At 48.1% G+C, this 66,706-nt stretch overlaps 15 protein-coding genes across 15 annotated transcripts in view; 7 read left to right on the top strand and 8 right to left on the bottom strand.

Annotated features, from left to right (window-relative positions):
• The window catches only part of EI90DRAFT_3048058 (uncharacterized protein), a 2,160-nt gene extending 604 nt beyond the window's left edge, over positions 1-1,556 (top strand). The window contains exon 1 of the mRNA XM_039059598.1: positions 1-1,556. This exon is cut by the window's left edge and continues 604 nt beyond it. Coding sequence (XP_038918584.1) covers positions 1-1,290 — 1,290 coding nt within the window. The 3' untranslated portion in view covers positions 1,291-1,556.
• EI90DRAFT_3048056 (Septin-domain-containing protein) lies at positions 1,325-3,064 on the bottom strand. Its single transcript, XM_039059597.1, has 8 exons — positions 2,972-3,064; positions 2,855-2,906; positions 2,681-2,793; positions 2,385-2,620; positions 2,214-2,331; positions 1,965-2,160; positions 1,649-1,908; positions 1,325-1,591 (listed from the first exon to the last, which is right to left on the bottom strand). The coding sequence occupies exons 1-8, from the start codon at positions 3,044-3,046 to the stop codon at positions 1,469-1,471; spliced, it is 1,173 nt and encodes a 390-aa protein (XP_038918583.1). The 5' UTR covers positions 3,047-3,064; the 3' UTR covers positions 1,325-1,468.
• Positions 3,065-3,623: 559 nt separating this feature from the next.
• EI90DRAFT_3048051 (Acireductone dioxygenase ARD family) lies at positions 3,624-4,802 on the bottom strand. Its single transcript, XM_039059596.1, has 5 exons — positions 4,505-4,802; positions 4,204-4,455; positions 4,069-4,133; positions 3,890-4,017; positions 3,624-3,835 (listed from the first exon to the last, which is right to left on the bottom strand). Exons 1-5 carry the CDS (start codon positions 4,516-4,518, stop codon positions 3,746-3,748), a joined length of 549 nt encoding a protein of 182 aa, XP_038918582.1. The 5' UTR covers positions 4,519-4,802; the 3' UTR covers positions 3,624-3,745.
• Positions 4,803-5,011: 209 nt separating this feature from the next.
• On the top strand, positions 5,012-5,729 carry EI90DRAFT_3048047 (uncharacterized protein). Its single transcript, XM_039059595.1, has one exon. It carries the CDS (start codon positions 5,183-5,185, stop codon positions 5,672-5,674), a length of 492 nt encoding a protein of 163 aa, XP_038918581.1. The 5' UTR covers positions 5,012-5,182; the 3' UTR covers positions 5,675-5,729.
• Positions 5,730-6,002: 273 nt separating this feature from the next.
• On the top strand, positions 6,003-7,755 carry EI90DRAFT_321232 (uncharacterized protein). Its single transcript, XM_039066451.1, has 4 exons — positions 6,003-6,260; positions 6,332-6,764; positions 6,815-7,554; positions 7,610-7,755. The coding sequence occupies exons 1-3, from the start codon at positions 6,222-6,224 to the stop codon at positions 7,516-7,518; spliced, it is 1,176 nt and encodes a 391-aa protein (XP_038918580.1). The 5' UTR covers positions 6,003-6,221; the 3' UTR covers positions 7,519-7,554; positions 7,610-7,755.
• A 1,113-nt stretch (positions 7,756-8,868) lies between these two features.
• EI90DRAFT_2969688 (CFS1-like protein) lies at positions 8,869-11,739 on the top strand. Its single transcript, XM_039055665.1, has 14 exons — positions 8,869-9,342; positions 9,402-9,570; positions 9,627-9,640; positions 9,701-9,762; positions 9,830-9,957; positions 10,033-10,276; positions 10,347-10,541; positions 10,605-10,720; positions 10,776-10,896; positions 10,963-10,972; positions 11,035-11,161; positions 11,235-11,245; positions 11,317-11,390; positions 11,451-11,739. The coding sequence occupies exons 1-14, from the start codon at positions 9,294-9,296 to the stop codon at positions 11,475-11,477; spliced, it is 1,347 nt and encodes a 448-aa protein (XP_038918579.1). The 5' UTR covers positions 8,869-9,293; the 3' UTR covers positions 11,478-11,739.
• Positions 11,740-11,745: 6 nt separating this feature from the next.
• EI90DRAFT_3048037 (phosphatase 2C-like domain-containing protein) lies at positions 11,746-13,734 on the top strand. Its single transcript, XM_039059594.1, has 4 exons — positions 11,746-12,371; positions 12,494-13,226; positions 13,306-13,482; positions 13,557-13,734. Exons 1-3 carry the CDS (start codon positions 11,811-11,813, stop codon positions 13,389-13,391), a joined length of 1,380 nt encoding a protein of 459 aa, XP_038918578.1. The 5' UTR covers positions 11,746-11,810; the 3' UTR covers positions 13,392-13,482; positions 13,557-13,734.
• Positions 13,735-13,862: 128 nt separating this feature from the next.
• Positions 13,863-14,702, top strand: EI90DRAFT_3048036 (uncharacterized protein; the record flags this gene model as incomplete). Its single annotated transcript, XM_039059593.1, has 1 exon — positions 13,863-14,702. A coding segment is annotated over exon 1 (454 nt), but the record flags the coding sequence as incomplete, so codon positions are not given.
• A 12,238-nt stretch (positions 14,703-26,940) lies between these two features.
• On the bottom strand, positions 26,941-27,764 carry EI90DRAFT_3048022 (20S proteasome subunit; the record flags this gene model as incomplete). Its single annotated transcript, XM_039059592.1, has 3 exons — positions 26,941-27,323; positions 27,403-27,577; positions 27,685-27,764. The coding sequence occupies 3 exons, from the start codon at positions 27,762-27,764 to the stop codon at positions 27,048-27,050; spliced, it is 531 nt and encodes a 176-aa protein (XP_038918576.1). The 3' UTR covers positions 26,941-27,047.
• Positions 27,765-28,404: 640 nt separating this feature from the next.
• Positions 28,405-29,273, bottom strand: EI90DRAFT_3152978 (uncharacterized protein; the record flags this gene model as incomplete). Its single annotated transcript, XM_039065831.1, has 2 exons — positions 28,405-29,089; positions 29,177-29,273. The coding sequence occupies 2 exons, from the start codon at positions 29,271-29,273 to the stop codon at positions 28,725-28,727; spliced, it is 462 nt and encodes a 153-aa protein (XP_038918575.1). The 3' UTR covers positions 28,405-28,724.
• Positions 29,274-30,136: 863 nt separating this feature from the next.
• EI90DRAFT_319881 (glycoside hydrolase family 5 protein) lies at positions 30,137-33,037 on the bottom strand. Its single transcript, XM_039066414.1, has 16 exons — positions 32,836-33,037; positions 32,523-32,749; positions 32,345-32,398; positions 32,095-32,248; positions 31,974-32,025; positions 31,823-31,909; positions 31,606-31,751; positions 31,341-31,545; positions 31,226-31,273; positions 31,071-31,144; positions 30,977-30,992; positions 30,858-30,897; positions 30,665-30,759; positions 30,555-30,584; positions 30,424-30,471; positions 30,137-30,315 (listed from the first exon to the last, which is right to left on the bottom strand). The coding sequence occupies exons 2-16, from the start codon at positions 32,674-32,676 to the stop codon at positions 30,217-30,219; spliced, it is 1,302 nt and encodes a 433-aa protein (XP_038918574.1). The 5' UTR covers positions 32,677-32,749; positions 32,836-33,037; the 3' UTR covers positions 30,137-30,216.
• A 366-nt stretch (positions 33,038-33,403) lies between these two features.
• On the bottom strand, positions 33,404-35,694 carry EI90DRAFT_2969682 (glycoside hydrolase family 5 protein; the record flags this gene model as incomplete). The annotated part of the gene is made up of 14 exons (XM_039055664.1): positions 35,404-35,694; positions 35,184-35,320; positions 34,972-35,125; positions 34,864-34,915; positions 34,720-34,806; positions 34,521-34,666; positions 34,252-34,456; positions 34,133-34,180; positions 34,003-34,076; positions 33,896-33,951; positions 33,753-33,844; positions 33,668-33,697; positions 33,561-33,608; positions 33,404-33,502 (listed from the first exon to the last, which is right to left on the bottom strand). Exons 1-14 carry the CDS (start codon positions 35,478-35,480, stop codon positions 33,404-33,406), a joined length of 1,305 nt encoding a protein of 434 aa, XP_038918573.1. The 5' UTR covers positions 35,481-35,694.
• Positions 35,695-38,827: 3,133 nt separating this feature from the next.
• On the bottom strand, positions 38,828-40,864 carry EI90DRAFT_2913586 (glycoside hydrolase family 5 protein; the record flags this gene model as incomplete). Its single annotated transcript, XM_039054501.1, has 13 exons — positions 38,828-38,926; positions 38,988-39,035; positions 39,090-39,119; positions 39,175-39,266; positions 39,320-39,375; positions 39,429-39,502; positions 39,553-39,600; positions 39,651-39,855; positions 39,921-40,069; positions 40,115-40,201; positions 40,259-40,310; positions 40,366-40,519; positions 40,576-40,864. 13 exons carry the CDS (start codon positions 40,862-40,864, stop codon positions 38,828-38,830), a joined length of 1,383 nt encoding a protein of 460 aa, XP_038918572.1.
• Positions 40,865-43,990: 3,126 nt separating this feature from the next.
• On the top strand, positions 43,991-46,678 carry EI90DRAFT_3120391 (uncharacterized protein; the record flags this gene model as incomplete). Its single annotated transcript, XM_039063309.1, has 3 exons — positions 43,991-45,145; positions 45,200-46,230; positions 46,333-46,678. The coding sequence occupies 3 exons, from the start codon at positions 43,991-43,993 to the stop codon at positions 46,676-46,678; spliced, it is 2,532 nt and encodes an 843-aa protein (XP_038918571.1).
• A 9,981-nt stretch (positions 46,679-56,659) lies between these two features.
• On the bottom strand, positions 56,660-57,172 carry EI90DRAFT_2913029 (uncharacterized protein; the record flags this gene model as incomplete). Its single annotated transcript, XM_039054485.1, has 1 exon — positions 56,660-57,172. A coding segment is annotated over one exon (513 nt), but the record flags the coding sequence as incomplete, so codon positions are not given.
• Positions 57,173-66,706: the final 9,534 nt, after the last annotated feature.

The following is a 66,706-nucleotide window of genomic DNA, read 5'->3' as shown; positions in this document are numbered from 1 at the left end:
CCATCCGAGGAGGATCTGCGTTCCAAGCACCAGTATTTCCAAAACCTATGCGGAGACCAAGGTTTGATTGCACCTGGGTTGTCTGTCAAACCCAACCAGAGCCCGTTTGTCATTATCTCCGATCACTATCTGAACTCTGTGAGAGATGAGTCGATCGATTTGGTGGAAGGTTACGTTGAATCAGTGGCCGGTTCTGCCTTGACCTTGTCCAGTGGCAAAATCATTGACGAGCCCTACGACGTTCTTATCATGGCCACTGGGTTCCGATCCGATCTGTCTTACCTATCAACTGAAATCCAAAATGTCATCGATTACAATCCTCGGGACACTCACCACCCATTCCTCGCCCACCGACTTACTTTCCATCCCGAACTCCCTAATGCAGCCTTTATTGGAATGTATCGTGGTCCTTACATGGGTGTCGTCATGTTGCAGTCACATTGGGTTGCAGGAGTATTCTCAGGCAAATTGCAAGGACCTACTGCAGAGGAGTTGGCCCGTGGCTTGTCTGCAGAGAAGGCCCTTCGCGACACGTTCCCAAGGCCCCAGTTTCCTCACTCTGACTATGTCGGCATTCTCAACGATCTTGGCGATACGCTCGGCTTGACACCTTCGTCGTTGTGGCCAGACCGCAACACAGAAGTCGTCATTCCGGCACAATACATAGCAGGCGACGCGTTGAGGTCTGAAGCCTCGCGACTTCTCCAGGATGTTGAGAGCGACCTCGCTGCTGCTGAAAAAGGCAGATGGGTGGCGGCAGCAGTATACAGTGCGTGGCAAGGGTCGTGGAAAATCAGGCGTCGGTTGGAAAGTGCGAATTCGCATTTACCAAGCGGAAATTTCGAAGGAACGGCAAGTTTCAGACGAAGGGTGATGGATATGGATGCCGATGATCCAAAGATGGAGTATGGGTACCTTGAGCAAGGCAAACTGACGACGGAGACTGGAATGTCATTCGATGCACAACGACGCTATCGTTATCACTATTCCGAAGAGAGCGACCGGATCGATGCATACTTTGACGACTCTTCTGACAAAAAGTTCTTCCATTCTCTTCGATTCCTTCCTCCTGGAGAGGAGAGTGCGGAGGGAGGGGTTTGGGCCCCGTGGGTCGCAGAGACGAGAAAGGGATGGTGTGCAGTGGGAGAACATTTATGCGCTCCAGACACTTACGTGGCAGCATACTGGTTCCATTTCTCTGGAATCCATCTCAGTGAATGGAAGGTGACGTACAAAGTTAAGGGACCAAACAAGGATTATGTCGCTTCCGCAAGGTTCACTCGTCCATGAATCCACGCAAACCAATACTTATCATATCATTAAAAAGCACTGAAGGGGTCAAGGGTAACAAAGGAGCGGTACGGAGAATCGGATAGGTATAGAATGTACGTCTGGGAGAAGGAATGTAGAAGGGGTAAAGACCAAGAAATTCAGCGAAACATTGGAGAATAGATAATGTAACCCCAAATTATCGTCGCTGAGTACCACGCCCATAGCCAAGCTGAAGATTGTCCAGCTCCGATTCGAGGCCCTTTATGGCACTGTGAGCCAATTCCAAATCCTTGTTGAGCCTGTCGCGTTCCGCAATAAGCTATCAGACAGAGATGTGAACAAAGTGGCTCCTAAATCCAAAGTTTATTGTGCTCACATGCTGCTCCCACTGTCTGAAGCGAGCTTCCTCAGCCTTGACCTGCTCGGTGAATCTCCTGCGAAGAGCCTCCTCCTCTTCCTTGAACTTGGGATTTTCAATTTTCTTGACCTTGGGTTCCCCGAACTTGCGAGTCTCCATCTGCTGTTGGCGATAGTTCTCATAATGAATTTCCTCAGTGGTGGAAATCAAGTCGAGCATGTGAGTGCGAATGAGCAGGGAACGAAGCTTGCGGAAGTCACAGTGATTCTCGTTTTCGACTGTGGACGAGAGATGAACAGAGCTCGCCAAAAGTAGGGATACAGTCCAAAATTACCTTCAGCGACCCCCCAGAGGTATTCACGACCCTTGACGACACGACCGTCAGCCAGCTTGACGTCCTCGGTGCTACCGATGATGGAGAAGGGCATCGTGTTAATCAAGGTACGAGCCAAGTCTGCACTCTGCTCGTCATCCTGCTCAACTGGAGGCTGGTAAACGCGAATGCCTTGGGCGGCGATCACCTCACGAATCTGCAAGTGGAATTATAAGTGAAAACAGAGATTTGATAGGGGAGTCACCGTACACGTTGCTTGAAGACAGCCAAATCAGACTGTGTCAAAGTGTCGGCCTTTGCAATAACAGGGATCAAATTGACACGAGTCCCAAGACGCTTCATGATTTCAATATCCAAAGGCTTTAATCTATACCAGGAGACGTCAGATATGGCGAATATTCCACCTCGAGGTGTTCTTACGTATGTCCTGTCGGCCTAATGAAAAAGAGACATGCATGAACACGAAGATCAGTTTTCTCGCCCCGCTGTGGTTGCTGTTCCTGTCTCATGTAGATTTCATGCTGGTCATCGACGAAATCGATGATAGGTGCCCATGAATCACGGTTGTTAACGTAGTCACCAAAGCCAGGTGTGTCAATGACCGTAAGCTTGACCTTGAATGCCTTCTCTTCCAACTCGGCCTTGATGATATCAACCTGTTGGAACGATGTCTGAGCAATTCGGAGAGTTAGAAAGAGTAAGCGGGAAATATGTACCTCAGTAAGCTTGTCGAGCTGCTTTAAATGGCGGCGAGAATAGTTCTTGGGCGGGCAGAGCTCAGTCGCAAAGAGAGTGTTGATCAACGTCGACTTGCCCAATCCAGACTCGCCTGATTGCAAGCACGCTCACTGAAGAGATTCGTGCACATTTCAACATCGTGGTTTACATACCAACTACCATGACGGTGAAATGCGCTCCGCGTTTCGCGACAATTTTGTGCCTCTAAGTCGTCCCATTGATTTCAGCACAAAAAATGAATGGGCATGACAGCACACGCTGAGACGCACCTGGTTTGGCAAGTTGGCAATACCTATGCCAGAGAGATTCACTGAGGACGCCATTGTTGGTGCGATTGAGCTCATTCGGGACGTTTTCGTAAAAGCGGCGAAGCGTAAGTTTTGCTTCCGCTTAGCTGATCACGCGAATATCAGAGATCCCTTCATCGGTTTGCTTCTTCAGGTTGTTCTGAGTACCAGCTCCTTAGGGTGCCTGCCTGCACCTGCATGACGGAGCGGACTCCCTGTTAGCTGAAAGGGAAATGTTATTGCCAGGTTCACGGCCCAGATCCGAACGCATGGTCACTGCACACCCGAACTCCCTGAGGCCATTTATTTCCATAACTCGCGTTCTCGTTTTGGGGGTCAAAATGATGCCGTACCTTTCCAATTTCTGTCCATCGTAGTGTTGCCTTGCACTCAAGATCTCCCTCCGATTTAAAAAAAAGGACCGCCACAGATAGTGTGCACCTGTAATCTGTTCCGGCTCATAGTCAAGATTCCTTTCCGCACTGGATGTACTGCGTGAGAATGATGCTCCTCACTTGCATTTCTATACCTTCGCTAGTTGCCACTCAGCCCTCACCAGTACGTGGAATGGTCCGTCCATGCTTAAGTCCTTACAGTTCGGGAACGAGTGTCGGAAGGGGGGAATTATTGACATGCGAAAGAATCAGAACTTGAATCAATTTGATCGTTAGCAGGCGATCTATATACACTCCCAGATTGCAAGCAATAGTTCTACGGTCTTTCCTTCATGCTACGATGGTTATGCCAGCATGGAGTTCATCTATTGGCTTCCTGGATGTATTTAACCCTGAAGGGATTGATATCTGTGTCTCCAGATCGGTTGTATGCAATCCATCTTGGTTCATCCTGCCGTTGTAAACTCAGTCGTCATACATGTCATCGCAAATTCTGGCTTCTCACCTTGAAGAGACGCAACGCCTTGACGGCATTAAATTCATCCAGAGTGAAGCGGTGGTAAATGCCTGCAGGGAGGACTAACAAATCACCAGGAATGACATGGATCCTGATCCAGGCGTCCGACTTCAACTCTAGGAAGGGTTGAGCGTGTGGAGCCATGATATTTGAGGTGCGTTGCCTACCTCGGACGTCAAAGAAACCTGATCCACTTAGGATAAATCTGATCTCTTCATCTTCATGTAAATGTCTAAGTGATCACGCAAAATGGCTTTCACTGAACATCCAGCAACACTCAAAGAACATGCGAGAATACTCACTCCTCAAAGAAGATTTTGAGCTTGGCCTCATATAGGTCCCCCAGACCCTCTTTTGTCACATTGATAACATCACGGTTTTTGTAACCGTTTTCCGCGGCGATCCTGTCAATCTCAGGCTCCCAGTTTTGAGGCGAAACCGACCAGTAGAGAACACCCGAGATCCTCAGTGTTTCTAATGTAACAGGACGGTCGGGGGAGTAAGCATGCGCCAACTTCTGATCGGGGTTCTGAGCGAACGATTCTTCGTTAAACCTGTAGCAATGTGTAAGCAAGCGTTGGCGGCATCCACAGACAGGCTTGCCAGTAAGCTTTCATCGTTTAGGATGTGTATGAGAGATAGGGGTGAGGGGGCCGTTCTTCGACACAGTGCAAGTGACGAAATCCTTTCGAGACATTTGTGGAATTCCTGATATGGAAAGTGGAGGTGCGTTTCGCTGCCCAGTTGGAAGAACGAGCCTATTGAGAGGAACATCCTGAAGTCCATTGATGCACCGAGTCGTATCTCGGCTGAATCATCGTCCAAGGCGGTTCTCCCCATATTCTGTCATACCGATGGAGTATGGAGGATCCTTGATAAGTTCAATGCAATTCCACAGAAGACTCCCTCATAGTTCCACAACAGCGTTAGTACATAGCAATAAAAGCTACCGTTCCGGCCCGAGAGCCCAATCCAAGTGCGCACGATTATATACATACTTCAAGCTTCCACAAAGCTCATCAAGTCCAGACTTCCTATTTTCCGGCCGCCGGTGAGAATTGTTCAATCTTACTTCCCACGGTCACCTGCTACAATCGGAGGGAACTCATGGCCTTGCGATGGCGTCGCCGGGGGAAGATAGTCATTCCGACATACAATGCCCCCGCCCGCGAGTTCAGGTCAGTATGTCCTTTCAATGTCCATCATTTTTCAACTTTTTTTTTCGTCGTACATCTCTCCTTCAGGAACGGCAAGGAATGATAGACATGACACTGAAAGTTTATGCACAATCGGTCCATTTGGAAGTCAATCATATTCCCCGCCGTAAATTTACATCCCTTCCAGAATTTTCTAGCGTCTTTTTCAGTTCCGCTTTGGTGTGCGCAAGACGACAAGCTTTCACGGTTCGAATACACGATTCATTGGTTGCCTACCGGATTTCCTCAAAAATGTTTGCCACACCTGTTAACCGTCCCTGGGTGTTCCAAATTGCAGTATCCCGTGATCGCCACGGCCCCCACACTCATGCAAACAGGCGAAACAATTAATATTGATATTGAGTGTGAATTACCGCAGCCTCAATATTATGTATCAGTGGAGACACAAGCATCAGGTGCATGCTGGGCTTGTACTTTGTCAGACAGCGGATACCGAGGCGTGGAGATAACGGTTTCATGGCCCGTGAGCCGAGCAGGCTTAGAGGTATATATGAGTCCCCGCTGGCAACCGAGAGCGGCCCATGAACCACTTTGTGGCTCAGGCAAGAAACACTAAATATGTCTTCTGCCATAAGTCTCGGGTCCCGCTTAGGTTGTCCCGACATTCGTTGTGGTTGGCGGTACGTGCATAGGCAGGTCTATAAGTACGTGCACCCTTTTAACCTTTCGCGATGCGTGCGATTCATCTGGAAGTATTTATGTAATGGTACTAGAAAGTCATGTGCATTGATAACCCTTCCCCTCTGGTATAGCCACCGTGAAAACCGAGAAGTGCTAATGCATGTCTCAGCGGACGAGGGGGTTGATTCCCGGGACATTTGTGCGCACGAGCATTCATATTGTTTGCCAGACTTGATGTTGATTCTCAATCAACGTTCATGCTGAATGGGACCCGGGAGTCCCCCTCCTGCAGATACTTCTGTTCGGTCCCAGAACTCTCTTGGCCGAATAAGTGGATTGGCACGAAAGTCCAGCCATTGGTGGACCGTGGAAGAGGGTGTGGCAGTGCGTTGGCATTCGCCGACCAAGCCTCCCTCGTGACTTGAACATTCTCCAGAAACATCGAAGCGGAATCGACGGCACTCCTCCTATTGGTAGAGGTGATGTCGATGACGGAACAAACAAAAATCTCTGAAAACAAAGTATGCGCCTACAATAAATGGCGCCCACTTTACTGAAAGCTGAATGTTGGTTGTGTCAAAATGCTGTTTAGGATCGCATGTCCAAGGCTCTAGGCGCCGCATTTTTGGGCCACCAAGTTGAACAGCTCGAGAATAGGGCTTTTACTGGCGCTTCCGGTAGGGGCGGCAGAGGCCGTGGTGGTCGTGGACGTCCTTGGGCTGGGCCCGACTCTCAGGCTCGTGGCAGCGCGGGAAACCCGGTAGCACGCAGTAACGTCCGCGGTGGCGGCAGTAGTGGTGTTCCGGTCCTGATTCCCCCCAAAGAGCATGCGCAAGTAGGACGAAAGAGGTCTTTCACTCTCCATCCGGACCCCGATGCCAAGCCGATTGTCCCAAGAGAGCGCGAGAGGACCGCAATGGCCAATATCATCATCCTCGATGCGAGTATTCTCGTCCATGCCCTCGGTCAGGTTAAGCGTTGGTGCAAGGAAGAAAGGAAGGAGATACTTGTGATCCCGCTAGAAGGTGTGCCCCTATTGCTCTTTCCAGTTACAGGACTGATTCTTCAAGGGCAGCTCTGAATACACTTGACTTACTGAAGAAAGGCGGATCAACCATTGCCATCCATGCTCGCGCCGCGTCCCGATTCTTGGAGGCGCAAGTAGGCACTAATCCACGAATACGTGTGCAGGGAGACGAGCAATTCATTCCATGGGACGACCTATATTCTCGGGCAACGGGGGCCAGTTCTGAGCAAGCCACAACAGACACACCCGGTGACTTCGCATTGCCGTCTCAAGAACATGCACCAGAATGGATGCGTCAGATCGTGTGTTGCACGGGTTGGGAAACCCTCGCTGCTTCTGCCCCACTGCCCGAGGGTGGTCCAGCTCATCACAAGAAACCAAACCGAGTGGCTCTCGCTATCATCAAACCCAATCTCAGTCCTGCGGCGCTCGAGACTCAGGATTCTTCAGTGATCAAACATCTTCCGCGTACAACGGGCGATCTTCTCCGACTTTGGGCCCCTAAACTGGGATTGAACCTGCTTCAAATCGATCAAGGGGCGTCTGAGCGTCAGGAAAGTCGTGGTGACAGACACAAGAGCTCCACGTCGGAATACGGTGGCCATCACAGGCGAGGTGGCCGTTCTTCCGCCGATGAAAGTCGTGGGCTAGTGGAAAAAGTAAAGAATGGTCTGAACACCAACAGCCCAGTCGCCATCGGTGGTGCGGCGAAGATACGATTATTGGCGCGTGGGGAGAAACTTGACCCTTGATTGACATTCTAGTTGTTTCGGCCCTGGTAAATCAAAGTAGGTGAAATCTGTCGCTGTATCTTGGGTAGCTGACACGCCCTCATTGCGCTAGAGACAGCCTTATTAAATTGCTCCGGCGTTATGTTCCGTGGCGAACCGGTGTTCGCCGCTCGGACTGCACAACATTCATGGCGTCACCATCAATCTGCGTAATGGCGTTATCGCTCCGCTGACATTTGTTTGGCTACTACTCATCCAGCATCATGGACGGTTTATCGCACGGCCTGTGGGAAGGAGTCCGCGGCTGATTTGTAACCGCTTGTGATGTCTGCGGGTTTTCAGCTTGTGTTTTCGCTGACTGTGACCGTTATATTTCCAGCGACGAAGGACTTAACGATTCCGATTCCTCTTATTTACCGAGTCTCTCATACGCTCTCCTGTCTTCGAAAGTGAATGGGAATGGCGGGGATAACTTAATATGGAACGTTCACGATGTGGCACCAGAAAAGCTGGCCGACTTGGACTGAAATTAGGTGTCACATTCAATTTTCCAGAAGCGGGCATGCAACTTGTAGCGCCCGGTGCGATGTCCTCACCTTGAAGATTCAGATCTTTGTCCATGTTTTTTTAATATGTTTCTCTGATCGTGGTCCGATATGATACCATTTTCCTTGTGACCTCATCGATTTGGATCTGCGATATCCAGATATCGTCTTATATCAAGGGAGGAAGCTTCGTGGGATGAGGGACCCCCATCGGATTTATCGCACGGTTGGATCACGCAGCGCAAGGCCATCAGAGTCACACACACTCCCAGATAACATCAAGTATGAATGAGGGCGTTTCATTTCAAGCAGGCAGTATAAGAGAATAAGATGCCACATCCATGAGAAGTGACCGATCAGTGGGGCTCAATTGCACATGCGAACGTGAGGATGCGGACCGTTTCATTTACCTGGAGGCGAACAGAACCGCTCGACGTCGTTGTCCAGGTCTTTTAGCCGGGAATTAATGGGAGGGGGAGCCCTAGTTGCATGAATTGCAAGTCGGAAAGCAGCACATACGCTTTAGTGGAAGCAGGTATAATGATTGGTTGGTACAATTTAGGCACTCTCAGAAACGGAACGACAATTTTCGTAATTGATTTGCAATACTATCAGGGATCCAACCTCGTCGTAATCAGTGTTTTGAAGCAACGAATTTTCGGAGAGACAAAGGCGCAAGAATGGAGCAGTGTTTCCTAATATGGTAATTTTGTAACAGCATGGCCTTTCAGTCGTTTCTGGATCATTAGTTTCGGCAGAATTCCATGTAAAAAGTGCGGGAGAAAAGAAGTTTTCTCGGTCAGCCACATGTTACAGTTGTTGAGTTCTCCAACGTCCTACAGCAAGGTACAATCGCTTTCCATGGGAGCTCATGCTTCGGCCAGGGTTGGAGTCAAAGGATTCATCGACGTTAGCGACCTTCTGGCGATTTATTTCATGCAATCGTCACGCTTGTCACGTAACGGTTGGGACTGCTGTTTTCGCCCTTCGCCGTGATCCAAACCTTGAGCTCGAGTTAACCACTCTTGGGAAGAGCTAACAACTGATTCCCGGACCCTTACTCAATCCAGCGAGCCAATGAATTTACTCAGTACTGCTATCCTTGTTGACATAAGGCCGCCTTTTTTCGGATGGGGACTCGAGAGAGCTGGATCAGCTACTTAAATCCTCTCCCGCCTGGCAATATGAAGCTATTCATCATCTCCCCCCCCCGCTCTAGTCCTTTATCCTCAACACTTTCCGTCTTCTCAAATGATTTCGAAGCTGATGCACTCTATGACTATGTGTTATAATGAACTTGGCACGCACTCCTCATCCCCTGCTGCCCATGCACCCTATGCTCATCCCCTTTACCATCAGCCCGATTGTATCTCCTCTCTGTCCTTGAACAGGGCGTCAAGAAGGGAGAGCTTGTCGTCCAGGAGGGAGGTGCTGTTCGTCATACTTTCGGTAACCCCAAGACCGGCCGTTGCATCGGTGGCGTAGCTATCCAAGTCAAGGACGAACGATTCTGGGGGAAAGTGCTAGGGTACGATATTTGATGTGTTCTTAGACCATTTTCTGATTATCTTTTCTATTCTACAGTGGCTCAGATTTAGGCAAGTAGTCCATGCCAGAGTCGGAAACGTGCTGTCGATCAACACCATCTCTCTCGATAGGCTTCGCTGAAGCGTACATGCTTGGATACGTGGATTTGGAGGACATCAAGAAAGTCCTGAATGTACGTTCCGTTCGCTCGATTTTTTTTTTTGATTTACTGAAGCACGCGCGTGCTTCTTTTTGAATAGGTTTACCTGGACAACCGTGATTCCATGACGGCGATGGCAACTCCATTCTACCGTCTGTACTCTGTCCTGTCCGGTTTCAAGAATTACCTTCTGGGGCAAACCCTTGAAGCGGCTCATTTAAATGCCATGTAAGTTTCTGCGAACCATGATCATTTGTTCATTGCTCTCAACTCCGAGAATGGATTTGCGCCTTTATATTGTAGTGCCGGATATGATGTATCCAACGATCTTTTCCAAGCTTTCCTAAGTGAGGAAATGATGTACAGCTGTGCTTTGTGGGGTCCAGAAGAGGGGGGGGTGCGCGGGGACATCGAATATGGACCATCTATCCGAGATCTGGAGACGGCACAGTTACGCAAGATCCACCACGTACTCATGAAAGCGCGTGTTCGACCGGGTGATCGTGTTCTCGAATTTGGTACGGGGTGGGGTGCTCTGGCAATTGAGGTCGATAATTTCCTTTCTTGTCACTTGCCCCTATGTGCATTGCTCATACTCGAACGTTCATTGGCTCCAGGCTGCACGGACGTACGGGGCTACTGTTGACACGTTAACCCTTTCGGCAGAGCAGAAATTGCTCGCTGAAGAGCGGATTGAAGCAGTAGGACTATCGGACAAGATCACGGTCCACCTGCTCGACTACCGATGCTTGCCGGATTCGTTCCACAAGGCTTTTGATGCGTTCGTGAGCATCGAGATGGTTGAACACACCGTAAGCCCATTTTCTTTTTCCGCATTTCACACGGACTCGTGTTCAATGTGTGTGTGATTTCAGGGAGCTGCATATCATACGACATATTTCAGCATCATTGACTGGGCGCTGAAGAATGATCGGGGCGCAGCAGTCATCTCTGCTACCACGCAACCTGAGTCCCGGTACTCTGTCTGCCAGTACGTTCTTTGCCTTATGTTCCAAGCTAATGAAGACTAATATCTCCTCCATCAGAGCAACCGATTTTGGAAGGAAATACATTTGGCCGAAAGCTCTTCTTCCAAGTCCCACGGCGCTCATCACAGCTGCATATAAAGCCACTTCGGGAAAGATGACGCTAGAAAGTGTTGAAGATGTTAGTGGCTTTGGAATTGAATCACCAAAGCAGTAATTGCTAATATCATACCTTCTTTATTCACAGCATACGACGCGTGAGTTATCGCTTGCCTCCGCAGGCAGAGCCAGTGCTGACCTACATCTTCGTCCTTTACAGACTATCCGCGCACGTTACGGGAATGGGGACGTCGCCTGACAGCTAAGATCGACTCCGTGATAGCGCCGAAGCTATCGGAACAGTATCCGGAGTTACAGGATCCTAGACATCTAGAAACCTTCAGAAGGTGAGTTGATTCCTCACCCTTTCCCCGATGACTATTCATTCCATTTTATCATTCGTTCTCCTATCCTTTATAGGAAGTGGATGTGTAAGTTGCCTTTATAGCCTATAACGCGGGTTCCGCGGACAAGTAACTTACCCGTTCTTGAAACCACGTAGATCTCTTTGCGTACGCTGAAGCTGGGTTTTCGCGCGCTTATGCAACTTGCCACATGTTAACTTTCGTGAGGCCGGTGAGTGGGCACTTGTTATTAGATCAGATTCAGCACTCGCTAACCAATACCGTCATGAAGGAGAACGTCTCTGAATTTTGTGATTGAGAGCTTTACTCTTCGTTCGTTCTTATTTCAACTTGGGTCATTCGTTTTTTTTGTTACAGTTGTCAATTTGTTTTTGTTTTTGTTTTTTTATCCTCTGTTCTAACCGCTGTTCTCGACCTAGAAAAGCAGTTTCTAGTTTACTACGACTTTCGAATGTTGCAATGAGCACACGCTCATGCTGCAGCTCATGGTATATTTATCATCTTGTGTACGATAGCTATTTCGGCCACTCAAATGGAAGAACGTACACGTGACTCTCGTCTACTCACGGCGGAATGTTCCGTTCCGGAGTGAAGTCGTTTTCATCCTTCCGTGCCCCGCTGGACGTCTGCAATGATGAAGGCACATATCGCAAAGGCCGTCGTTAAACAGCCGAGGATGCGCTCGCTGTATACGGCGGCGTTATCTTCAGTCAACTCTTCATCTGTTGTACAATTTTTCGATTCGGGATATGCCCCTCCGAGGTTGAACCCAACACCCACTCTCACATTATATCCATCTGCCCAACAATCAAAATCCCAAACGTCGACTCAGCCAGCGACGTCTTTGGGTCTTTCCACTAGTCCAGTTCCGGTTCATTCTTCCGCGCAGCCCAGTTCATCGCGGACACCGCCTAATTCTCCCAGGACAATCCCTCCCATCTTCTTCCCGCCGCAGGTTCCTGTCACCCCGTCCTTCTTCCCTAGCATACTACAGTCAGCGGAACGCACACAGGCAAGGCCTGTCTACAGGCTTGACAGTGGCGCATACGGCATTCCAAAATGCCGGGGGAAATCTCCTGTGCACATGGCGCTTACATCAACATCATTAGAACCGTGTTCATCGGCACAGACATCACCTGAAGCTCTCGAGCTATCAGTGCAGGTTGGCGATGATAGCTACTTCATGCGCCCAGTAAGCTCCTTCCACTCCCTTCCCTCCACACATCCTTCCCACATTTCCTTGGTGCCTTCACACGCATTCAAACCGGCTTCTTGTTATCGCATTGGTTCCTGACCCAAGCCACTCTTTTATAGAATGCACTCGGCGTGGCAGACGGCGTTGGCGGCTGGTCTCAGAAACCGAATGGAAACAGTGCCTTGTTCTCGAGGAGATTGATGCATCATTGTTCGCATGAGATATCCTTGCTGTATCCACCATCTCCACCTGTTCCACCGACTTTTCCTCCTTACCTCACACCAGCCGCCGTCCTTGCGCCTTTACCATCATCGTTGGTTGATCCGAATCCGGTCGACATTCTTCAAAGGGCGTACGAACGGACTTTAGAGCTCTGCAAATCTGATGGAACGCTGGGTTCCTCGACAGCTTTACTTGCAATCCTTCTCACCCCTCCACATCCACATGCCCAACCCCAACTCCGCATTGCTCATGTTGGTGACTGTCTCATAAGCTTAATTCGAAAGAACGAATTAGTGTATCGCTCTTCCGAACAGCAACATAAATTCAATTATCCCTTCCAACTTGGGCCCCAATCGACGACAACACCTATCAAGGACGCATTACGTATGGACCTCGCGGTGCAGGAAGGAGATGTTATAATTGTTGCCAGTGACGGTATGGGTGACAATTTGTGGGATGAGGACGTTCTGGAGGAGGCGGTTAAATGGGGATCAGACGTCAAGGGATTAAGCGAAGCACTTGCCAAGCGAGCACTGAAAGTCAGCGAAGGAGGTGCTATTGTAGGTGAAACTCCTTTCGGCCGGCGGGCACATGAAGAGAAGCGAAGTCACATTGGAGGGAAAGCAGATGGTACGTTCAATTTTTGACGTGGACTTTCGCTTCAATTGCTAACGCATTTCTGATTTGTGCCGCGTGTGCGAATTTTCAGACATCAGTGTACTCGTTGCTGTCATTGAAGGATGCGATCCTATTGGACTAAGCATAAATTCCTGGTCTGCTCCCGCTTCGAGATAACATGACCCTGAAAGTCTGATGTCCCCCCACTATATGTATCGTTCGACACTTCATTGTCTTGATTCTTCGTGCAATTTGCACTTGTAACTATGTGAGTGATAACCCACTGTGCGATTATGTTCGAAGCTGCTGATTGTGCGGCACTCTCCACTCTCACGGTATAAGCTCCTATTGTGCAATCTGAAAAAAAAATGTGGCGTTCCAAGCCGCAGCCATCACTCGCTTCACCTGTTGTTCTCGCTCCCATGACTGGGGGTCAAACAGTTTCGCCGTCTCCTGCCTACCTATTTCAGCAACTTTTTGTGGTCTCCTCGCCAACTCGTCGTGCATACCGTGTACAACATACCTCGCAATGTCTTTCGTCATCAGATCACCCATTCGAACCTTCCTCAGCCATATCGCAACACAATGCATCATCTTTATCATCTCCAGTTACTCTCATTTAGCTTTCGATTGATATCTTCTCTTTGTGCTATGTTTCCGATTAAATACAGGATGTTCAGTTGTAACAATAGTCTTCCATGTATGACATAGCCAAACCACAACCCAATCCATGCACTGCTTTCGCGGTCACCGGTCAAGCACTCCACTTCATAAGTTGGGCTTCCTTCAGGACTCGCACCAGGATGCGAATCTTATCATTTGTTTGCATGGGATTGGCCGTGCGTGGGTAAAATCCCAGCCCCTGTCCGTTGCATACACGGGAGGAGCTGCGGTCTCGAATGTAGAACACGACTGGCTGGAGCTGGACTAATGTAGGAATGTCTCGGCCACGCTGCATTACTGACACGGTAACAGTGACAGGATCGAAATCGAACTCCATGCATGTTGGGATGTTACACGAGGCTTACGTCCTTTATGGTGCTTGCCGAGGCACTGGCCTCGGCAGAATCGAGCTCTCTCTTCCTGTGCACATGTTTGGCCAGCTCGGACTGCGTCCGCAATTGTTCAGAACACGGATTATGAGTCTGGCTGCTCCAAGGTTACGTTCTCGGGTAATAGGAGGATCCTGGCACGCATGTCTTCTCGCTACAATAAACAGCCGTAGCGTGTTCCTGGTTCCAGGTAACCCAATGCATGCAGCGTGCAGCGTGGAAGCGCATGGTGATTACGGAGTTGCACCCCGGTTGGTTGCAAAATTTGCGCTAGATAGGAAGGGCTTTGATATACAAGTGATACCTAGTCGCCATGCAGTACATTCACTGGCACGGCTAATATAGACCAATTGACGTTTATAGGCCCGAGCTACAGAAGTTACTTCGCACACGTAATGACTGGGCTTCTGTACTTCTGGTTCCATGCGCTAGTGACTGGTGCCATGCGTAATCACGCCAACCTGGTGCGTGGCACAATGCTACAGCACTCCGGTAATATCATGTCCGGTTGATCACGCCCGTTCCTGGACTCCTTTGCCGGGCGACTTATTTATTCCATGGCAGTATCTCCACCGATTATAGTTATCTTTCCTTTTGCTTGATAGATCACGACGCTGCTGGTAACGAACCCTGTCTCGCTTCGCCCGCCAGTGGTGGCCAATCAGACACGTTTATCATCAACAGCTCCGCAAGTTTGATTTTGCCATCAGTATAGATTTGCAGCTTTCAAACCATAATCCCTCCCTGCAGCTCGCGTACTCTCGCCTGTGCGCCCCAAGGCGCTTTCATTGTCTCGATGTTTCATTATCCATCTTTCCACTCCTTGTCCGTGATGTCATCCCTGATAGCAGAGGCGAAGAGAAAACGTTGCACCCGCCACATGCACAGCGAGAAATTGTACCAGTGACTGTTGTTACGGTCCTTGATGTCCTTTTTCAAAAACTGTAAGTTCCCCATTAAAAAACCGATCTAGATCTCTAGGAAAAATGGAAGGGAATCATTATCCAAGCAGAGGCTCCGATCAATCTCGATGTACATGACTAAGTATGGCCTAAAACCAACCTGCGTCCAAGTTGCCATTCGTGTCGGGGCCTTTATCACCGAGGAGTGCAATGATTCGCATGCAGCAACAGAGATTTGGTTCTTTTAAGGCTATGGGTTGCATCAAGCCGCTTTAATATTTGGTTTCTTCTCACAGCCTTCTAGTAATAACATGAGACCTAGCAAATCATTCTCACTCTGCTTGCGCGGGAGATTCGCAAAACGGGCGCCTTCCCCTCTTTGCCGAATTTGAAACTAGGCCACTCTCAGCAGTCTTGTTCTCGCCTTTGGAGGTCACATCCCCGCAAGGGAAATCTCCGGACCTGTGCTGATTTGCCCAGCGTGAATCGCCTTTCATGATACGCACATGTGGCTAACCCGCATGAGATTGAGCAAAGCGAAGACCGCTGAAGGATTTGCGGAAAGAGATCTTGACCTCCGTATTCCCGATTCAGTGTACAGCATGCAGCCGATTCCCAAGATAGAATTTCTTCCCGGGCCCGCGCAATTGATACGGAATTGCAAAGCGTCCCACTTTGTTCATGTCTGTGCTGTTCGGGTCAAGGTTTTCATTGATAAACGGTACGGGTCCAAGTTGCTATATTAGTTCGCAAAGAGGGTGCTTGATGAAAGGCAGGCAAACTCTCGAAATGTCGCCAGCGTTAGAAGTTGGGAAGACAAAGGGGGTGACTTTTTTTTGAGGCCGACGGCGATCCCACTCGAAAAGCTAGAGAAAAAGCTCAGGAGAAATAATCTCGGAATTACTTGTGTGTACACAGGGGTAGAGGCATGAACTCCCTTCTAGTACAAGGCCATTCTTTTGCATAACGGGTCACACACATTATTGTTCTGGCATCAGAAGGCAGAACGTTCCTCCGTACAGGCTCTTGGGCTGGTCCTCCTTGATTAGGTTTGTTTCTGTGGTTTCGAGGTTTGCACGACGGCGAACGCTGAGGGTAAAATGCTACGGGTTGCGTCCGCCACCCACATCAAACCAGTACACAGTCCACCAAGCGGATGCGACCGAACGCTTGCGACCATCTACGCCATCGGCAACAACCGTTCGATAGGGACACATTCACAGCATGACTAAGGGGATTCAAGTGTTTACTTACCCTCCTAGGCGCTATGAGAACCGGGCGCGTTGAGCTACACCCGCATGAGGGGAGCCTCCAAGGCTACCTTAACTTCAGTAGACCAGGTCCAGGACTGTTAGTGAGTGAACGAAGCCTGTGGGCCAGATTGGATTGTCAGTCAGTCTGATGGGGAACACGTTGTGAGGGCACACCGAACACTAGCACCATTGGACGGCTATGGGTAGTTGCGAAATAGCTGGGCTTCCATAGGCAGGATCCCCTTCCATTGGCTGTGTGAAGCAACGACTAGTGTGCTCAACCTCGACCTCGACTGACTGCCCGCTTGTTATGCTGAGACGAGGCGCTCGATTGGAAGCTCGACGGCTCGCCGTTGAATGTGCTCATTAGTTGATGAGTGAGCAGATCACGCACCAGAGCAGGGGGTCGCAGTCAGCGCAACATGCACACGTCATGTATAATTCAGGACCCTACTAATGGGAGAGCATCAAGGGTCCACCTTCGTACCCACGTTAACCTAGCCCATCAATGGGATGAGGGGCATCTGCCAGTGACTCCACCCTTCGACAGCCCGGAACGGATTCGACAGAAATTGTCGAATGAACTATACACTGGTGACGTCGTATTGCTTCTCCGATGTGAAGTAGGTGCTATCTTCTACTTTTAAGACCCTTCATCCAGAGGCCAGCTATACACGTCTGGGTCGTCGTAACCTGTTTTTACCAACTCCAAACGCGAAAGCGCCTCTTGCACATTTAAGACGCGCGTCTGAGTGGACACCAAGCACTCCTAATCATTCTATTATTCGGACCGATCTCTAGTAGTTCCCTTGGGCAAAGGGGAAGCCGGTACCAGGCTGTGTGCGTAGCGATAGGCCATCCGATTCTGGTTACTCCAGCAGCCGCCTCGAGATTGGGCCTGAAAGGAATTGCCATTACCTGTGGGCCTGGCAGGAAAGGGTTGTTGAATCGTCTGTAATGCAAGTTATTCGGCTCCCCTTGGCCAAGAGGGGATGTAAACGGGGGAGAGGACGCTCAACGACCGGTTTTCAGTCATGTACATGTGTAACTCCAATGATCGTCGCATTCAGAAAATCAATGAGATCCAAAAGTGGTCGGGGTCACATTGGGGTCACATGTCGGCGCGTCTCCTACAAATGCCTCCCCAGAGCCTGTTCGGTTCAACAACAACAAAACGACCTGTGCAGCGTGTTATCCTCGCTGATGCCCTTAATCCATGGGACTGATTGAAGGCATAGTATTCAGCATCTCTTGCGTGACAGAGATAGGCTTTGTCTTGTGCAGGCACTAATTTGGGCCGGGGTAGGCGTGACGCGTAAAATGCCCAGAGAGTCGACTGCTTGGGTTCGGGTTGTGATCGCAATAAGAAGGGCGCTTCGATTCACGGCCCCAAGTTCCCTTCACCAAACTTCACACGAATTACACGAGTCCCCCTGCTGGCAAAGGAAAATATAATCCCAGTCAGTTTGGGAACGGGGACCCTTCGTGTTGTTCCGGGACTTGCTACCAAGAGAATCGACATTGACTATCACTCCTTGTGAAATCAATGGGCTGCAATGGACCTGAGTTCTTCACATTATACGCAGTGGCTGGTATCATTGCGTACGCACCGCATCAATGTCGAAGGCTTCTCGCATGTTTCTAAGTACGGTGCACGAGGAAGCCTGTCTGTTAAAATATCGTCAACTTTAGGCGCACACGCCGGACAAACAAGCCGAATGGAAAAGTCGTTTACTTATGGGGGAACTTTCGAGAACGGGATTCGTAGTTTTCCGCAGAAAGCCGTCGTCGCCGTTAGTCCTACCATGCAGCAAACGAGTTGGGCCAGCTTGTGGTGCTGGAGATGATAAGTCCACAGGGCAGGTCCGGGACCACGCAGCATACCAGCGTTTGTGATCCAATCGGATGGTTGGAGCGATAGGCAATATGCCTAACACCCAATATTTACGGCGTCTCGAATGCTAAAATGGTGTCCAAAAGCTGACCGCGAATATGTCCACTCAGGAAAAAGTCGAGAGGCATGGTATATTCGTTCACATGCAGGTGAGTAGCCTCCACCATACAGGATCGATCGATTTTTCTGAGGGGCGATTCAGCTACATATTTCTAGCACTCGAAACTGAGTCTATTTCCGTTCCCTCAACTCCGGGTATGAGATTCCATATCTATGAGACAAATCTTGCATATACCCACAGAACTGTTTCCCCAGCTTACCAGGAGTTTAGGCTACAGCAGAGTTGACGATGAGTGTCCTGACGATGAATCATCAGGACCTACAAGTCAGCCTCTGGGCGCAGAAAGTACAAGTGGTGCCGCCTGAGTTGGGGTTGGGGCCCCTGCTGCGATTCTGGTGGCCCCAGTACGTGAATTTGCGGATTCGACTCCCGAGGAACTGCTCTGAACTGCTCAAGGAGTCTGGGGCATGCTTCGACTCTGAGTCCATTAATGCGTTGGCATGTGTTAGTATGGAATTGTTTCACAATCCTGACAACACTTACATCGAGGATCCCCGCCTGGGAGTTCACGAATGCCAAAACGCGGCTTGAGATCGCTGATTTGTAAACAGCCTAGCTTTGTGGATGGGCCTCGTTGGCCCAAGCTTGCTGGCATACTGGGATATTGTTGGTGTCGCATCCAGTTCACATTTGGATGGAAAGAAATATTGGCATGGATAGTTTGTAACTGAATGTCCAGCTTGTGAGCTCTTCAGGTCGGGCGATCCTGACAATCGAGTGAGAAGGTGAGGTAAATCACTAGCCAACTGAACTCGATTAGCTGTTAGATACAGGAGGAACTATCCCGGCTTATGTAAGCGGTATATTCGCCCTCCGTTATTCAACGGGAGAACCTCCATGTTGGCTTCTTCTCTGTATCGCACAGATGCAAAAGCTACCTGATGTACTCTGACGGGCGCCGTTCGTAGGTCCCAACTGTCGCTTGTCCCTCCGTGAACGGCGCATACAATGCGTGTGCTTCGATCGCGCCCAAGATGGTGTCATTTGCTCCAAAAGGGGGCTCTGGGCCTGGCTCTGTTGTTCCTGCCTTAATACGTGCGAGGTGTCTACACTGCAGCATAAGCCCTGGACTCCACACCATGCCTGGTCCTGCACCTGCAAGACCGAGGTTTCAGCTGGTCGCAGGCATGGACTCCAGTGCTTATGTCGCAGTTTTCAGACACCTCGCATGTATTGAGGCAGGAACGACGGAGCCAGGCCCAGAACCCCCTTTTGGACTGAATGGGTCGCACTGAATAGCCTGTCCGACACCATCTTGAGCATGATTGAAGCACATGCACATTCGCGGAGACGCAACCCTATGATCCAGGTGCCTAACTGACGCACCCGACCTCCCCGACCGTTTGGATATTCCGCGGGCGCGTGGAGACGTGTCTTTGACCATCTCCCTTCGGGATTAATGAACCGCACCCATCACAGAACATCCCAGGCGGCATTTGCATCTGAAAGCGACATGCGATACGGAGAAAAAGCCAACATGGGAGCTCAGATTTTCAACCTGCAGGCTCTCTCATGCACTGAATAACGCATCGTTCTCCGAGTCTTCTGTTGAGTTCCCCTCACACAGTTCCCCACGCAATTCAACATGAGCTGGCGTCTCTTAATGCTCTTTCGTATAAAAAGTGCCGACAGAGAACACGTTTGTATTGAATAATCTGCGTGAACCGGATACAAGACAGTGCTGGCGTGAGCACCACACGAACGCTAGGATGGCGGCCAAAAGTATGAGCCGAGGGCTGGTGCGCTGGGGAACGGGCTCTCAGAGCGAAATGATCATAACCGCTGGTCCGACTCAGGCAGAGTAGCTGCTCTCCCTGAAAGCTTATCAGATCATGCGTCCTTCCGCCCTTGCTCTCCTCCGGCGATGCCTTGTTCCAAAAATCCAACCTAGTCGCTCCACAATCTACTAAAATATTGAGGTCTTGTGCATGGACTAGATCGAAACTCACTCGAACAAACAGGGACGAACTGCTAATCTCCAAACAAATATGGAGGGCGTTATGCAATCACCCCCGGAACCCGCGTCCTGGAGTATAGTGGTCATTCATCACGGTAGGTCGCATCACCTGTGGCTATGATGGAAACCATTGAGGGATAGAGCTCTGCATATACGCAAGAACCTTGTATCCATGTCAATCTTTGAGTTCGCGATTTCCGCCAATTGGAGGTTCTAGCCATTGTTTATATTCTGTTCTAGCAGTGCTGGTTCCCTCATGTGCACCCAGTAGGAAGTGGGGATTAATCGCAGACGAACAGTTAAAAGCTTCAACTCGAACGAGAACTGGCACTAAATTAAATATAAATTCAGCATTTGGCATGATGTGTACCCGGATGAGACTTCGTGTATCACTTGCGCCTTCACCAGTGCGAAGTGTATGTGTACCGTGCCGGCCGGGCACATGCATGGGTACAACGTTGGCGGCACTGTTGCAACACTTTCCAGTTTCCGGACTGCGTTTGCAGGGATTTAGGGCTTCTGCTCAACAGTTTCCCGACCGCTAGATAGACCTGATGCTGCTAATGTCGACCCGTGGTGGAGTGCATACAGCACCAGCAGTGGTTTGGATGCCAATTTGCTATCAACATCGGTTTACAACGCATCCCATCAAAGCATGCAGAGCATGATCCTGTGACGTCCCAAGGATCCCCTTATCCCCCAAGGCTTTATGTCTATTCTTCCATATCTCGATCTCGTTCGTGTTGCCACCCATCCTGGCGGCAATGAACTTACCTTACGAGTTGTCCCCATCATGTCATAGGTTCTGACGTTTTCCCTGTGAATCAAGAGGTTGTTTGTTAGGGCGCCACCGATCTACGTCCTCCAAGAGGGGATAAACACAAACGTACAGAAAGAAGGCAAGGCAACACCCACACAGAACAGGGTGGAACATCGAGGCGGTAGAGGGAGACGCGAAAACCGGGACTGAGCTGCGCATCCGCGCCGAACCATCCATGTATGAACCGAGGCAAGCAACTTATCCAAGTTTCCAATTGGCAGCGGCAGGCAGTGCCAGAGAAACCTTCTGGGCCTAGGCAGTGCTGAGGTTGCTGTCCCATATAAACGTATCGTTGATCGCCTTGTAGATACCACCCGACAACAGTGGGGCGTAGGGTGGTGTCGTCCAGGATTTGAAATCGTTCTGGGCTTTTGGCAGCGCCGGGGGGCGAATTGTGGAAGTCATGGTGGGCTCTTATAAGCGCAGCCGTGGCCAGTGAACGAGAAACGCTGTGGCCGGCAATATTATGGCCCCTATCCTTCGCTTACGTCGTAAGGGATACTGCCCTGGAACGGATCGATGAATAAGCAATATCATCCAGATTGGGAGGGTATTTTCGCTTTGTTACTCCTTCAATTGAACCAACGTGTAGTTGCACAGCTTAGCCATCAAGAGGCGTGTCCGTGTTCCATGAAATCAATTTAGCAGTAGTGCTTAGTTTCCCCATGAGAGAAGCGGAAGGCTACCTAAACGAATTTTTCAAGAAACCTGTAAGCATGCCTTTCCCATGTAGATTATCAAGATAATCCACCAGTCTCCGATCAAATCACATCTAGATGGACGCAAGAAGGAGAAAAGCTGCTCTACTTCCAGATCAAGCGAATGAAGATTTCGGTCGCCCTGCAGTCCGCGTTGAGACGCTCTTCCACATTGTCGGATGAGTACTATCAATGTCCGCTGAATATGATGATGGTGATGAATCCTCCATGCAGATTGAACGAGGTAGGCTAGGCCAAATATAATGTCCATATATTCGACGTGAGCCGAGCACCCGGAGCACTACCTTTAGTGGTGCAGATCATTGACGTGAGGGCGAAGTTGGCATCTCGGGCCCCGCAAGATATTTTTTTAGCACGCGATTTGGACCTGTTCACACGCAACAGTTGATCAGCTATCAACAATGAGCAATCCTTTTGAGGAACGTAGGGGCTACTATTTCCCCTCTAGTGCTCAGAAACGGTTCCTCCGTTTTCCAATCCCCGGGTCTTCACATCTACGCGTATCACGCAGGTATGCAAATCGAATAGTTTCGAGTTCGGGGTCGCTCTGATCAGAATAAGTGCGTAAGCGTCAACACACTGATCTGACATTTCAAGGGAGAGTAATCTCCCATACAGCGGACTCGGAACGGGGGCAATCTGCAATCCATTATTGCGAGGTCCAATACGTCGACGTTTTGCACACTCTCGAAACGGCCTCTGCAGAGAATCATCGGGAATGGAAAACAAGCACTACGCATAGAGTATGAATTGTTTACCTCCTGGCGATCTCTTTGTTAGGAGGAGCATGCTTGGAGCCGACAATGAATATTTGTGTGAACTTCTTCGAGTATCGTCGAAGGTTCCTCGGGTGCGGGGAGTGCATCTAAGGCGGCAGGCGGCAAGGAAGGCAGAGAGTTACCTTGCGTAGAGGCTTGCCGAATCGCCTTGATCTCTTCAACGAGTTCATTTAAGACTTGTGTTGGATTCGGGCATAATCAGGTGAGGTGTTTGATCGCTAGACGATATCAGTGGCACTCACATCAAGGATGCTCGGCTGAGCCTCCACAAACCCGGAAGCGCGAGCTGAAGCACGTTGGTCTTTCAAACTCGGAATTTCTTCTGTGAATGGAGTCGATGGCCGCTTATGGTTGAGACGAAGGCGAAGGGTGGTCCTGCCTGCGCTGCATGTGCTCAATCAGATGAGGTTTGGGGACCATGGACCTCGTCCTTTCCGCTTACATTAATGGCAAATAATGTTAAGCACGTCTGCACGAAGGACCTTGATCGCGGAGATTCAATCGACTAGAGACTGAGGATTTCCGCCCGTCCATGTGCTCCACGAGTATGAGCCATCCGGCGCTGGACGAGGGTTGGGATCTCGATAGAGTTGTTTTGCCGAACCAGTGAACCGTGCCGGTATGGTATGCATTTGGGGGCTTCATGTTTCCTAAGCTCGTTTACGGGTTAAATGAATAATCACTGTTCCCTGATCCACGCTTAGAAACAATTGCAATGGACGTGAAGAATATTATGTTAGCGAGTGGCCAACGTGCAACATCGTACCTGAAGTGTGAGAGATGGGGATGCAAAAGGGAGGCGTGGTTATTATCCTGAGGTGGGCTTGATGCGACGGCATGCCCTATTACAGGAAATTCGAAAGCTCGGGATGAGTCCGGCTTGCATCACCTTCTTGACAACTTTCAGAGTCTATGTCGTTAGAAAACGTGGATGAAAATAGGTGCGTGTCATATAATCTGCGCCAGTCGGGCACAAGAAACCATCTTGTGCCCTGTCCGATGTTGACATACGTGCCAATCGACCCCAGGACAAGCCAAGATGATAGTCACCATGTATTGAAGGATCCGGAAAACAATCAGTCTAGGAGTGATAGCTCAGCTTGCGCATCAAGCAACAACTAGCCCGCTGGATTATACTCGTCCTTCACCTAGAACAACCATCAAAGTGTCTGTACTCGAGTCCCGAATAACAGCACCAACCGATGAAAGTTACCTTCACCAGTGCTTTTTGTTAGCCTAGGCTGAACAATCCAACGATCCTCAGTGTTTATGGCCACGAGTTTTTCACATCCACCAAATACGTACGATCCTAACAATGGCGTCGCCAGGTCTATGCCACCATTAAGCGGCACGGAACGCCATGACGTGAACGCGATGAGAGGAGTCGCCGTCTGCGAAGCAACAGACACAGGTCCTCAAGTTCAAAGCTCGTCTTTATGGCATACCTCAAGCTAGAGTGTGTTCTACGATACTCAGGAGCACCAAGGCTGCCATGACCTCACCACTCACCAGATCGTATAGTCCAAACCTGGGTAAAGATCCCACCGAGTTGACACCTGTATAACTTTTGTATCGTAACCCTCTAGTGAGAAACGGTGAGGGATCAGCATGAATGGCGTGTCCCTCTTGCGACGTGCTCCTGACATGGAACTGATAATCTACGTTATTGTGGGGATGAAGCTCCGTGGACGTATGTGTTTGAGTGGATGGTCAAAGTCAGACGATGTTAATCACGAAGGCCCAGGACTGGTTCATTACAGCCATTGAGACACACAAGCAAGCAGTACGCGGCACATGTAAAGCAATATGGCACTGGGTAAAGCCAATCGGGTCAGACTTCTGAGCCATAGACCCGAACACCAAACAGGATACTTTCAAGTGCAAAGGAACGCGCCTTGACCCCCTTGCACATTTTTTTAGTATATAGTAAATGATTTTTTTGCACAGGAACGTGTTAATTTCCCACCAGGACGGGACTAGAGACAAATCTGTTCCTTTCGATTCATAATGCATCTATCGAGAGACAAATTGTGCATCCCCGAATGTTTTTAGAGGACCACGTTCTGCCTTGCCAAGCATGGAATATTGAGGTGAAGCGGTGCAGGTCGACGACATTTCGACATTTTCCCCTAACAGGCAAGCTGCATTGCCTATCGATCACCCGAAATTCGAGATCACCTAGAAACGTGTTCGCCCCCCGTAAAGCTAGAAAAAATTCCATCTTGGCACTCGGGGCGCCCGCGCAGCGATGGGCAGTCTAAGTTAGCAGCACCGCGTGCCTGACTGGACAAGTTTGCGCTCGGCTTAAACCTTGCACAACAGGACGAGCCTCTCAAGCCCTAACATCGGCCAGTGATTCCTGGTGAGGTGGGTTCCGTACTCCGCGCGAGCTCGACACGGAATGCACCGGAATACAGGGACATCGCCGTCCTCACGAAAGAAGGTCGCCATTGTGAGTGGTTTGGAAACTCGAACCTCTAAGGCGAGTGTCTTGCAGCCGATGGATTCATAAGAAAACCTCACGAAAATATTCTGACAGATCGTGAAGGGAAACCATAACAAAGTTTCCCTCCGGACCCAGAAGGAAGAAAGTTGGCCCGATGAGACCCACTGTAGAATCCGTATACAACGACGACGAAGATGTCGTGGTGGTCAACCCCCGAGTTTACAGGCAAAGCAATTGACTGCCCGATCCCTACTATGGATCGCGTAGACAACCTCTACAGGAGGCAGACGAGAATCAGGCCCTTGTCGCTGAATGCCCGTTCAGCGAAACCACCCCTCGACTTCAACGCACGGATAGACGCAGGTGCATGATGTATGCTCAATGGACACCATGAAAGGTCTGCCCATCGGTCAGCATTCTATAAGAGCGCGCCGGCTGAGACGGGGTCAATCATCGACTGAGAAGTATGCAGGAATAGGAAAGGGCACGAGGCTGGCGGCCCAGTTATGCATGCACGTCGAGCGACAACTAAGTTTGGCGTGGTCGATTCGTCACCAACGTGACGTCACAAATCAGACTCCTTCCCAGTCGCTCACATGATTTCTCCGAGGTTTAGCCGCAACTTACGTTGCCCTCCGAAATCTGTCGAGCGTTTCGGAGGGCAACGTAAGTTGCGGCTAAACCTCGGAGAAATCATGTGAGCGACTGGGAAGGAGTCTGGTCACAAATGTGCTCTAGCCTGCATACGTATGGCTACAGACAGTTTTGCACCCACGATTAGTGCCCGCTCTCCTCCAACTGGCACGTTGAGAGCAAGTATCGAATCCGCCATACGACCTTGCAACAGACACTACACGTTCATCCTCCAAACTAGTGCTCGCTGGCAGCAGCAGCAGCAGCCTCATCATCTCCATGCTCATCAGACACTTCATCCGCCTGAACTTCTTTATCCCTCAACTCAACATCACTGAGAATCACCTTCTTCTCAGTCGTCTCCGTCCTAGTCGTCGTCGTAACGTTCGTATAGTACTTGACATCCACCACTCTCCTACCATCTAACCCCACGACCACCACCAATTTCGCAATGACGATATCGCCGTTGGGAGGGGAAAGACCGCGCACCCGCCGCATAATTAGAAGTAGAAATCGATCGCAAAAGAGAAATGCAATGAGTAAAAAAAAAATCAGTCAGCTAAACAGCTCCTTGGCATGGAAAACCTTTTTTTTTACAAACTTATCTCCTTCCTGGTGTCCACTCCCATTTGAGTGATTATCCGAGAATTCGACTCGGACATTTTTGCAATCAAAAAAAAAAAACAGCGCGAGCCTAATAATCCAATGTTTTCAGTAGCAACAACAACAAGGCGAGCGGTGAGTATCAGCAAATCGTTGGGGCGATCCAAAATGAAAGAGTCAATGAAAGAAGCCAAAATCGTTCGGTTCCCACTCACAAAGAGAAGAAAGACAAACGGGGGGTAAGCGAGATCGATGAGGATCCTGAGGCGCTCAAGTTTTAAGTATGTTGCGAGGACTCGCTCCCACTAAGGTGGCTCAGGGAGAACGGGAACAGTGGGACGCAAGAGCAAGAGTCAGAGGAGATATTAATCGCGCCTAGCAAAGACCGAGATGACAAAGGGAGCAAAAACTCAAGTTGTTAGGCGAAAAGGCAGCTGATTTTTGATAGCAAAATCTTTTCCCACGGCAGGCGTCACCACAAAGCACATCCAATTCCTCCAAGTGCAACTATTGTACTGGCGGTTAAAAAATAAATCGTACAAGTTACTTTGAAGCGCGCCAACGAAAAATATTCGAATGACAAGCAATATACGAATACAAAGAGAAACTATTAGTTCGCCCCCTCCCTCGTCCCCTCTCTCTCCTCCTCAAGCCTTAACTGGTATCCATCGCCGCCTCATCCCTACCAACAGACGTCTGAACCTCCTTCACCACAAGACTCCTAATCTTCTCGCTCGACCAAGCCGTCGTACCTCTAAGGAACTTGTAATTCTTTTCCTTCAAACCCCTCTCGTTCGGTTTATGTAAATTCCGCAACATTTCGGACCCTTGGGCCGTTATGACACACACGTCAACGTTCGAACCTGAGCCTAGATCGTTGAAGATACCGGCTGAGATGGCGGCGCTTGCAAGATCTATGGCAGATTGTCTCTGTTAAAAAAAAAAAAAAGAATCATTAATCAGTCAACAACACAATGTTTCAAAAGAAGAAGACGAATCAAACACTCACATCAAGATCTTTCTGCCATTGACTCTCAAAGACAGCCATAGCTGCCAAACTTCCCGATCCCATAGTCACGTACGGAAGCTTGTCCGTGCTCCCATGAGGCGCAACCGTAAACAGATTTGTCCCAGTCTCATCTACACCACCAAGAACCAACGCGGCTCCGATCTGTCCTTGATGTCTATAACAGCGTCCAAAAAAAAAAAAGAAAAGAAAAGAGAAAGACGCGTCATGAATCGACAAGACGCAACAACACACAAAGGTTTGGTTGTTTTCTTCCTAACTCACCTGAAGAGATACTGCTTCAACATAGTCATAGCAGTCACAACCCTAGGTGTCCGTCCAGAATTCAACGCGTGTAATTCCATATTAGACGAAATGAGCGCTGTCGTGAACTCGGTATCAGCAGCCGTCCCAGCACCACAGCATCGAATATTATCCGTAATATAATGAATCTATACCCTCCCACCCAAAAAGAAAAAAAAAAGGTGGAGGGGGCCGGGGGGAGTTTCACAATTAAGCGGGGATGGTCGGTGGAAACGATTTCGTTATTACAGAAACTCACCTTCTCGCAATTCTTGTCAGAAACGATGGGTCCACTCGTAGCACGCGTATCAGCAGCTAGTACGACGCCATCTTTATAAACCAACCCAACGATCGTCGTCCCTGTACTAGTAGCCTTAGGCGCAGGAATTCCCTTAGTCTCCAAGAACGAGTTTCTGAACACACACACACACACAACACAATCATGTCATCCGTAAATCGCCATACTTCTAATACACGTCAAAATCAACTCACCTGAGATGGTTTGAAAAGTCAAATCCAGCGTTGCGATACACGTCCGTCATTATTGGCAGTTTGTCCGTTCTTTAAAAGGTTCAGGACGCGCGTATATGGGAAACTCAATTGGAACCAATCCCATCACGTGTGCGGTTTTTTCCAATTCAAAACAACGTCGAGCTCCGACGCTGCTCCACAGGATCAAACAACCACGGAACTCGCCCCCACGAAAACAAAACCATATGAACATTGATTAAGGTATAGCTAGAACGGTGCATAGAGAGAGAAATATAACAATGCGCGCATGTTGGTACAAATACTACTACATGAAATGCAAGAAATATACGCCTTGATCAATCAGTCAAGTAGTTGTTATCATCCCCAGTCGAATATTGTCCTTTTTGTTCCATGATCACCAAAAAAGAAAATCATGCTCAACTGCAGAAGGGAAAAGAAACAGGGAGTGGGGGAAAAAAAAAACAGTCATCATACAAAGACCCGTTATGACAATGATAGCACGTTGCACACGCGCGCGAGCGAGCGCGAGACTACAACGCCAGAAGACGAGGATCCTTAGAAGGGTTAAAATGGATCAACTTCTCAGGAAGGAGCTTGAATTTCCACTTCGGTGACGTGGGCTCCGACGTCGACGTCGACGTCGCGGCCATTCCAGTATCGGTGGCATCCTCGGACTGGCCATCGAACTCCGCCGACGATGGTAGCAGTGGTACGGCGAGAGATTGGGAGGATGTAACGAATACGGGGACTGGTTGAGGTAACGGTTGAAGCTCTGTGATAGGCGCAGAAGGGGTCGACATGAAGACGGCGTTCGGGGGGGATGACGAGTATTGTGCACGTAGATCAGATAAGAATGACGGTCTCGTGCTTCCCGTCATAGACGAGGAGGAGGAGGCTGTATCATTAGAGTGGAACGGTCAAGTCAGATACGACTGAACCAAGCTGACATGAGTGTTGTTGTAGGCCCCAGCCATATGCTTACCACGACGTTTGTTGTTCCTTTGATGCTCTTTAATCGCAATGCTCGTCTTTGACGACGTCATACGCGCGAGTGGAACAGAGAGCGCAATAGCGGCCATGGCGTCGACGATAAAGGACGAAAGAAAGGGAGAGAGCCAGTTGCCCCTTGAGATGATGACTAGTTGAGGAGCACAGGTACCGAACTCAGTACTGTCGTGGCACCAAAGAATATATATGTCATTCAAAGAAGATGAACATGGAAGTCAATCAAGTTCCCACGTTATTTGAAATCCTGGAACTACCAAACCGCTATAGCTCTGTCATCTTGCTTCCTGCACCAAAGCACACACCAACCAAAATCGCTTCCACCCCCACCACACGTCTATCGATTCAATAAGCCCTATTGGGTAATATCCACCCAATGAGTTGCTACAAAAGTGTGAGCGCTTTCTCCAACGCCCCTGCATTGTATATACATTTGGACACGAGGCCAATTGGGTTGTTATATACGAACATCCACTCTTTGAACCATGACTTAATCGTAATATCTGGAGGTGGAATCACGACGGATTCCAATCATGATCAAAACTCAATACGCGCTGATACTACGGCTCGAATGAACCGATGTTCGGGTCCTTGTCCTTGTCTTAGTTCTAGTTGTAATTGAAAGTTGGACACGTTCCGTGAAGCGTGTGGCCCTGCGCCAAAGATGATCCCACTGCATAGGGGTTCGTCCATACATGCTGGAGGAACAATCCACCTTTTGATATCACAGAACCACCAATGATCCCCTCGAGGCAAACCCCACTCCCTCGCCGCTCTCTTTTGTTTCCCCGCAGTGCCCGGTGATCATCACCAAATTTTCGCATGTAGATCGCCGCGTCACACAAGCTGAAGATCATCAACTGACTTCTTCTTACCGCACGGACGCCGCGCGTGTATCACAGGGATCGAGCATCCATCACAGTATCGGCCCCAGCGTCATAACGACGATCGTGATATTGACAGATACTCTAAACTGCCCAGCATCCACCATGAGGCAACCAGCTAGCTACTATGTAATCACCTACAAATATAAGGATACAGCCGCTGTGTCGGTCGAGGTGGTATCCATCCACCCGCAACACCTGCAGAATAACTCCACTCATCCGCACTCTCTGTCTGTTGCACACATGCACAGAAAACAAGACAAGTATACGCAAATGGCAAAACTGAAAATCAGCAAACACTCCACTAATGAATGACGATCTCCTCGTTCCTTCCACGAACCTTCCATGTCCAATATATCCACCCGTCTGCCATTTCGAACGCGATCGTCTGCCCAAAACATTCGCATGGATAAAATAGGTTTCCCACCGAATGAGATTCCTTTCACCATTCAACCTTCTCGGCTCACGCACCTGCGCTTCGAAATACTTCCTCATAAAGTCCTATTCAACAGTCACAGCCATAGATTAGTCAGTAAACAAAAAGTTCTAGGCCATGTAGATTTACATTGGAACCCACGGACCTTGTAATCCTGTGAAAAAGCACGCGTTGGACCGGAATAGGGAACACAACTCCCAAGTGCCCCAGTCGATCCAGGGTACGTTCCATCCCATCGCGCTAGGAATGAGACTTGTAGTAAGCTCTGTGTTATCGATCGGAGTGACGAAAAAGACAGCAGCAGCTTGCTGTTTGAGAAATCAAATTTCCAGACTCACATCCGAAACCTCGACCATTGATGTAGGTCGCACAATCATACTGCGAAAAGTTTGGGGTATTATGACATAAACCGTTAAAGCACAGTGATGTCATGCATGCACGCAGTGAGACGACTAACCACCGTGGTAGTGAACCTTGTGGAAAAGAACGTGGAAAGCGTGAGTCTGTGTGAGCAAAAAAAAAAAAAAAGGAGACGGCTAGATTGAACCCACTCCCCGGCAATAGTCCAGAATCCGCCCGCGCCGTGAGCAAACGCTGCCATCTCCTGTCCTCTGGCACAGGCCGCCTAAAATGAAAAGAAGAAAAAGAGAGAAAAACCATCACGCTTTGCACACACGAAAACAAAACAAAATGATGCAAGGCTCACCCCAAGGTGCATTTCATAGGACATAGCGAGCTGCGACGTGTAAAACAGCTAATACTGAAGCTCAGCCGTACGATCGAATCGTTAGAGGTTCCCGCAAAAAACCCCACGAACGTACTTCATAATGATGCGTCTCCATCATCACATTGCTATATCCCGAAGAGGCCGGCATGAAATCATTCCAATATGTTAGAGCCTGATACACATCGTGCAAGAGGTCCACAATGCTTCCTCTTTCCCTCATTATACCATACGAATCATAATAGTATTGCGTCGTCACAGCTAGGAGTTGAGACCCGTTGAACCCTCCCGGTTCATTCACTCTAGTTAGTCCCAAACAACAGATCACCCAAAGAACACTGTATGTATGTCACTACACTCACGGAGCGATAGAACTAACAACTCCGCCATATTGAGGCTTCGAGAACTCTGTGGCCAGAAAGTCGACGATCGTCCTCGATCGGTTCAAATAACTTGCTTGAGTATCCCAAAGGATAGGTCCGCGTCTTCCAGAATTGTCAAACCCATTCTGTCCACAGAGGAGCGAGCGTCAGATTTGGAGTAATCGTCTTTGGGTGGGTAGAGTATATATATATTCACCTGAGACCCAGGTAAACCATGAAGGTCTATCATGACATACACTCCATGTTGCAGAGCCCAACCAATCGCTTGAAAGAGGTAATCCAGCTGTTGTTCCAAGATTTAAGTCGCGCAGCACCTAAAAATCAGACAGACCATTGATGGTACGCACCTGTCCTTGATGGTATGGCTCGCCGTCAGAGATGTCAAATGCCCAATACCCTCTAAACACATCGAATGAAGCAATCAGTTCCCCCCAAAAATCGCCCGAAGTGTTGCACTAAAGAACGAACATGGGTATTCGGACGTGATTTAAGCCAACCATAGCAATATCGGCGATATCTTGTTCGGTAATGAATGTATCCCAGTGAGATCGAAGTGCCTTGTGAGCTGTATTATAGTCCTGATATTGACAGAACGTCCATTCGTCGACGATATTAGGATTATCTGAAGTGAATGACGATCAGCGGCGTGGTGTCGAGTCCCTCCAGGCTGAGGCTAGAGCGGGTTGCAGAATTCGAGGGGGGAAAAAGATTTCCTCACTTGTGGCGTCGTAGAGGGATGGAGTTATCCATGGTTCAGTGACAAGCCAGCCTCCTAATAATTTAAAGATACGAGTGTGTCAGTTAAATAAATAATAGAGGCTGGGATCCTGCCTAAATAAATAATGGCCAAAAGGACAAACAGAAATAAAAAATTGAAAAAAATAATCGAAACCGACCTAGGCTGACCCCGCGCACCGCTTCGTAACCAAAAGGAAATTGTATAGGTGGAACACCGTGCCGAGGTTCAACTGCTATGGCACTGGCGCGGATTGAATTGAATAAAACCAGTGTCAATAGGAACCATCGGGTGGTGGGGACAACGTGCGGCATCTGTCCGCAAGGCTCAAGGGGAAAAAAATGACACGACTGAGATGGCAATGAACTACAAAGTTGCCTCGTAACGCTTGACCAGTGGTGCGTCCGCAAAAATACCATCACGTCAGCACGCTCATCACACCATAAGATCGATATCAATCGAGTTAGGCACACCAGAGATCTCTAGTACTTTTGTCTGTGACCCGTTACGATCGTCGGTAATCCGTGAGACGCGGCTGCAAGCCAAGAAGAGTGCCCGTCAAAAAAAAAAGGTCCAGAACACAACGTCCGAGCTTTGCAGTACGTAGGTGTTTGGAGTAAGGTGAGGCCGCCAGCTAGGAGCCTCGCGTGATGCATACGTTTTGCGCCGCAAGATAAAGTTGGGAGCACTATTTTGGGATCAGTGTAAAATGCAATCTTTTCATCGAATAGTAGCCATAATAGGCTATTCGGTTGTTTGGCTCCATGGGATGTTGTTGGGGTACAACGAACGTTGAGTATGATCGCTTTGCTGTAAGCAGGATAGCCACAAATCGACACCGCGTAAGAAGCGGTCGTTGACGTAGCTCAGGAATATGCGCATAACATAACGTTGATCACGACGCCGAAATTGTATTCAGGCGACAGCCAGCAATCTGATCATGACAAACACTAGGAGTTACACAAATACACACACACAAACACCGTTAGTACATGAGGAGACCGCAGATTTGAAGTGCAAGCAACAATGCAGGAATTACGTTCAGCTACAGATATTAGGGTACAGACGTTGCGTAGGATCTTGAGGGATCCAGCCTCCTGCAAGACCCTTTTGGTAGCTCCACTCATCTGTGGCCTCGGTCTGGGTGCAACGGAGTTGTTGATCACGGAATATTAAAGAAGAAACAGGGGTCGCTTACCTTCCATGTCCAATAAATCCACCCGGCTGCCTTCTCGAAAGAGCTTGTCTGCAGTTTTGGCACAATCAGATATGGTAATAATGGCGACGTTAGTAGTCGATCCTTACCTGGGCTTCGAAAAATTGGCGCATGAACGTCTGTGTCGCAATGAATTGGTTGGTATAAGCAAAGCTGATGCCAGAGCAGTCGCACCTTGTAAGCACTACTGAATACGCTCGACGATCCAGTGAAGGGCCCGCAAACGCCATGTATTTGGGAGCCAGGATATGTCCCATCGTAACGAGCTGAAGCGAAGTCATTGAGCAACAAAAAACTTGCCTCTAGCGACGACCTACATCCAAGACCCCGATCGTTGACGTATTTAGCGCAGTCGTAAGGAGTCGTCGTCCATCTGTGAAGTCCCAGATAGGAAAAGAGTTACAAGTCCGTGGAGGATACTTACTCTCCAACGATCGTCCACAAATTTCCAGATGTATTGGCCCATGAGGCAATAGCACTGCCGCGCTGACAAGCAGTCTAAAGCGGCGTATCAATAGAGATAGACAGAGAGCGCAAATCGTCCGATAGCCTACGGTAATATGCTGGGGCCAAGACAATGCAACTTCGGCATCGGTGAAAATCTAAGGGGACGACAAAGGGCAATACTGTTGATATTGTTGGGGCCACCGGATTATTATCGCGAAGTGCGTACTTGGTAATGGTGTGTGTCCATCAAGACATTATTGAAGTTTGGATATGGCATAACACCGTTCCAAAAAGAGAGATCCTGGAAAGCATCATGAAGAATCTCAACTACATCAGCCCCGTTTACTCGTATGTTGCCGTAGGAGTCATAATAGTATTGACGGGTTACAGGAAGAATGTTACCACCCACAAACCCCGCCGGTTCATTGACCCTTCAGGATTGAAAATTTCGGAGTAAGTTTCCATCCACGAGGAAAGCTCGCGCGTTTGGCTTACGGCTGAATAGCACTGACGACATTGGCGTATGAAGCCTGAGAAAACTCCGCTGCAAGGGTTTTAATTATAGCATTGGTACGATCAATATTGGATTGTAGATTTGGCCAGTTAACAGGACCCTTATGGCCGGAGGTGTCAAACCCATTCTGCCGCATAGTGAGTAACAAAACCGTTCTGATTCCAAGTCCCAATTGCGCACCTGGGATCCAGGAAGGGCATGTAGGTCGATGATCACAAATAGACCATGATTTCTGGCCCAGCCAACGGCTCTAATAAGATACGGAGACTGAAACAATTAGGTGGATAAGTGACACAACAGGGGAATCGAAACACTGTCCCGCACCTGCCCAGTGATGAACGGTTCGCCTCCAGATGTGTCGAATGCCCAGTACCCGCTGATTCAGGTCCGGTGGTCACATGTTATCAGTAATGGGGCATGGGGTCAACTCACATAGGGATCCTAACATGATTCAAGCCTGCTGCAGCGATAGCAGCAAAGTCAGATTCTGTGTAAAAGGTGTTCCAGTGGTTCAGCAAAGTGGTGACCGCAGTTGGTCTGTCCTGCAAAGAACAGAACGTCCATTCATCCACGATATTGATGTTACCTACGGCCGTCAATGAGCGCAATATTCACTAAACAGTCAACAGGAACATCATTCTGACCCGTATTATCGAAAAGCGATGGAGTTACCCATGGCTGCAAGATAAGCCATCCACCGGCGTTCACGCCGCGCACTTTCTTGCTCCCATAAGGGAATCTAGGGTCCACTAGCTTCTCGGTCGATGCAAGAATGGCGTCACTACAGAAGACGCAGAGAGAGCGATCGCGGCAACGAGGGCACGCGTCAGAACGGTCCAACTCGAGACAGGTGCTTGGACCTACTTAGGCGAGGGCAACCAATTGTCGAAATATCCGGAGAGGAGATGAAGAGCCTGGAGCAGATAAGTGGCTAGCTGCATGGCTTTGGGGGAGCAAGATGAGAGCAAACCGCCTTTTACGTGCTGGGCAGGTCACATGAAGAGAACATAGAAACGGGCTGCTCTTCTCGCATGTATTGGGAGGAGTGCAAAGGAAGCGAGAGGCAGGGCGGCAAGCTTAGTTGAGACCAGCAATTTCCCACACTGATGTTATGTAGCAGTCAGCAGGGATACTCCGCACACAGAGTCTCTCGACGTAACCGATATTAGTAAAAAGCTGACGCTGAAACCACAGAAATTACGTGTTCTTATTTCCTATTTCGTTTTTCCACGTTATGCTTTGTACGTGATGCACTTTCCTCTTTTGTGATACAAGTCACGCTTTCTTCGCTCCTGCTCTTTGTCTCCTCTTCAAGTTCTTCTTCCCATCTCTTTCCTGGTCACGTTCTTTATGTAATTCCACACGTTCCCACCCCACTTGAGGCCCTCCAACATGACAGCGGCCTCCCCTCCGCCAGACTGCTCATGCTCTTGCTTAGCAACCAGGCCTGGCAGCTGCCCTAGCTCGTTGCTGCCCAAGACACAACGTCAGATCTCACCGTTAGCCCTATATGGAATTAATTATCCACGCATCATGGGACCCCCTCCTTTAGGCAGGAAGCAATTGGGCGACACTAGGATTTCACACTCGGGAACAGGGAATTCATCATCTAGACAGATGGCTCTAGAATGGACAAAGCTACGAGTATGAGCGTACTCGCCAATTCACAGGCTTTCTAGTTCTCAGAGGCTCGGCAATCCTCACCTCCATTCTATCCATGACCCAAAGAAGGTCGTCATCTGTAGGACCCCGGCATACTCCGGAGGCCCCCCGATCCAGGAAAGGGCCGAAAATCGTGCACAAGTGCCTGAGGTCTGAGTCAGGGAAGGGCCGAAACTGTCTTTTTGGCGCAAAATGATATATCCAGGGGAGGGCCTTTTAAGGAAGGTAGGCCGAACTTTGATCTGGAAGAGGGCCTAGACGGTAACCTCCGTTCTGCAGCAAGATGTGTCCAAGTTCGCCAGTGGCACCAGGACTGCAAGAAAAATTCTATGGGGTTCCAACTTTTATCTCGGTTCTCCCACCCATACCCATTTTCAGAAAGAAGGACAACTATCAGATGGGCTTCCCCGTGGACAAGCCTTCTCATGTCCGGAGAGAAAAAGGTACTTACCTCTCGGTTACCCACTCTCAGTTCCCTGGGCAGCACTTCCCTGTGGTTCTTTAGTACATTCCTCAACTTTGCATGTCGGTATTCACTTGACCCAATAACCACGGAGTGGGGAACCAATCAGGCCCGAAGTCAGTGATGAGGGTAACAAACATGTTCAGGCATTGGGGCTGGCTGCCGTTGCCACTAACTTCCAACACACAGAGTGGCTACCGCTTGTCAATGCTGGTTTGCTTCGGAAGATTTGCATCAAATTGAGGAAAAAATACTGCTGGGAAACGTCAGCCCCCTGCGTGGACTTGGTTTTTGTCCTTCACCTTGGAAAAATATCCCTAACACATCTGGCATTGCGCCCTACTGGCACTAGCTGACAGAAACTTAATGATCATAATTTATCGAAATAATGGTCAAAACCTGCCACACCACTATGCTGAAAGTGTTACATCAATCGGCGCCCCTTCATATCTCAGTGTACACCTGTTCTCACCCTTTTTCTTGTTGGCATCACAAGATGCCGGTCACTTCTCTAACTTTGTCCCAGGTAGGAATGACCCACCTATCACGAAGCCGGGATATGTGCTCCTAGTGCTCAATCAGTGTGGTGAGTTCCAGTGGAGATGCGATGCAATGCCGTCAATGCTCCATTCACTACAAATTGACATGGTGATCATTTTCGGAGGCCATGTGTGTTGTGAAGCTCAAAATCGATAGCAGCAGAATTGAGATCACGATCAAGAAGTTGCACGACGTCTTAAAGGGTGCTAGTGACTCCGGTAGAGCACAAACTTCATTGGTAGAACACTTGTTCCCTGTATATACATGATTTTATTCGCAGCGCATCATACAGCTTTTTAATGAATGTCCGAGCGTTTTGAGGGCCGAATCAGCTATTTTTGGAAGGTCCGACGCGCCAGAGGGCCCAATTGGGATACCAGAGCTCAAATTTTGAGGGCCAAATTAGAGAATCTCGGATCGGACCTCTGTCGGTGTATGCCGGGGTCCTTCATCTGCCTAGCCATCAAACTATCGCACGTCCACCAGGGCATCAATCGGGCCAACCCATCATTATAAAAATTCTAAACAAGTGCGAAAACATACATATCACACATTCCAACTTATGAATTCACTTCGAGTGGGTCCCAGGATTCCAGGAAATGAAAAAGCCGACTCACTTCCCAAAAAAGCCACCAAGCCCAGTGCCCCCCATGCTCCTAGCATGCCTGCCTCTCTAGTGGCAACTTGCCAAATGCTGTGCAGACAGGGCTCGGAGAACGAACTCCCTATCTAGCCAGATGGAGACATGTGGACTCACCCAATTGTCCTGTTCAGAGCCTGAATCAGTTGAGCATTCTCTATTCACCTGCCATCATTCCTGCTGCGAGTGCACCCAAGGGGGCCACCCTGCTAGCCGACACCGATGATAAAACTTTCGATCTGTCCCAATTGCTCTGAAGATCCTTCTGCACACCACCCGGTTCGTCCGCGGAATGGTGCACAAATGCGGCTCTAGTAAATATCAGGGACTGATATGCGCACCGTGGAGTCGTCATGGCTTGTCCAACATTACGTCGCTGGTCAGTGAAGATACATGTTTAGTAAACGCAGGGGTTTAGTAAAAACGTCAGCTAAGTTTTCTTCAGGATGAATATGCAAAATAGAAATATTTCCACGTTCAGAATAAAGTGATGATGACTGCGGCCATGGAATTAGGGATCGCACGACAACGCTATCGCACCACGATTCATACTCGACTTCCTAAGCCCGGAATCGGACTTCGTGTGTAGTACGATGACTGAGGATGGACTTGCGCATGCGATCTCGCGTCACTTCAATGAGCTCACCAAGGTTGCGGGTGTCAAATTACCCTTTGAGTTCTCCCTTGGCATGGCCCATGTGCGAGCACTAGTGAAGATTGTGGAATCATCGACGTGGACGTGATGATAGAAAGTTGGTCATCTAAGCGCCGAATGCAATAGGCAGGATCCCAGCCTCTACTAAAGTAGATGCATGAGTCAGTGTACAAGTGCGTATAGCCCAGATCGAGGAGAGCAACGCGCAGACGTATTGTTATGTAGCATTCAGCGGGGATACTCGTACACTGGGGGAAAGAAAGATTGATTGTAACCCACGCGGCGGTATATATGTAAGCAATAGTATAGTCATTACTCTTCATGAAATTCAGGGGCAGATATTTGGGTACAGGCGTTGTGTAGGGTCGTAGGGGATCCAGCCTCCTGCAAGACCCTGTTGGTAGCTCCATTCATCTGTGGCTTCGGTCTTGATGCACAGGAATTGATCTCAAAGCGTTAAAGCGGAAAAAGGTGATACAGGCGATTACCTTCCATGCCCAGTAGATCCATCCGGCTGCCTTCTCGAAAGAGCTCGTCTGAGGTTTTGGCACGAGTCAGATGCAGAAGTGACTGGCATACGGTTGACTTACCTGGGCTTCGAAAAATTGGCGCATGAATACCTGCGTTGCACTGAATTGGTTGACATACACAGGGGTGATGCTGGGGCAGTCGCACCTTGTAACCACTATTGAATATGCTCGATGATCCAGTGAATGGCCAGCAAACCCCAAGCGGTGAGGAACCAGAATACGTCCCATCGTAACGAGCTGAAAGTTATTCAGCAACATAGAACTTGCGAGCGCTCCTAGTGGCGGCTTACATCCAAGACCTCGACCATTGAGGTACTTGGCGCAATCGTAAGGAGTCGTTGTCCATCTGCGAAAGGCTGGTTTGTGTGGGAGAAGAGTTATCAGTTGAGGGACACGTACTCTCCAACGATCGTCCATAGGTTTCCGGTTGCTTGCGCCCACGAGGCAATGGCATTGCCGCGCTGACAAGCCGTCTAGAGCGGTGAATCAATAAAACAGACAAGGCACGTTAATCACCGCCTACGATAATGTGCTGTGGCCAAGTCTTTGCAAGATCGGCAGTGCTGAAAATCTAAGGGGAGAAAGTCGAGATCATTCCCATTATTATTACGAAGTGCCTACTTGATAATGGTGCGTGTCCATCAAGACGTTGTTGAACGTTGGATATGGCATGACACCATTCCAAAAAGAGAGATCCTGGAAAGCATCATGGAGGACCTCAACTACGTCAGCCCCGTTTACTCGAATGTTGCCGTAGGAGTCATAATAGTATTGACGAGTTACAGGAAGAATGTTACCACCCACGAACCCCGCCGGTTCATTGATTCTTTCAGGATTGAAAACTTCAAAGTTAGCTTTCATCAACGACAACAGCTCGCGCGTTTGGCTTACGGCTGAATAGCACTGACGACATTGGCGTATGAAGCCTGAGAAAACTCCGCTGCAAGGGCTTTGATCATGGCATTGGTGCGATCAATGTTAGATTGTTGATTCGGCCAGTTAACAAGACCCCTACGGCCAGAGTTGTCAAAGCCATTCTGCTGCGAGTAAGCAACAAAGTAATTTCGGAAGTTCCAACTATTCACCTGGGATCCAGGAACGCCATGCAGGTCGATGATCACAAATAGACCATGATTTCTGGCCCAGCCAACAGCTCTAAGAAGATATGGATACTGAAAACATTGGACGGATAAGTGATATTACAAGGTAATCGACACACTATTCCGCACCTGCCCATTGATGAATGGTTCCCCTCCCGACGTGTCAAATGCCCAATACCCGCTGAGAGCTCGATAGTCAAATGTCTTCACCCATAAAACGTGGGGGGCCAACTCACATAGGGACCCTAACATGATTCAAGCCTGCTGCAGCGATAGCAGCAAAGTCGGACTCTGTGTAAAAAGTGTTCCAGTGATTTAGCAAAGTGGTGGCCGCAGCAGGTCTGTCCTGCAAAGAACAGAACGTCCACTCGTCCACGATATTATTGTTACCTGTGGCCGTCATTGAGCGCGACACATTAAGCAGCCAGCAGGTACATCATGCTAACCCGTATTATCAAAAAGTGATGGAGTTATCCACGGCTCTAGGACAAGCCATCCGCCGATGTTCACACCACGCACTTTTTTGCTTCCATAAGGAAATCTAGGGGCCACTAGCTTCTCGGTCGTAGTGGAAAGGGTGCCACTAAAGAGGGGCCGATCGCGGTAATGAGCGCGTGCATCAGAACAGTTCGACCTGAGATCCGAGTTTAGGGCGTACTTGGGTGATAGCAACCAATTTTGGAAATATCCGGAGAGGAGACCAAGTGCTTGGAATAGATAAGCGGCTAGGTGCATGGCTTTGGGAGAACGCTGTGGGCGAGGAAGGGAACTGAGGAGACATGATGGAGTGTCCTTTATGCGATTAACAAGTCATATGAACAATGGAAATGGAGCCGCCCCATTTTGCGCCCATTGGGTTATCTGATTTCAAATTACAGCAACCGTCAACTAATCAGGGTTGACTGAGGTCGTAGCGGGAGACGGCCCAGGAGGCCCAGAATGTATTGGGAGCAAGCAAGCGGCGCGAGACACGCGTGAACCGGCTACAAGTACAAAGAAGTTCCAGACAAAACAACAGAAATACACAAGAAAGTAGAACAACGGATGATAGTAACTTGTGTGCACGCCGGAGGAGACGCAATGGAATAGCGTGGCGACAGTCCCGGCAAATGCCAGAACCTCTGGAATTGAAGACGAGCCGGGTAATTTACAAGGATGGAGATTGGGGAAGGAGGAGGGCAACGCGAAAAAAACAAGGACGAGGAAGAACAAGGAGGAGAAGAACCGAGGTTACAAAAACAAGGGAACAACCGAAAATAAAGAAACCTAGAAAAAACTAGAGTAAGCACTCGGGATCCAACCCACCGAGAGTAACCGGAGGTCACAACACCCCCCCTGCTCAGTGAGACCGAAACGCTTACCAGAAGTAAGGGACTCCGAGAGAAAACTACGACAAAAATCGCTTTTCAGGCTAACAGAAATGAGACTAAAAAAGAAACAAAGAAAACGCCTTCAGCAGAGGTTGAGGAATAAGAGGGCCAGAGCCCAGAAGCGTGAGCGGACGAATAAACACGTACGGAATTCGTCCGAAGAAATCGACTCAGGTATGCAGCGGCAATAAAACCTGAATCGGCATGACTGTAGCCTCGGAAGACACAGTATGCGTAAGGCCGACAGCGGGTACGGCGCATAAGATGAAGGCATCACCGGGTAATGTGCCATGCGCGAAAAAAGAGCGCTTAGTCCAACTGCACACAAGTCTAATTTAATCTCGTACCTCCATTAAATAACAATACATGCAAACTCCGGAACGGGTGGAAACCAGAAAAAGATATATATGGAAACAGAATACACGCAAGATCGGAAACGAAACGAAGTAATCGGTGGTGAAAGGGGAGGGGGTGGGAGAGGCGAAAACAAACTAGTGTGAGACTGCAGCAACGGATATGCGCGAGTCGAGGGGGAAAAGCAGCAAGGGAAACAGGGAGGCAGTAGCGGCAGCAGCGGCAAAATCACGAGAGTGAGTTCGAAAGAACAGCAGCAAGTTGGCCTTGTACGCACCACGAGAGTCGCGAGAGATTCAGGCGATAAGGAAGGAAAAGGGGGCGCTGTGAAAGCCCTTTTTATAAGCACGGCCTGAATTGTCGTGAGCACTCTCGTGATAAGTGAGGTTCAGTACGTACCTCCGCTGGTGTGGTCCGCTTCGTGCATCCGCGCCAGAAAACCCAGCATACGACTGAGGCACGGTCCCTGGGTCCATCAAATGGTCAGGTTGCGCAGCAACTCATGAAAGCGGCAAAGGGGCAAGTGCGGTGCTGAGACAGGCGCATCGGGGTGATCGAGCCAGGGGAAGTCATAGTGTTGGCTGGGCCGAGTTCGATTGTTGCCCCGTGATTAGTCTCGTGAAATGAAAACATTAAACAACAAAAAAATCTGCGCGTCAAATCTTGATGGATATATCAGGCAAAACATGTGATTTGCGATTTAGGGAAAAAATCACCGTGTCCCAATGGCACCACCAAAAAAGGATATTACTCATCGTTCTATTGTTATAGAGGCTGCGCATGCATATAGTGGGCAGACACCTCAAACCTGCAGCGAAGGATCTAATCATCACGATGCCTAACTCAACGAGCACACACGATATTTCAGCAGTAACCCAGCTGTCTGCATGCACCATCCACGAGGATCTCTGTAATCCTGTTGGAATCCGCAAGTGACCAGAACCTGCCGGAATATTCTGGATTATTGTGGGAAATCCCCAGATAATTCCAGGATATTCATGCTTGCATATGCGCGCTTGCGCAGTTACCTATTTTACATATATTCACATTGTAATACATTTCGTGTATGTATAAATACACACAGACGTGCGTTGACAAGATAGTTTCTAGCTTACCTCTGATTGATCGAGTTGAGTATTGCCTTATCAGGAATCCCCTGACCACCTTTGCTGAGACCCGTGGCCGACGACGCTCTTAGTATTCATGCTATATCATTATTATCCATGCCTCACATGAGTACGGAAGAGGCGCTTGCGAACCTGAAGACCCCCGCACCACGAGCGCTAAATGCCGAATGTATTGACACTGAAATTGACCCTGATTTCCGACCATTTTTGGACAATCACGAGATCCAACTCGGGTCATGCATCCAAATCTGACGCGCAGATTTTTTTGATGGTTGCTGTAAGCAAAAAATGGCTAGGAGAGCGCATCTTCACTTGCATACAGTAGGCGCCTAATGCATGTGCACATCATTATATGGTTCTCTTGGTATCTGTTAGAAGAGGGGCCTCAGTAGACTAAACCTATAGACAAAATATGACTGTACAGGCAGTACTAGGAACACTCTTCACATAACCCACAATCACACTCAAAAACACACCCTTTTATCAGAATAAAGACTATGTCATGTTAGACTGTGACAAGAGTTATACAAGAGTTATAAAGTAAAATAGTTCTCACCTCAGGCTTGAATAAGAGATCTGAGGGAGAAAAGTCTAAGAAGTTCCTCCCTTATACATTATGTACCTTGCTTGCAAGGTCACTTCTGGCTCACAATTCGTGGGAACCCTGCCACCATGGGAACTTTTTTTTTCCCACCATGTGTCCTAGTCAATTACATAATGTTCACGATTAGTGAGTTACATTTTTTGACAAAACCTAGGCAGGACCCCAGCCTCTATAGTGGAATATAGAAGATAGAGGCTGGGATCAATCTCAGCCTCGCAATATGTTCAATTTTACTGAATGGGTCATCATGGGTGGAAAAGGGTCTTTGTCGTTGCTGTGTTTAGATAATCAATAAAGATTTATGAATTGCTCAGGCAGGCTTGGGGACTTGGCATTGTTTGTGTATTTGTGAACTTTCGGTGCAAACACAGCCCAACAAGCACAAACCGCTCCTGTCACATTCAGTATGAGCCCTCATGATATCCAAATCCCAGTCCTGCCAGGCTTCCATATGCCAGGGCATGCCAGGAACACTTCGGGCTATAGAATACCTGCACCACTCCCAGAGGACACTCCAGATGATGACCCGTTTATCTCTCATGTACCATTCCCAGCTCCCATATTCCCAACTCGAGGTCGCCCAAAACGACATGTTACAGAGGAGCATCCTTTCCCAGCCAAGTGGACCCATAAAAATAAGGGTGTATCTGGTCAGGCTCAACAAGAGTTACAAAACTGTTACTCACCATGCTTGTCACTGGGTCAAGAAGCCCAAAACATGACTCCTATGGAACCGCTATCACCGTCAAAAAGATTGACTAATATAAATCCACAGACCAAATCCTCACCTTTTTCTGATGTTTGTGGCATGTGGCAAACTGTTCAGATTGACATGGCCAATGTCCTGCAATCAACCACAGGAAAGTTTGATGGGGGTCTTAGATGTGCTATGTGTTACAGCTCAGCAATACAAAAAATTAACGCCAGTACTAACTTGCCTAAGCTTGGATCACTGGCCATAGTTGAGCTAGTTCTGTCAATCCTAAAATCCCATGGTCTCACTCTCGGGCAGTTTCTTGTTACGATGTTCGGAGATCCTATGGGTTTGAGTGCCTCAGCCAGAAAGTCTATATGGTGGTTCATTGGGGGACGTACCAAAAGTGCTCACCCAGTAGATGTTGTCAACGCAATATACACACATCCTTGGGTGCGACCTAATCAGTCCTACGAGCCAAAACATGTTCCACTACCAGAATATGCCCTGCCATTGGACTACTCTCTTCCAGAAACTATTCCAGTGGAAGATGAGAACACTTATATGGAGTTGCAGTCTTACTTTGTAGCACGAGTTATTGATTGGATGGAAGTGGAGGTCAAGCGGCTTGTCAAACATCCTTACCTGAGGACAACAGACCCAACAACCACTGAGTTCAGCTGGGATACAGTACTAGATTTCTCAGCAAGTGCAGTACAGCAGATGTCCATGGAGGTTTCACCGGTGATATGGACAATGTTGACATGTATTGCTGTTGGGGATGAACGAGCAACTAAGCTAAAGGACACAAAATCCCAAGATAGCGAGATAGGACTGGGGTCAAACCATGTATGCGATCCTTATTTGGTCAGTTATCACTCCAAGACTTTACATAAACTGCTAATATACCTTTGAGTGAAGGGGTGCTCTATTGTGCTATTGATGCTCATATACTTTCGCAACAAAAACCTAAATAAGTTTCAATCAATTATGGGCATACTTATGTTCTCTGAGAACACAGAGAAGTCACTTCAGTCTATTGTCAGTCAGGTAGGACTGGCAGTTGTGTACAGTTCAACCCTTCGACGGCTCTACTCAATGAGTACGGTTGCTTCCGAGAAGATTCGCCACATAGGGTCCCAGTGGGTGGATAGGTTGGCCTCTTTCCATGTTGTCTATGATAATATCAATCAGTACCACAAAAATTGGCGCCCTTCCCTTGCTTCACAAACATCACTTGAAAGCGGTACTGCTGCAACCTTAATCATGCAACCCGGAGTTGCATCAGATGCCTTTGATGGCATCGAGTATGAATTGCGTCAACGATGCATCAAACGCGAGGATGTCACGCTGTCAAAAGTCTGGAATGACATCAACCAGGAGCACCTCGAAAATACCTGTGTCGTTAATATACTCTGCATCTTACTCAAGCATGTACCAGGACTCAAGCGCCACGAAAGGGACTTTGACAAATTCCGCCAAGCTTTTGCTATTCACCCTACACCACTGCAGAAAGCAGAGGTCATCCCACTGGAGACATCCGGATTTGATGAGGCCACTACAGTTGGGAACAGGAACACAATCCGCGATATTGTGGGAAGACAGCTGGGCATTGCACCTGAAGCACTTGATGGGCGATTAATTCCTTTCTCAGGAGACCAAGCCACAATTTCACACCTTCGAACTTTGAAGCCACACACATCCTCAGGCACAACCTGGTTCTCTTCCAACCGTTACATCCTACCTCTCATTGAGATTTGGCATATGAAGTTTGCCATGCTGAAGGGAATTGTCAAGGCCCATTGGCCTGAACAAACTGAGAAGGGTGATATTGGTCTTCGCTTTGCCGCTGATAAACTTCGCCGAAACCTGAACCCACACAAAGTTGACTTCTATCCCATGGAAAGATTGGTTGAAGTCATACTTACAGCAATGACACTCAATTATTTCAGGTAAGACCTACTCACATCACAGTTCACAGTGTATGTTTCGATGCACCTTACTGAGGAGCTTGAAGCGTATACAAAGGAAGGCTACTATTTGTCCTCATGTAGCTTCAAGGATCTGTGTCATATCCATACAATCCCGACCTCCGCTCCGGGCTCCCGGAACTCCGAACTCCGACTTCCGGAGCCCTACTTCCCTTCCATCACCTTCTCCTTGCCGACTCCCAAGAGGTTATCCCACCTCTGGCTCGGACACCACCTTTGGTCCGACTCCGGAACATTCCGGGTCCGACCCCAACCTCGACACCTTCCAGACGAGTACGCAACACCTATGTCCCCGACTCCGGACCTCCGCTCCGGAATCCCGTTGGCGTCTCCATCTCCGGAACCTCCGGTCTTAGCTCCGACCTCGGACTTTGACCCCACCTCCGCTTATACCCATTGTATTGGTTAGCTCATTCCATTTAATTACCTTTGCCAATATTCCGGAGTTTAACCTCCGAGTTCGGACTTTCCGGACTTACTCCGGACCTTGCAACTATTGCATTGTCCATTTCAATTCCGCTATTCTCCCTCATTCTTATTTGGGCTGCTGCTTCCTTTCTATTCAGTCAGCTAGCCATTCCCAACTCCCATCCTCCTTCCTTCCTTCTTGGGCCTTGGCCCTTCATTCCTCCTTTGGGAAACACCATTGAGTCAAACACTTGACCCTCGGTGTTGTTCCTCTTTCCATCTCCCTTTGTCTCCTTTTGTCCTACCCTTGTTCCTTTTGATTCCGGACCCCTCCTTATATACAATGTACCTAGTAACTTGTAACCTCAGTCCGAAATCGACATGAATTCCCCCCCAAGAGACTTTCCCTCTGCTAGATCCGAAATTAGGGACCCCTAGGACAACCAGCAATGGCACAGCGCTCCGCTTGAGTCGCTGAGGCCAAGGTCCTTCCACGCTAAGTCTCCGATTCCATTCCGGAGTCATCCGAATCCGCACCGTTCTAACAATCTGTGCCAGCTAGTACGCTGGACCTATCATGCATTTGGGTCCACACGTTTGGGATATATGACCCTATCACCAGATGTAAATGATGCATGCACATACTTCAGCAACTTCATCGATAAAGGACAAGACTCACAATTCCCCATTCCAGATGGATCAGCAGCAACTGAACGAGGGGGGGTTTGAAGTGAAGGGAATGGCATCGACGATGAAATGATTGATCTTGATGACAATGAAGCCGAGGAGCTTGTTGGTTTGTCGAGCGCAGTCAACATGGAATTTGATGATGAGCACTCCGTGTTTGAGACACCGGGCGATGCATGCAGTGATGTTCTCATGCACAACAACATCTTCCTTTGGCGAGATCTTCTCCAGTACTGGGAGATGAAGTGTAGTGTGAAGGATGGTGATATCGGTCGGATGTTTGAGGTGATTAAAGTGCGTGATTGAATCTGAATTGAACTGCAGTGAAATTTGACTAACATAAAATTAACATAAACAGTGGCTGCGACTCTGGTTCTTCGGTGTTGGAGCAAGCAATTATGGCCATGAGTTGCTGCACCAAGCGCTGGACTTATGGTACAACTTTACAGAGGAAACAAAGAATGCAGTTTTCGATTGGTATATTGTCAATGCATCAGGGCTCCCTGATGGTCGGAAAGAACGGGATCTGCTCCAGGAGCATCACAACCTGGCGATCAAGTGAGTACACAATGGACGACTCTCAAGATTTGACTCAAAATTCATCCGTGAAGCTGTTTCCCTCAATATTGTCCCCCTCGGCCAACTGTCAAATACAATTAAAGAGAAATTAGGTCTCCACAGGACTTTCTCTGGTCGAACGACCGCTGAAGGAGAGAACGAAGGAAGGTCAGTTGGGAGGTTCAAACGAGACCACCACCAAGCTGTTCCCTGGTTCTTTAGTTAGGATGGGGAAGTGTACTAGTGTTATTTATTGTAAATAAAGTACCAATCCGAGTGTTTTGGCTAATTCTATTTTTATGGGTTAGTTTTAAAGTTCCTGGGAATTGACTTACAGATAAACCGAGCCCTGCGGAGCTGTTTCTTTATTGAAATTTATTAATTTGTCTAGGTGTAATTCTGTGTAGCGTTGTTTAATTTGGATTTAAACTTGAATTTAATCTTCTACTTGGTGAAGTTTCAAAGATTCTATTCAGTTAATGAATTTGGATGGTGTCTGGAGTGTCCCTTGAGTTCGTTTTATTTTTGTCTTTATTTTATCGCTTGTTTTAACAGTAGCAAAATAACTGTTTTGTGTTTACACTTTGAAATCTGGAGTGTTAACCAGCTCTCCTGTTGAAATATCTACTTAATATTTCTCTCCTTAATTGCTGCCTTTTACTACAGTGGCAATCTTAACTGTATATCACTTTTTCGCACTGGAGTGACAACCAGAAATGCTTGAGAAAAATAATACTCTATTTTCTTACTTCTCTGAGGGGGGCGAAAAGTCGCAGAAAGGGTCTCCCTTTTATACTCCTTGGGTCGCCTTCCTTTTTCACGCTCTACCTTCTATTTACAGGATTTATTTACAGTGTATTTTTCTCAAACTGAATAAAAAGTGAAATTTTCACGCTATAGTTCCACTACGCTTTGCTGCGCTGAACTGCGGCTCTACTGCGGTCAGACTGTGCCTGGAATCCTTATTGTCCTTCCTCGCCTAAGCTATTTTAATGGTTAATTAGAATTTGTCTGCGCCGCATTTGCCGCAGTTCCCTATTTCAAATTCCCCATATTTCCCATTAAGTTCGCTATGACTCGGTCATACTGAATTCAAACCTCGCATTACTATGCGTGCGACTGTGCTGAGACCTTCAGCTGATTTATTCCAATTTTATTTAGTGACATTTAGTTAAAATGAGACTGAAATGATAAATGAGTGAATTATTCAGGTTTAAAACTGAAAGAAAAAGTTGCTAGTAATCAAGAATTACTCAAACGAATGTGTTATAGCTCTCTACTTCATTAGAACATTGTTCCCTAAAATTCCCGCCATGGTCCGTCGTAGTTTAGTGGTTTTCGTGAATTTTGTTCATATTCTCTGATTTCCTTTTGTATTATCACATCCTAATCCTCCATATGTATCGTTGGTTGTTATAGTAGGTTGTCCTTGAAGATATCATATTTTTATCTATTTTATTTAGGACTCTGGACCTCTTGAAGCTGTTTTCCCGCGCATTTTCAGGTTTCTAACTTCATGTCCTTGTATCTCATTCATTTCTGGATGTTTTCTCACGTTCTTAGTATCATAAATTTTCATTTATTCCCACCTTTCCAATGGTACTAATATTGTGTCCTATTTCCTGGTATTCGTTGAGTTAGCAAAGATTCGCGCGCACATTTGGTAATCACGTGCGTCGTTCGTATGCGGGAGCCGTTTTCGTTTATTTGTTCGGGATTTATGATATGCGCAGGTGTTTATTTCTTTCATATGGGCTTCTGTGATTTATTTCAGATTTTTCCCTCATGATCTAAGGTTGTTTTGCACTTTCCGTGCTTTGTTTTGACCGGGCTCTTCCTTATTTGGACGGAAATTGGTCTTCGCGATCTGCTGAAGTGCGGATCTCGGTTCCGACGGCCGGTTCCCTGCGCATCGCCACCCTCACGTGTCATTACACATGATGCGGATTCCTATATTCCCATCATGGGTATAACTTCACAACGGCTGGACCGTTTGGGCTGAGAATTTGCATAACTATAGTTTCCTATTTTTCATAATTTCCGTGTAAATTTCGTTGTATGTTTTAATTATGGATCCTACGCAATCATCATCTTGTCCCTGAGCTCGGACTTTTGATGTCGCTATTCCCATTATTGGATTTCTCATTAACGCATGATCCTTTTATTATGAAAATTTGGGAGGATTAAGAGTAGATCCTTTCCTTTTTAATGGGCTATCAAGCTTGTCTCGGTCGTTACTAGTTAATCTTCGCGCTTGCTTTTTAGACATTGTCCTCGTTTTGCAGGAGTTTTAGTCATATCTCCGTCGTTTATGGGTAGTTTCCCCTGTAATTACTCTCATTGGTTCCGTTTGGGTGACATCTACATTTCCTATTATAAACACGACTTTGACTTTTGCATTAGTTCCTGAGGAATCTTTGTTCCGTGGTACTTCCATCCTTGCTACGTGTGCGGACGTGGGAAAGTAGTTTCCGTGGAGGTTCTCTGATTATTTTTATAGTCAAATCTTGGTCGATTGTCCTAATTCTTGGTTTAATATTTGCTATAAATTCCCCCGAGAATTCCGTCTCGTTGATGGTAAGCTTGAAGTATTTTTGTTATTTTTCTTTCTTTCGATTTATCGTGTATAGTCATAATAATTCGTAAAAATTCGTAAAATTCGTTAAAATTCAGGTCCTTCTATGTTCTCATATCTACTTGTCATATGAGGTTTTGTGATTTATCTGGCATATTTCCATAATGGGTTTCCATAGTGTGGCCGTTATTTCTCCTACACCGCTGACTTGGCCGTGGATATCAACTTGCTAGGCCACACTTTCCTTGTTCAGCAACATCATCTTTACCATCCTAACCGAACCCAATCCTATTTGGCAATTGATGCACTTTCACGCGGGTATGCAAAGTTGCGTGATGGGGCTCTGAACAATTTTTTGGATAGGCATGTATCATAGAACTATCTAATTCATACAGCTTCCTTGCTCTTCTGCTTGCGAGTTTGCTTCGCAAGCTCAGCTTGAAGCACTGCCTCGTCCATCATCATTCCTCGTTCTGACCGAATCTTGGTACGCTTTGATCTTCCTTCATCCTCACCAACAGTTGGTGCGCTAATGTGCATTTCCATTGGACTGATTACCGCTTGGTTTGATGGACCCGGGATACATTGTTCTCCATGCCCGGGAATCGGGATTGTCGTCAACCCAACCTGCAGTACATTCGTCTCTGGGTGGTTGTCCGCTACTGACGCCACAGATCCCATCTCACCCACTCCTCCTGCAACCTGCTCAGCCACTAAGCTTCCCTGCATGCTCTGCCCCTCATTTGTACCCTGTGGCTTGGTTTGTTTCAACACCCCCTTCGACTTCGTCTTGAATAGCTTCCTTGCCTGGGCTTCTTCTCTCCGTCCATTCTCCTGCTCAACAAGGACACCCTGGATCTCTGAGTTGAGCTGCTGCACTTTTCTCCAGAGCTCATCACACTCTATCGCTGTCAGGGGGACAACTGACACCCATTCTCGAATTATGAAATCAAATCGCTGTCTAGTCGATGCATTGTGGAGCCGATCGGCTAGGGCTTTTACATCACTCTCACCCAGGATGACTTCTGGGGAAGTGACATCTGAGAAATCGATTGTGAGGGTGCGCTTTCGCCACATTGAGTGCTGCCAATTGAGGAGCTCCTTTAGTGCATAATGCTTGAGGTCTTTTGTCAACTTTCGGAAACTCTCGCCAGGCAAGCGATTTGCCTGCATGCCTCTTTTTGGTTTTGTCCCTCCCAAAATGGCCACATAGTCTTTCACAGACTCTTCATGTCGTGTGGAAAGTTCCGGATTGCATTTTCCGCAGCAGAGTGTCGGCTTTATGTAATTGTCTCCAAAATAATGGCATAACACTGTGTGAGGACATTCACCAGGACGAGAATTGAAGAATTCTATGAGTGCTGGCTGAGTCGCTGCTTGTTTGGCATTGCAGTGTTCAATTTTCGCGGTGGTAAAACCCTTCATCCTTGAAGGGACATAGGTGTCCAGATCCCGGAACTCATCAGGGACAACTTCAAGATCTTTGCTTGCATGCACTACTAGCAACCCCCCGCTCCCATCCCGACTAGCCCTCCCTGCCCATTGTGTCAATTCCTCCAGTGAGTCCGGGAGGTCAACACAAATGACATTTGTGACCATCATATCAATCCCCACATTAGCGCTGATAGTCGCCACGACATACCGGGCAGTACCCTCATTGAGGGCATTGAGCACATCTTTACAGTCAATGTCATCCAACTCGGCATGAAATGATCGGACCATTTTTGCCACGACTCGGTGGTTTCTTTCATCATTCCAGGGCAAGGTCTCCCAAAGTTCCAATGTGAGCCACCGGCATAAATTCATCACCTTATCAATGGTGCGACATGCAAAGAGGGTTGGGATGAGCTGAGATGGTGAGTTGATGTCAGGGCACACCTGCCTGACCCAGTTCCACCCGGGCCCACCTGGGCCCACCTCACCCGCTCACCCGCTCACCCGCTCCCCGCTACCCATCCTTCCTCCCTCTTCCCCTTCCTCCCTTTCCTCCCTCTTCCCTCTTTCCTCTTTCTCCTTTATTTCACTCTCCCTTTCTGTTTATTCTTTCTATTTACACGGACCACCTTCCCTTGTATCATTGTACTGTTGACACGTCCGGCTTGGACACCCCGGACGACTTCCCGCTACGCCCAGCATGCACACCTGCAGCGGATGCCCTTGGGATCCCCCGTGGGGATACCCGGATGGCTGCGGCCCTCTCCGTAGATGACGTGGCACCCGTCATGTGACCCAAGCCGCATGTACATAAATGTACCTGAAGTGGGAACTGAAGAAGTAACCTTCTTCTCACGTTTTCCACTTCAGGTAAGTAGTGTAGTTCTTCCTTTTAATAACAATTCACGTTTTCCACTTCAGTCTAAGTGGCCAGGGACTACAGTCCCAGATCGGGCCCGTCAGTACGCGCGCCCGCTTCGTCCCCCGAGAGGGTCCCTCCGTCGGGCGCTACAGCCGGGCCCCCTCCACCCCGGACGCGTCCCTGACAGTTGACAGCTTCCGGAATAACCCAGGCAAGGTCAGGGAACGTCGTTCCTTTGGTTGAATGTGAAAGGAATTATGGACAGTATATAAGGTCAGTTTGGTCAATCGGCAGCTTCTCATCATGAAAATGACCTTTCTTGAAACCTAGGATTCCTTGAAGTTTTGTGTGTGCGCTGTAGGAGAAATAACGGCCACACTATGGAAACCCATTATGGAAATATGCCAGATAAATCACAAAAACCTCATACGACAAGTAGATATGAGAAAATAGAAGGACCTGAATTTTAACGAATTTTACGAATTTTTACGAATTATTATGACTATACACGATAAATCGAAAGAAAGAAAAATAGCAAAAATACTTCAAGCTTACTATCAACGAGACGGAATTCTCGGGGGAATTTATAGCAAATATTAAACCAAGAATTAGGACAATCGACCAAGATTTGACTATAAAAATAATCAGAGAACCTCCACGGAAACTACTTTTGTTAGAATTGGCAGACTCGGACGACTCCGGAATGGAATCGGAGACTTAGCGTGGAAGGACCTTGGCCTCAGCGACTCAGGCGGAGCGCTGTGCCATTGCTGGTTGTCCTAGGGGTCCCTAATTTCGGATCTAGCAGAGGGGAAGTCTCTTGGGGGAATTCATGTCGATTTCGGACTGAGGTTACAAGTTACTAGGTACATTGTATATAAGGAGGGGTCCGGAACAAGGGTAAGACGAAAGGAGACAAAGGGAGATGGAAAGAGGAACAACACCGAGGGTCAAGTGTTTGACTCAATGGTGTTTCCCAAAGGAGGAATGAAGGGCCAAGGCCCAAGGAGGAAGGAAGGAGGATGGGAGTCAGGAATGGCTAGCTGACTGAATAGAAAGGAAGCAGCAGCCCAAATAGGAATGAGGGAGAATAGCGGAATTGAAATGGACAATGCAATAGTTGCAAGGTCCGGAGTAAGTCCGGAAAGTCCGAACTCGGAGGTTAAACTCCGGAATATTGGCAAAGGTAATTAAATGGAATGAGCTAACCAATACAATGGGTATAAGTGGAGGTGGGGTCAAAGTCCGAGGTCGGAGCTAAGACCGGAGGTTCCGGAGACGAGACGTGAACGGGATACCGGAGCGGAGGTCCGGAGTCGGGAGCATAGGTTTTGTGTACTCGTCTGGAAGGTGTCGAGGTTGGGGTCGGACCCGGAATGTTCCGGAGTCGGACCGAAGGTGGTGTCCGAGCCGGAGGTGGGATAACCTCTTGGGAGTCGGCAAGGAGAAAGTGATGGAAGGGAAGTAGGGCTCCGGAAGTCGGAGTTCGGAGTTCCGGGAGCCCGGAGCGGAGGTCGGGATTGTATGGATATGACAACTTTCCCATGTCTGAACACGTAGCCAAGGATGGAAGTACCACGGAACGAAGATTCCTCAGGAAATAATGCAAAAGTCAGAGTCGTGTTTACAATAGGAAATGTAGATGTCCTCCAAACGGAACCAATGAGAGTAATTACAGGGGAAACTACCTATAAACGATGGAGATATGACTAAAACTCCTGCAAAACGAGGACAATGTCTAAAAGGCAAGCGCGAAGATTAACTAGTAACGACCGAGACAAGCTTGATAGCCCATTAGAAAGGAAGGGATCTAATCTTAATCCTCCCAAATTTTCATAATAAAAGGATCATGCATTAATAAGATATCCAATAATGGGAATAGCGACATCAAAAGTCCGAGCTCAGGGAAAAGACGATGTTTGCGTAGGATCCATAATTAAAACATACAACGAAATTTACACGGAAATTATTAAAAATGGGGAACTATAGTTATGCAAATTTTCAGCCCAAACGGTCCAGCCGTTGTGAAGTTATACCCATGACGGGAATATAGAAATCCGCATCATGTGTAATGACACGTGAGGGTGGTGATGCGCAGGGAACCGGCCATCGGAACCGAGATCTGCACTTCGGCAGATCGCGAAGACCAATTTCGATCCAAATAAGGAAGAGCCCGGTCAAAACAAAGCACGGAAAGTGCAAAACAACCTTAGATCATGAGGGAAAAATCTGAAATAAATCACAGAAGCCCATATGAAAGAAATAAAAACCCGTGCATATCATAAATCCCGAACAATTAAACGGAAACGGCACCCGCATACGAACGACTATGGGAATGACACACGTGATTACCGAATGTGCACGTGAACTTTTGCTAACTCAATGAATACCAGGAAATAGGACACAATCTTAGTACCATTGGAAAGGTGGGAATAAATGAAAATTTATGATACCAAGAACGTGAGAAAACATCCAGAAATGAATGAGATATAGGGACATGAAGTTAGAAACCAGAAAACGCATGGGAAAACAGCTTCAAGAGGTCCAGAGTCCTAAATAAAATACATAAAAATATGATATCTTCAAGGACGACCTACTATAACAACGAACAATACATATGGAGGATTAGGATGTGATAATACAAAGGGGAATCAGGGAATATGAACGAAATTCACAAAAACCACTAAACTATGACGGACCATGGTGGGAATTTTAGGGAACGATATTCTAATGAGGTGGAGAGCTATAACACATTCGTTTGAGTAATTCTTGACTACTAGCAACTTTTACTTTCAGTTTTAAACCTGAATAATTCACTCATTTACCATTTCAGTCTCATTTTAACTAAATGTCACTAAATAAAAATGGAATAAATCAGCTGAAGGTCTCAGCACAGCCGTACGCATAGTAATGCGAAGTTTGAATTCAGAATCATCGAGTCATAGCAAATTTAATGGTATATATAGGGAATTTGAAATAGGTAACTGCGGCAAATGCAGTGCAGCCAAGTTCTAATTAACCATTAAAATAGCTTAGGCGAGGGAGGACAATAAGGATTCTAGGCGCAGTCTGACTGCAGTAGAACCGCAGTTCAGCGCAGCAAAAGCGCAGTAGAACTATAGCGTGAAAATTTCATTTTTTATTCAGTTTGAGAAAAATACACTGTAAATAAATCCTGTAAATAGAAGGTAGAGTGTGAAAAAGGAAGGCGACCCAAGGAGTATAAAAGGGAGACCCTTTCTGCGACTTTTCGCCCCCCTCAGAGAAGTAAGAAAATAGAGTATTATTTTTCTCAAGCATTTCTGGTTGTCACTCCAGTGCGAAAAAGTGATATACAGTTAAGATTGCCACTGTAGTAAAAGGCAGCAATTAAGGAGAGAAATATTAAGTAGATATTTCAACAGGAGAGCTGGTTAACACTCCAGATTTCAAAGTGTAAACACAAAACAGTTATCTTGCTACTGTTAAAACAAGCAATAAAATAAGACAAAAATAAAATAAACCCAAGGGACACTCCAGACACAATCCAAATTCATTAACTGAACAGAATCTTTGAAACTTCACCAAGTAGAAGATTAAATTCAAGTTTAAATCCAAATTAAACAACGCTACACAGAATTACACCTAGACAAATTAATAAATTTCAATAAAGAAACAGCTCCGCAGGGCTCGGTTTATCTGTAAGTCAATTCCTAGGAACTTTAAAACTAACCCATAAAAATAGAATTAGCCAAAACACTCGGATTGGTACTATATTTACAATAAATAACACTAGTACACTTCCCCATCCTAACTAAAGAACCAGGGAACAGCTTGGTTGTTATGGAAATGGGAATTTCCCATTTTAGACTCTTATGGGTTCTGTGTCACATGATTTGTATAGTAATTAAGTTGAACCAATCAATAAACAACCAAAAACCCGCTGTGCTAACATCTGTTACAACTAATGTTAAACTGCCTGTGATAACATCTGTATAACCATATGAACCCCATTCCCCAACCTTTCCCCTTTCCTGTGCCTTGAATGGACGAAAATGGGCGCCTCCGGCCCCATTTTTGTAACATTGGTGGTGGTCTCGTTTGAACCTCCCAACTGACCTTCCTTCGTTCTCTCCTTCAGCACTTTCATGAAGAGATGCAGACATTGCAAGGAATGTAATGCGTGTTTGGACACGTGACCGAAGTTCACCGAGTTTGAGGTAATCCTTGCAGAACGTTGACCCCCATTGAAGGACTAGGTGGACTTCATCCACAAATATGAACCCCAGTTTCCGAGTGAACTCGGCATTGCACAGCAATGCTGCCATGGGCCGGCTTTGGATCATTTCGGGTCCCATCCCTATAACATCCCACACACCATCATTTATCTCCTTCCATATGTCCCGCGCCTCTGCAGTTTGTGCCGATACCAGAAGATTTGCACTAACACCGATGAATCGCACTCCCTTCTCACGTGCCTTCTTCTCCTATATTCTTTCCCATTAATCACAGTTTTAGCAATGATTTTATTCCGGTACTGACTTGATCAATTATGAGGGATTCCGTTGGATAGATAACTATGGCTATATGTGCTTTCTGTGCAAGTTTTCGAGCTATGACAGGTGCCAGGGAAAGGGCAGATTTCCCGCTGCCAGTCTTAGATGTTATAAAGACCTCTTGCTCTCTAAACAGATGCAAGGAATGGGTGATTTGCCAATCATGTGGACTCGATATCCCATGGAAAATGGCTGTCATCCATTCTTCGGAATGACTTTGAAATTGTTGCAGACTTTCATTAAATTTATTCAGCTTTGCATCATATTCGTGATGCTTGAGTGCTGTGGTTTCAGTGAGAACACGCATAATTAAAGCAAATTTTCAGTGCGGGGTTCTAGAAGTGAAGGGCTCTGAAACTTTCCGACATGTGATCTTTCTGTCGACAAGAAATGGTTGCTTGGACCCTTTCAAGTCCTTCACAACAATTCAACATTTTTACCCATAGTAAACCTCTGAGATTACTCCAAGACTAGACAAAACCTGGAGTAGTGTAGCGAGACCCCAACAAAAGTCGAATCTACAACTGCCATTATTGGCAAGATCAATGTCATGAAGTGCACTAATCTTTGAATCCCCACTTCACACCACCACTGTCACCATGGGACCTGCTAGGTCATCCCATGAGCCCTGCAATAAGAAGGCAACATGGTTTAATGCAACCGGCCCCAAAGCTGAATGACTATGGCACTACCAGAGTCGGTCCACCTGACATTCACAATGTCAGGTGCGATAATGCACCTATGGGACCCTCCATGGACCCTAACATGCCCAAACCAAGCAGATCAATGCATCCCCAAGGCCTGGCCTTGGGACACCTCTGCACACCACTGATGCCAGTGATTTGCAAATCCTTGACACACCTCTAACCACTGCTAATAGTAGTGGTTCTCAGTCTCCAACATGGCCCTCACAGGCTGTGGAAGACCACCTCGATGTCAGGGCACACACCCTGACTAGCCCGGACCCGGACCTGTGTCCGGACCCGCTACATTTCCCGTGTGCATTCCTGCGCCGCATGCTCCATGCACCGCATGATCCGGCCCCGGATCCTGCCTTCATGTGACTTCTGGATATTCCCGGAAGTTTTCCTGATATGGTGGCCACTGTGGGAAGATGAGAAGTTAGCTTCCTTCTCATCTTCTTACCCACAGTAGGCAAGTGTATTTACTTGCCTCTTCATTTATATCATCTCCTTACCCACAGTAGGATTGTGCCCTGGATAGGGCTGGCCAGACCTGAGGCTGTGGGCCATAGGGGAGGGTCATGGGGACCTGGGAGTTGTCCCCTGACACTCGACCACCTAGAGCAGATTGTAAGAAACTTGGCAGAGTCAGTGACCTGCCAACTGATGGACCTCTCGCCACAGTTGGCAGCTCACTTTGATGGGTTATGGAGAGCAAGATTCACCCCATTTGTGCCATCAGACTCGACCAGGGCCACCCACTCATGGGCAGAGGGAGGCCATCCTGCATCCTCACTGGCCAAAATCTGACTCTCTGTTAGTGTGCCTGCAGGCACACTTCCCTCTCAAAGATGAGAGGTCAGAGATGGTTCATACAACCATCTCCCAACCGTGTTTACACTGGATTGATGGCACTTCAGCCTTTGCTGAGTGCCAGCTCACTGAAGTGTGTTGCGCTCTGATAAACTGCCCATATCCCTTCCACCTCCCACTCACACTGATGTTGCATGTGTAGAGACAGTCTATATGACTGTCTCCCTGCTGGTTTTGCGTCAGATCAAGGGTTTTCAACCTTTGCTGAGTGCCAGCTCACTGAAGCGCATGACGCTCCAATGAGCCATGAGTCTGAAAGGGCTCATATCTTCCCCACACCTCCTCCCATGCTGAGAGGTTGTAGACAGTCTATGTGACCATCTCCCTACTGGTTTTACACCAGTGATACAGCTCTTCAACTTTTACTGAGGGCCAACTTACAGAAGCACATTACGCTTCACCCTTTCTTGGGCCTGCATCATGTATGCAGCCCCTACTCCCACTCTCCATTATTACCATAACATCTAAAAGACTTTATCAACTGCCTTATCTTGTTAATTAAATATCTGAATAATTTATGATGTGGAGTTGAAGTGCAATTGGATGAAAAATGAAAAGAAAACCTCACACAAGCAAGGTCTGGGTGGTGCAGCAGCCATTTCTAGTGTGACATTCCTGAGTGGCAATGTCATCATACAAAGGGAGTCTTAAGTTGAATAAGAAAGGGCAAAATGCCCCCAATGCCTCGTAGTGCCCCAGAATAACTGCTATGAATAACTGCTGTAGGAGAAATAATGGTCAGCCTATGAAACCTCATTATGGAAATATGCCAGAAAAATCACAAAACCCCTGTCCTCCAAGTAGAAATGAGAGGATAGAAGAACTTGAATTTTAACGAATTTTCACGAATTGTTATGAATTTTTATGACTACATACAACAAGTATGAAGATAGAAAATTAATAAAAATACTTCAAGCTTAGCATCAACAAGATGGAATGCTTGGGAGAATTTATAGCGAATATCAAACTAGGAACAAGGTCAATCAGGTAAGATCTGACTATAAAACCCACCAGAAAACCTCCATGGAAACTGCTTTCCCATGCCTGCACACATAGCTGTCAGAGTACCACCCCTACCCAGTTCATTCAATTCCGACTTACTCCTACTTCTGTGATATTCTCTTACCTGTGACCTCCACCTTTACATCATTGTTTGTATGTCATGATACCTACAACACCTGTGCCTGCACATCCCACAGTCCTGGTTCCCTGCATCCCACTCCCCTGGTTCCCCATCACTGCCTTATCTACCACCTGGCAGCAGAGTGAGAACCAACTCTCTTCTCTCACTTTCATCGCTGCCCAGCCAACACCTGCCTGACTCCCCTCTCATAACAGAGCCTGTCAGGCTGACACTTTGGTTTGGTACCCCGACAGTAGCTGAGGCTGGAAGTATGACAGAACAAGGATTCCATAGGAACCAATGCAAAACTTGATGTTGTGTTTACAATGAGGAATGTAGATGCCTTTTAGATAGACTCAATGAAGGTAATTTCAGGAAAAACTACCAATAGACGACAGACAAATAGCTGAAATTCATGGGAAATGAGGACAACGTTCAAAAGACAAGCATGAAGAACAACCAGTAATGACTGAGACAAGTTTGATAGCTCATTGGAACGGAAGGGATCTATTCTCAATCCATGCAAAATTTCATAGTAAAAGGTTCATGCATCAATGAGATATTCATTAACGGGTTCAGCAACATTGAAGTCATAGCTCAGGGAAAAGCCGACGTTCACGCAAAATCCATATTTAAAACACATAACGAAATTTACATGGAAAATATGAAAAATCAGAAACCAGCACTATGCAAAGTTTCAGGCCAATCGGCCCAGCCATTGTGAAGTTACACTGAAGGAGAGAACAAAGGAAGGTCAGTTGGGAGGTTCAAACGAGACCACCACCAAGCTGTTCCCTGGTTCTTTAGTTAGGATGGGGAAGTGTACTAGTAATATTTGTTGTAATTATAGTACCAATCCGAGTGTTTTGGCTAATTCTATTTTATGGGTTAGTCTAAAAGTTTCTGAGAATTGACTTACAGATAAACAAAGCCCTGCAGAGCTGTTTCTCTATTGTAATTTCTCAATTTGTCTGGGTGTAATTCTGTGTAGGATTGTTTAATTTGGATTTTAACTTGAATTAAATCTTTTACTTGGTGAATTTTCAAAGATTTTACTCAGTTAATGGGTTTAGATTGTGTCTGAAGTGTCCCTTGAGTTTGTTTTATTTTTGTCTTATTTTATTGCTTGTTTTAACAGTAGCAAAATAACTGTTTTGTGTTTACACTTTGAAATCTGGAGTGTTAACCAGCTCTCCTGTTGAAATATTTACTTAATATTCCTCTCCCTAATTGCTGCCTTTTACTACAGTGGCAATCTTAACTGTATATCACTTTTTTGCACGGGAGTGTCATATCCATTCCCGGCCATTGACTTCCGGTCCCTCCGATTCCTCCGTTCCAACTCCGCTCCTCCCTCACTAACCTCGGAGCCCCCGTTATTCCGCAATCCTCTCGGTACCCCTTGATGGTCACCACCCCCCCATTCCAATTTATTACCTACGCCTCCCTAAGTACGGAGCCCCGAAGACTTCCAGACAGCTCCGACGTCCGCTAGCGCACCCCCGCCTCCGCTGAGCAATACACTCGCCTGCCCTGCAGAGTCCACCTTCGGGCTTATCCCTCCTTTCCGTTTCTGGGTTATCGCCTGCCTTTCCACTAACCCCGTGAACCGACTCGTCGGTAATATTCAGTCGGCTAATGGTTAAACCCCGTTAGCTCCGCTCCGTTCGGCTCCGCCAATTGCGGAACCGTCTCCGCTGTAACCATATATATATCCCACTTGTACATAGGTTACGCCCCAGTAGAAAAATCAACTAGAGTTCCCCCCTAGGTTCTAATTGCCAGTCAGTAAGTTAGGGCACGGACGTGTCACTAGGCACAGCGCTCCTGGCAGAAGTCGCTGAGGCCGAAGCCCTCTGTTACGGAGACATTCTTTCGTCTCAAGTCTGGTCTCTGACAGGGAGTGACAACCAGAAATGCTTGAGAAACATAATACTCTATTTTCTTACTTCTCTGAGGGGGGCAAAAAGTCGCAGAAAGGGTCTCCCTTTTATACTCCTTGGGTTGCCATCCTTTTTCATGCTCTACCTCGTATTTACAGGATTTATTTACAGTGTATTTTCCTCAAACTGAATAAAAAATGAATTTTTCACGCTATAGTTCTACTGCGCTCAGCTGCGCTGAACTGCAGCTCTACTGCGGTCAGACTGTGCCTAGAATCCTTATTGTCCTTCCTCGCCTAAGCTATTCTAATGGTTCAATTAGAACTTGACTGCACTGCATTTGTCGCAGTTTTCTATTTCAAATTCCTCTTATTTACCATTTTGTTTGCTATGACTCGGTCATTCTGAATTCAAACTTCGCATTACTATGCGTATGGCTGCACTGAGACCTTCAGCTGATTTATTCTATTTTTATCCAGTAACTGTCAGGGCACACCCGCCTGACCCGCCCCCACCTAACCTGGTGCCCCACCACCCGCTCCTCCCGACCTCCCCCCTCTCCCCCTTTTCTCCCTTCCCTTTCTTCTTCCCCTTCTTTTCTATTCTCTCTCCTCTTTATTCCTTTCTTATCACACGGACGACTTCCTTTGTATCAATGTACCATTGACCCGGCTGCAGTGTAACGCGCCCGAACCCGGACACACTGGACAACCCCCTGCATACCGGACGCTCCTAGGACCTCTTACGGAGGTACCCGGACGGAGGTGGCGGTGTGCTTGGATGACGTGGCACTTCCCACATGGCCTTCAACCATATGTATATAAACACAGCCTAAGTGGGAACTGAGAAGCAACCTTCTTCTCACATTTCCCACTTTAGGCAAGTAGCTTACACTTCCCCTGATAATAACAATAACACATTTCCCACTTTAGTCTCAGTGGCCAGGGACCCTTGTCTGCTTCGGGCCCATTGTTACGCGCGCCCGCGTCATACCTACCGGACCCTCAGCCTCGGGCGATACACCCAGGCGCTCTCGACCCCGGGTCGGTCCCTGACAGTAACATTTAGTTGAAATGAGACTTGAAATGATAAATGAGTGAATTATTCAGGTTTAGAACTGAAAGAAAAAGTTGCTAGTAGTAAAGAATTGTTCAATGGATGTGTTATAGCTTTCTGCTTCATTAGTATACCGTTCCCTAAAATTCCCGCCATGGTCTGTCGTAATTTAGTAGTTTTTGTGGATTTCGTTCATCTCCCCTGATTCCCCTTTGTATTATTGCATCCTAGTCCTTCATATGTATTGTTCATTGTTATAGTAGGTCATCCTCGAAGATATCATATTTTTATGTATTTTATTTGGGGCTCTGGACCTCTAGAAGCTGTCTTCCCATGTGTTTTTCAGGTTTCTAACTTCTTGTCCTTGTATCTTTCATTTCTGAATGGTTTTTCATGTTCTTGGCATCATAAATTTGAAATGATTAATAGAGCTGTATGCATGGTGTAGGAGAAATAATGGTCACACTATGGAAACCCATTATGGAAATATGCCAGATAAATCACAAAACCCCATATTACCTGCACAGCAGAGTCACTTCCCCAGCCCACAATTACCCAGCCCACAATTACGTAACTTCTGATGCTGAAAACATGTGAATATTTTCTCGCACACTAATCGGTTATATCGGTTACTTCTTCTCCTCATCACGTTGCTTTCACGTTACCATTGTCAGGGCACACCCGCCTGACCCGGGCCCACCCGGGCCCACCCGGCCACACCACACCCGCTCCCCGCTGTCTATCCCCCTCCCCCCTCCTTCCTCCCTCTCCTCCCCTTTCTTTTCCCTCTTCTTTCCCCTTTCTTTATTTCGTTCTTCTCATCTTCCCCTTCCTGTTTATTTCTTTCTATCTACACGGACCACCTTCCTTTGTATCGATGTACTATTGACCCGTCCGGCCCACACACCCCGGACGGCTTCCCGCTGTGCCCAGCACGTGCACATGTAGCGGACGCTCTCAGGATCCCCCACGGGGACACCCGGATGCCTGCGGCTGCCTCCGAGGATGACGTGGCACCTGTCATGTGACTCAAGCCGCATGTACATAAATGTACCTGAAGTGGGAACTGAAGAAGTAACCTTCTTCTCACATTCTCCACTTCAGGTAAGTAGTATAGTTTTCCCCTTTAATAATAATAACACATTCTCCACTTCAGTCTGAGTGGCCAGGGACCACTGTCCCGGATCGGGCCCGCCAGTACGCACGCCCGCTCCACACCCCGCGATGGCCTCAGTGCCGGATATTACCCCCGGGCCCTCTCGACCCCGGACGCGTCCCTGACAGCAGAAGAAGGTTTTAACCTTATTTCCCCTGCCTCCCCCACCTCCCCAGCCAGGGTGTCAGAAGAACAGTATGACGACCTGCTGGCCCGCTTCCAGGAGCTCCAAGCCATTGTGGAGAGCCAAACCCGCAACCACCCCCCACCCGCACCTGCACCCGCACCAGCCCCTGCACCCGCGCCCGTACCCACACTCGCGCCCAGACCCAAACCACCGAAGGTCGCTGCCCCCACTCCCTTCTCGGGAGCCAGTGAAGACCTCGATCATTTCAAAGCCGAGTGCGGGATCTACTTCCACGTCCGCGCAGCCGAGTTCCCTACCGAACTATCCCAGATCCTCTTCGTCCTCTCCTACATGAAGGGAGGACCCGCAGGGGTGTGGGCGACACAATGGACGATCACCCTGCTGACAGCCACCTCCCCCACCATAACCATGGACGAGTTCAACACGGAACTCGATGCCATGTTTCAAGACCCGAACCGGGAGGCCACAGCTCGGCAGAAGTTGGCAGTCATCCGCCAAGGGACTGACTCCGTGGATAAGGTCATCCAGGAGTTCGAGATATTGGGGCCCGCCTTGAGGCTAGGCGATGTCGGGCTGGTCGACCGGTTTGAGCAAGCGATTAACTCGCGGCTCAGGGAGAGTATATACCGCCTCCGCCCCATGCCCACCACTTGGACTGAGTGGAAGTGCGAAGCCACGCTTCTGGACAACCAGTGGCGACGTTTCCAAGCCACCCAACCACGCGCACCCCCACCTAGACCCCCATTCCCGCCAGCTCGACCTCCGCTGACCGTGACCCCATCCCAGACCCGACCCGCGCAGACCCCCCCACGACCTGCTCCCGCACCTCCGCCCCCCACCCCAGCAGCCCGTCCTACACCAGGGACGGGCCCCCAGCCGATGGATCTCGACAGGTCGAGGACTGACCAGAGACAGTGCTACAATTGTAACACCCTGGGTCATCTTGCGCGAGAATGCCCACACCCCAGGGTCAGCCGAGTACGACGTTGTAGGCGGGATAATCGCCCACGCACAGACTCGGCTCGGATACCCACTTCCACGATCAGAAAACAACTTTCATTCACGGGACGACTCGGTACAAATTTGGTATCCAAAAATAGTCCTAATTCGTACGATTCTGACGATACCAAGAATGTCCCAATCGGTGGAGATTTGACGGAGTTCCGTGTTGGAGAAGTTAGGCACAGCAGGTCACGGGCATGTGCGGGCGTGGGAATCTCAGGCGGCAACCCAGAATTCCAGCCTCACTCGTTCCCACGGCGTCTAATAAATTGGTAAAAATGCTCATTGGCTGCGTGAGAGTTATCTCCGGCTACATTTCCAATTTAGGATCTTAATTCCGTAAATCCGCTGAGAAATCGCTTATTTTCTTTTATTTTCATATTTCACCATCATTTCAGTTATTGATTGATATTCTTTTATTGATACTGTTACCCTTTTTATTACTTCGCCTAATAAGGTATGCAGGTGCCATATGGTACCAATATTTCTCATCAATTATTCTAAAAATAATTGTTCTTTATATCCTGTACATACCGGATTTTGGAATAGAAGTTCTCCCCTCCCCCAAAAATTCTCTAAGGTGCTAGGACGCGCTAGAGAGGGTGTGAGTGAGTGGAATTCCAACAGTAGGAATAAGGGCAGCTGTCTAGCTCACAACGAGTGAGTAGTGGACGCTGAGCCCGGACCTTGCGGAAATCCCGGAGAACCCACCACGGAGTTTAAGGATCGAGAGTTGAGCAAAGTTTAGAGAGAGAGTAGAGGTTTTAGGAGAGTTTGGCCCCACGAGCTTAGTCGGCATAGAGAGCCGCTAGCCCTCTTTCAACGTCTCCACCTGGAAGACCTGAGAACATTGATGGAAGGGCTGAAGAGGCAGTTGACCGAAGGGACAGAGACGGTGGAGGGGGAACCAGAGGGGGAACCTCGGGGGGATTTTCAGGCAGGCGACCGGTAAGGGATGCGTCCCGGCCGCCTGTAGAAGATAGCTCGTGTAAATACCATAGCGCGCGTAAGCCAACGCCAATGCCAAAGTTTCACCGAGTCATCGTGAAGAAAAAGAGGAGAAACGCATCCTCCACCCGTGAGAACGAGAAGACTCCAAGGGCAGCAACGCCTGAGGTAGCAGTCTCCCCCCCAGCCATTTACGTCCTTTCCAAGCAGTCCCCCAGGTCTCTTAACCTCACAGTGAAACTGACCGCCCTAACCTCCCTCGCGTCGGTATCTGTATCAGCCCTCCTGGACTCAGGGGCCACTGGGAACTTCGTAAGCCCCGAGTTCGTCCGAAAGCACAACCTAGAGACAACCCCCCTTCCCCAGCCCATTCCCATCCGTAATGTCGATGGAACCCCGAACGAAAATGGAGCCATAACAGAAGAGCTAGAAGCCCTCCTGACCTTCGGGCAACACACAGAGCGGGCACGCTTCGTGGTTGCAAATCTCGGGCGCCAGTCCCTCAT

Source organism: Cantharellus anzutake (assembly GCF_015039405.1).
Source record: "Cantharellus anzutake strain C23 chromosome Unknown EI90scaffold_13, whole genome shotgun sequence".
NCBI lineage: Eukaryota > Fungi > Basidiomycota > Agaricomycetes > Cantharellales > Hydnaceae > Cantharellus > Cantharellus anzutake.
The sequence above is the reverse complement of the archived record's forward strand: the minus strand, read 5'-3'. Positions and strand labels throughout refer to the sequence as shown.

Bases quoted from the DNA above. Each gene is read 5' to 3' on its own strand.
- EI90DRAFT_3048056 (XM_039059597.1), bottom strand. From the start codon at position 3,046: ATGAGCTCAATCGCACCAACAATGGCGTCCTCAGTGAATCTCTCTGGC. The intron at 2,794-2,854 runs GTATGTAAACCA...GCTTGCAATCAG, and splicing joins TTTCACCGTCATGGTAGTTG to GCGAGTCTGGATTGGGCAAG. The intron at 2,621-2,680 runs GTACATATTTCC...TCGTTCCAACAG, and splicing joins AGCTCGACAAGCTTACTGAG to GTTGATATCATCAAGGCCGA.
- EI90DRAFT_3048051 (XM_039059596.1), bottom strand. The intron at 4,018-4,068 runs GTAGGCAACGCA...AACCCTTCCTAG, and splicing joins AGGTTTCTTTGACGTCCGAG to AGTTGAAGTCGGACGCCTGG. The intron at 3,836-3,889 runs GTGAGAAGCCAG...TTACAACGGCAG, and splicing joins AGGCGTTGCGTCTCTTCAAG to GATGAACCAAGATGGATTGC.
- EI90DRAFT_3048047 (XM_039059595.1), top strand. From the start codon at position 5,183: ATGCACAATCGGTCCATTTGGAAGTCAATCATATTCCCCGCCGTAAAT.
- EI90DRAFT_321232 (XM_039066451.1), top strand. From the start codon at position 6,222: ATGTCGATGACGGAACAAACAAAAATCTCTGAAAACAAA. The intron at 6,261-6,331 runs GTATGCGCCTAC...AATGCTGTTTAG, and splicing joins CAAAAATCTCTGAAAACAAA to GATCGCATGTCCAAGGCTCT. The intron at 6,765-6,814 runs GTGTGCCCCTAT...CTTCAAGGGCAG, and splicing joins ACTTGTGATCCCGCTAGAAG to CTCTGAATACACTTGACTTA.
- EI90DRAFT_2969688 (XM_039055665.1), top strand. From the start codon at position 9,294: ATGATTTCGAAGCTGATGCACTCTATGACTATGTGTTATAATGAACTT. The intron at 9,343-9,401 runs GCACGCACTCCT...CTTTACCATCAG, and splicing joins TATGTGTTATAATGAACTTG to CCCGATTGTATCTCCTCTCT. The intron at 9,958-10,032 runs GTAAGTTTCTGC...TTTATATTGTAG, and splicing joins GCGGCTCATTTAAATGCCAT to TGCCGGATATGATGTATCCA.
- EI90DRAFT_3048037 (XM_039059594.1), top strand. From the start codon at position 11,811: ATGATGAAGGCACATATCGCAAAGGCCGTCGTTAAACAGCCGAGGATG. The intron at 12,372-12,493 runs GTAAGCTCCTTC...ACTCTTTTATAG, and splicing joins ATAGCTACTTCATGCGCCCA to AATGCACTCGGCGTGGCAGA. The intron at 13,227-13,305 runs GTACGTTCAATT...GCGAATTTTCAG, and splicing joins CATTGGAGGGAAAGCAGATG to ACATCAGTGTACTCGTTGCT.
- EI90DRAFT_319881 (XM_039066414.1), bottom strand. From the start codon at position 32,676: ATGCCGCACGTTGTCCCCACCACCCGATGGTTCCTATTGACACTGGTT. The intron at 32,399-32,522 runs GTCGGTTTCGAT...TTAAATTATTAG, and splicing joins GGTGCGCGGGGTCAGCCTAG to GAGGCTGGCTTGTCACTGAA. The intron at 32,249-32,344 runs GTGAGGAAATCT...CATTCACTTCAG, and splicing joins ATCCCTCTACGACGCCACAA to ATAATCCTAATATCGTCGAC.